The sequence below is a fragment of the Larimichthys crocea genome, chromosome III (genome assembly GCF_000972845.2).
Source record: "Larimichthys crocea isolate SSNF chromosome III, L_crocea_2.0, whole genome shotgun sequence".
In the NCBI taxonomy this organism is placed as follows: Eukaryota; Metazoa; Chordata; class Actinopteri; family Sciaenidae; genus Larimichthys; species Larimichthys crocea.
The window spans coordinates 41,722,260-41,793,091 of NC_040013.1; the positions used below are offsets into that span (position 1 = coordinate 41,722,260).

The window sequence follows — 70,832 nt, forward strand, 5'->3', positions numbered from 1 at the left end:
CCAGTGGCTGGATAATGCAGGACTGACAGACAGCACAGAGGCACTAATCATGGCAGCACAAGAACAGGCCATAAGCACAAGAGCCATAGAGGCCAGGATCTACCAGAGTAGACCAGACCCAAGATGCAGACTGTATAAAGAAGCCCCTGAGACAGTCCAGCACATAGTAGCAGGGTTTAAGATGCTAGCTGGATCAGCGTACATGGAGAGGCACAACCAAGTGGCTGGGATAGTATACAGGAACATCTGCAACCAGTATGGAATAGAAGTACCTAAATCCCGATGGGCCATACCACAGAAGGTGGCTGAGAACAACAGGGCCAAGGTGCTGTGGGACTTTAGCTTCCAGACTGACAAACAGGTCCTGGCTAACCAACCAGACATAGTGGTGGTGGAGAAAGAGCAGAAGAGGGTAGCGGTGATAGATGTGGCGATCCCAGCTGACACCAACATCAGGAAGAAGGAACATGAGAAACTTGAGAAGTATCAAGGGTTGAAAGAGCAGCTAGAATGGATGTGGAAGGTCAAGGGTTGCGTGGTCCCCGTGGTAGTGGGGGCACTTGGGGCAGTGGGTTACTGTGCCAAACTGGGAGAGTGGCTCCAGCAAATCCCAGGAACAACATCTGAAGCCTCAGTCCAGAAGAGTGCAGTCCTAGGAACATCGAAGATACTGCGCAGAACAGACTGAGGTCCTTTGGGATGTGCAGGACTCTGTTAAAAACTTCTAACACTGTGGTGGGATCTGCATTATTCTAAGCAGTTGTCCGTTGGGGAGGGGGAAGCACAGAGAGCGTGATTTCTAACACACCTTGTCTACGAGCTGCTGTGGCAGGTGGATTTCTACAGTGTGTGATCATTAAACTCTTATCTTTATAACAGCCACATTAATTACATAAGATACATTATTACTTTAGCTCTGTGATTCTGTCAGATAAATTATTATCAGCCTGTAATCCAGTAATTTGCTACTGTATTATTCACTTCAGTTGTTGGGTCATGCAGAGATTCTGCAGAAAGAGGCAATGATAAAGAAAAAAAAAAGTCTTTTCACTTTTATAAACTTAATGTTTATTTGTATATACATGAATATATTAATCTATAACCAAGAAAGGAGAGAATGTACAATGCAAAACAAAATCTCTATATACAAATCAATAAATAAACAAAGACATAATCAAGGACAGTTTTGTATACTACATGGGTTTTGTGTTTTTGGGAAAAAAGTAGGAAAAGTAAAACAGAGACTGTAGTTAGAAAAAGTTCTGAAATCTTTTTGTTAAAATGGAAAATGGCACCCGAGCACAGTTCAGGGGAACGAAACGAAAAAAAAAAAAGAAAGAAAAAAAAAATAGACATACACACCACACCAGCTGGTTTCCAGTTTTTAGTTGTTGTTTTTTTTTCTTCTTGTAAACGCAGCCTTTTTGTTCAAACTCGCACAGAATCAGGTCAAATCACAAAAGGTACGTCATTGTCAACACAGGCTACGACGACACACAGACCAGTCCAACATCAACCTCATCAGCACATAAAACGCTCGCCAGGTCAGGAAATTCATTTCAAGTTCCACTCCTGTGCACAATGCAAACACACCTAAAGATGGAGCTGCTGCAGAAACACTGCCATCACTGTGAAAAGCAAGGAACCACTAGAACATACATTGTATTTTTAATTAAAGGCCTGATAATAATGTGAAAGCTTTTGTTCCAACCAAAGTCTAAGTGGAGATGATGGTATGAATGTTACAGTGATTTTTTTTTTTTTTAAGATTTCCGTCTGCAGTAGTAACCACTGAAGCCAGAAAATACTGACAGATGCAATAACACATTGCTGGATTTGTGAATCAACTACGAGATATCAATTCACTATTTTTTCTTCTTTTACAGACATCACGGTGCATTGAAGGCTCTACACTGCATTGCTTTTTGGATTTTCACCCCAGATATGTTGGTTTCCAAGTGGTTTTCATCCCTGAAACTTGGCCAAAAAGAAAGCAAACATATGTTAAATGTTGAGCACCAGTGGGAGTAAATATGTACAGTAATATTCAATCAGCTATTAAGTTCTTACACACCATAAAGTCTTTATGATGAGGTGATGATACTATTGACCACTTGTACTCACTTTATCCACAATGTTTTGGTCCTGAAAGACATTTAATAAACTGAGATTCTTTGTTACCTTCATAATATAAAATAAAAAGTTTGCTGTTATGTTTTTCTAGTGAACAAACCTCAGATTTAGAGTTTGGTTGGAATAAAAACCAGTTCAGTACTGCTGGTTTAGGTGGCAGAAATTTGGATATTTGCCAATTTGAGAGCCGTTAAAGAAGTTGTTCAAACATGTAAATTAGGGTAACTTCATAAAAGTGGGATTTCTACAACAGCTTCATCTGCAGTTCCTGACAAACATCTTTGCTTCTTCAAGTTTCTTGGATGACAGTTTAATTCTCCACAGGGAAACGGGTCCAGACATCGTGGTGTTCTCACCTTTTTTTTTTTTTTTCCAGAAAAATGCAACAACAGTAAACATTACAAACTTGATTTTTTTTTTTTTTTTTTTTTTTTTTTTTTTTTTACTGTCAAAGACAGAGGACTCATCTGTCAAAAGAAACTTTTTTGTTCTCTTTCATTATTTTTGGCACATGTAGGGTCAAGCCTTTTGTCTTCGCTGTTTGCCAACAAGATGAGCAAAGGGCGGATGTTCACTACAACACCATTAAGGGGGTATGAGAGTTCTTTCTTTCTTTTTTTTTTTTTAAGTTCACAGTGCTCGACATGACGCGCCGATCGACAGGCAGGGAGGGCGGAGTGATAGGGTCAAAGGTCACAGTGTTCAACAGCGAAGGATTTCACGCCACAGTGGCACGAACAACATCCACGACAGCTGGACGACGTGCCTCTCGCCTCATCACCGTATTGCTTTCACGGGTCTTTTCATTCTTTCCTTTTTTTCGGGGTGTCATTCATTTGATCGTTGAGAGAACTATGAACCTCATGCAGGTGAAAGTAATAATAAAAAAAAAAAAAGGCAATACATGGTCGCAGTGCAATCTAAGCAAATCTAGTGTTTTATTGTGGTGATATGAACGCAGGAAAAATCCAACCATGATGTTCAGTCAAAGTGTTTTTGGTGAACCACTTTCCCTTGATTAGTAATTTCCTACATTTGGAGAAGGGGTGTGAAAGTTTTGCTGTTGATCAAATTGTTTGTTCCCGTTAACAGAAACTGTCTCATCATAGCTTCCAAGCCTCAGCTTTTGGATTTCTCCACATGTTGGAGCAATCAGCATGGTGTTATAGTGACAGTGATACTTTAAAGAGTTTAAAGTGTGTCTTAGTCTTTCCAAAAACAAAAGTGCAAGAGATGCATTCAACAGTGCTTTGTCTGCTCTAACACAAGCTGCAAGAGTGTTACAGTACTATCAGGCCCACGGAGCACATCATAAACAACTACTCACACTACACTGTGTAGTAATGTCTACAGAGCTAAAAAATGCAAACATACGGTCAAGTATGTAAGCCAAGCAACCAAACCGGGATATGCATTATATTTTTCCTGATCATACAAGGACTAATAACTCGGTAGAGTACAAGAACATTTCTGTTTCTTCAGTATCTCCCCTCAGTCTATATTAAATTGCATATGTGCCTTGTGAGAAGGGAAATCTTGATGGGCAAAGAATAAGCAGCTATGGGCGTGACATCACTTAATATCCACAGGAATAAACAAAATATGGACCCGAAAATGAAAAGTACATCACCAAAAACTGCTTTTTTAAAAACAGTAAAAAGTTGTTTTAGGTTGGATTTTTCCGTTAAAGAAACTGATGGCGGACAGCACAGAGAAGTTCCCTCACGTGAAGTTAAACAGGATTGCTGTCTGTAATCTGGACTCCTACACAGAGCCTCAAAACTATTCCAGACTCCACGTTTTAAGGCCTGATTTAAGCTTTCCTGTATTATGACAATTTTCTCCATCTTTTCCTCACGTCCCAATAAGAGAGCCCAGAGAGGAAAGACTCTGCTGTCGTCACTGGCGTGCAAAAAAAAAAAAACACAGCCAACTTCGCAAGGTAACATCATCAGGTGCACCTGCGACGCACAAGCCTGTCATGGCACATTTGGAAAAATGGATATGAAAGATGATCTGCCATGTTGGAAGAAGCCACAGTTCATCACCTCTTCTTCTGGTATGGGTTAAACCAAAATATCAGGACATTCGTAGTCGATACTTTTATTCTTTCATCCACCTATCGAGCTACTCTACTGCGGTGTGTTGAGACATCAGCAGTGATATTTTGGTACATCTCATCTCAAGCCTTCACTCAAAAGCTGCTAACACTAACATAATATTCAAAAGGTTGTTTCAGGGGTTTCTTCCAAAGAAAAAAAATGCTAGATGAACACTCAATACTGCAAACCTTTTTGCAGTTCTTACAGTTGAATTCTATTAAATATTTTTGATCAAAATCCAATTTCTTTTTTTGTTTTGTTTTTAAGAAAACCATAGAAAGCGGGTTCACCCTGGTGTATGGAAGCTCGTTTAAAACGTCTCACTCAGCAGGTAAGAAGAGATGTTTCTGTCGTCTTTCAACATGGCGGCTGGCGGTCAGGAAGCAGAGAAAGCGCAGCTCGTACGACCTCGTCAGAAGGAAACTTAGCAGCACCATATCAGAGCAGAGAGATGCAAAAAAAAAAGAAGAAAATATGTAAAAAGCAAAATGAAAAAGTGACGATATTGTGACAAGTCTATTAACAAAATTTCATGGTCCGTTTCAAAAGAATATACTGCACAGTTGGTGTTAATCGATATATACACTTTGTTTTTTTCAGCTCCCTTGTTCTTCTCGTTTCTGTCCCAGTCAAGTGCGATCAAAGGACTGCCACATCCTTCACCGGTGTAGTGGTTACAATTCATTAATTCAAAAATAAAAATAAAGAAAATAGTGGCATGTGATTCATGGCTGTGCCCACTGGATTTTGACACCATGTCTTCATTTCAGACTTGACCTTTTTTGTTGTTGTTGTTTTTTTTTTTGTAACATGGCAGCGTTCAGAAGTTAAAAGAGTTCAGGCCCCTTCGCGTCAGCTTCGTTAGTGTTAAAATGAGTCCCAGCATCCGGGGCCTAGAGCGTAATGTTTCAGTGCTGCAGTCCCAGAAACACTGTCGACATCAGGAACCCCTGGGCGAGACGGTAAAGGCGGCGGTACACTCACAACAAAAGTTCCCTGAAAAAATAGAAACACATTCGAACGCCCAGCTGTCACAACACGCATCTGTGTTTACTTGCTGTGGCTTCGTATTGTTCGTTTATGTACACTCCATGCCAGGAGGGGGCATGCATGAAGATGGAAGGGACGAAGGCTGCTGAGGGAGTCTGGGGGGTTTAAAAAAATGTTTTTATCGTAGGTGCAAAAATCCTCTTGTGGACAAGAGGTTTGAGGAAAAAAAATCTTTAAGAGCTGACCGAGTGATGTTTAGATGTAAACACTTGTAAACAAAAACGTTAATGGACCGGGTAATGAAATGGATCTGCTTTTCCACGAGCCGACGCAACCAGTTACGTGAAATTTCAGACCGAGTGGAGGCTGGTAGAAAGTTCGACTGGTTCAGCCTCTGAGCAGCGGCGCACGACAACAACGCCGCTCTTTCTTTTTTTCTTTTAACATCCTCGGAGGGTCCTGATGACACGACAGCTGTAACTAAGTGCTAAGGTGCTCCTCTGCCTTCTGCTAATCCACAGATCAGAAGGTCGCTTGGTCATTTTTCTCATCCCCTCTGGCATCTCAGTCTTTGTCCAAACTAAAACTCAGATACATCAGGTTAGTTTGCCTCCAACAGATTCGAACTGAAATGTTTCGTCTGAGGAGCGGAGACCAGAGAGGGTTAAAGGGGGTGTAGGGGAGGCAGGAAGTGTTGCGTTTTCTCCTCAGAAAATCCCTTTAGCGATTTTCAGTCCCTTCTGTTTCATGCGTGGCAGCGTCGAACTGGCAACATTCTTGGCGCGCACCGGCCGAGCCAGTCCACGCTTCTTGAGCACAAAGTCGTAGTTGGCAGTGGAGTTCATGGCGTAGAAAACATTGGCGTTGTCCGGGATCCGGAGCTCTACAGAACAAGATGAAAGAGAGAGAGGAAACAACAGACAGTCAAAACAAACAGAAACACTGGATATATGTCCAGCATCAGTATGGGAAATATGACAGACCCCACAGTCAAAAGGATTTACTTTGTTTACAGAATTAGATCATAAAAAGATTTCAGCATAATAACTCAAAGATAAATTTTAGAAAAATATTTGGTATCAGTAAAAAAACACAAAAAAAACATTGATGGTCTCTTTTAATTTCATGACAATGAGAAATAGTCAATAAACAAAGATTTTTAGAAAAGTAAGCATATAATTACAGATAACTTTAAACCCCTTTTTACCTTTGTCCTCAGAGATTTTCTGCATCAGCTCGTAATCCTCCGTCTTTTCCCGCTCCAGGTTGTGTTTGATCATGGCCTTCCTGATGACGGCTGGAGTCTTGTCTTGACTCGTCACCTGAATCAAGGGACAGAAATCAAAGTCTTGTATCTTTGTAAGAGTCAAAGCGCCTGTTAACCTACACAAAAAAAAAAAATGCCTCCAGTTTTTCTCAAGTGAGAAAATGTCAAATCAAATGCTTTGACACAAGACAAAAATGTTTCTTTCCTGCTGTTTCACATGATTTTCCAATGCTCTGAATCTTTACTAACACAATATTTTCTAGATGTTATAACTAAAAACACAGAGATTATGATATTTTCTACTTAATGGTTTGAAAGAAAGTTTTTTCTTAAACAAGATTTAGAAAATGTCCTTACCAGGATGCTCTTGTACATGTTGCCGTTCTCCACGTCCAGGCTGACCCTGATGATGCAGCAGTCGTCGACCTGCTGGTTGTACAGCGGCAGCGACAGGGTGGAGTAGTTCGACACTGCCGACACCGAACGTTTGTGTGAACGGGAGGCTGACAGTGGGGTGGAGCAGGAGACGGAGGAGGAGGAGGCGCTGCTGGAGCCCGAGGCTGAACCGGAGCTGGAGCCCGTACCGGACGTGTCCAAAGACGACAGAGACGTACACTCCCAGAACTGAACAGGAGTCAGGAGTGTTTATAGTTACAGTTAAACATCATGTTGGAATACTGACATCTTAAAAAATGTCTGATTAAGTTTTAACGCAAAAATAAAAAAGTCAAACGTGTTACCGTTGACGTTGTATCTGCTGCTGGAGCTTCTCTCCCCAAAGCAGACACGGTAAGTTTCACTGAGGGAGTCGACGTCTAGAGACAGGGAGAGTGAAGGAAACAGATGAACGTGCGCATATAACTGGCTATTAGGAGGTGATGTCAACAATCGTATTTAACCACACAGATTAATTGTGGAATGAAGCCACCAAAAGTCTCAAAGATTGACTCAATAATAGTCCCGTCACATCATCACCAGTACTGAGTCGTTTTTCTGTCCCGTCTTTCTTCCTTACCTTTCTCTCGTGTCCCTCCGGAGAATCGGACAAGAAGCTGGCGTTCACGTCCTCCAGGTCTGAACCACTGGAGCTGACAGAGGTAACGCTGAGGGCGTCGCCGCTGTCCCCCCCGCCACCTTGGTACGGTCTGTAGTGCGAGTGGTCGAAAGACTTGGAATGAGAGCCCGGAGCGCTGCTGCAGCCGGCTTCTGTCAACTGCCGACTGGACACAAAGTAACAACAGAGAACAGTTATGAGACTAAAGAAAAAGATTATTGTTTGACTGAGCGTGATGGCTTTAATGTGAGCTGTAATACATGTAAATACAGCTTATGTATAATATAATGTTTATGCTCATTTTGAATCAACACTGTCACTTACTCGCTCCAGCGTTTCATGATTCCTCCGTTCTTCTTGGCTCGGAGCGTGTTGCTGGCCGACTCTGACAGAGGCTCGATCTCACAGGACAGATTGTAGCTGCACAAACAGAAAGTCAGGACAAATGACAATGTTAATGTTAATCTGAACGTATCTCAATGATACAGCTCTGTTATTTACAGCCATCCAGCCAATTCAGTACCTAGAAATCCTGCAATGCCAGTAAACCAAATACAACCTTGAGCACAGCTTAACACAATTTCAATTCACACAAACTCATGACACAGCTTCCTCTCGAAGGAGACAAACTGAATCTGAATCTGCTTTTAGCTATTGCAGATTGCAAGCCCTTGTTTTCACTGTCAGCCTAGTATGAAGGAGAAACTATGGTGGCCCTCAGCAGAAATGGACTGACTAACCTCTCTGCCTCGCTGAGTTTCTCCACGCCTGCGAACCACTCTCTGAAGTGGCTGTCCTGAGTGAAACTGTAGTTGTTGGAGGCCAACTGAAGAAGTTTGATCTGAGCGATCACCTCAAACTCCTGCAGGTAGAGAGCAGAGCAGGAAATGGTAAGAGGAAAGGATTTTATTGTCAGCTTTTTTCATATACAGTGGTCCCTCGTTTATTGGAGGGGATGCGTTCTAAAAACAACCCGCAATAAACCAAAGTTTTACAATTATTATACATGTTTTAAGGCCGTAAAACCCCTAACCACACACTTTTATACACCTTTTTACACGCATTTTGTACAGTACCCCCTTAAACAGGACGCAGAACACATGTGCGGTTCTCCCTTAGCCAGTTTAGGACGCAGAACACAATGCACGTTCATACTGTACAGTACGCTGTGAAAAAAAAGCAAGCAAAGTTACACTAAAAAAATCTGCGAAACAGCGAGTCCGCAAAAAGTGAACCGCGATATAGCGAGGGACGACTGTATGCCTTTTTTTTAACATCACCCCTGCAGAGATGTTTTTAAGTCTTCTTTTATTATTTTATTATTACTTTATAATGCAATTACAACCAAACAAGAATACTGAATTTACCTTTCGTCTCTTTTCGAAGTTGATCAGACCGCCCTGGAAAAGATTTAAAAAAAAAAAATTATGAAATCTGCCAAGGAAAATAAAAAATAATAATGACAGTAAACCACATATCAAGTGTCTGACCTCCGTGTAATCCTTCATCGCTGTGTCCATCATCACCAGGTCCGTCAGGAAGGTCCCCAGGTAAGGAATCGTCCCCTGCATCACTCCCTGTTCACAGAGGGACCATTAGTGAAGGTAAACATGGAGGTTGGGCGAGAAAACAAGGCACAATAATTCAAGTTAAAATGTTTCTCCTCAGAGCGGACAGACTGCAGTGCCCTCATATGCCGCTAGATGTCGATGTTTGCACAGAATTGATGCTGCTCATTGCTCGGTTATTGAAACCGGTTACTTTGTGGACTCACCAGGTCTCTCTGCTGCTGATGTCTCCTCTGAGCTCGTTTAGGGTTGATTTCTAAAGTGGCGAACTTTGAGGTGCCCTCCTGTGGAATAATAACAAACAGTATGTCCATGTTACACGCACAAAGAAATAAACTGCAAGTTACACACACATTTCACCTGCAGCAGTCACCTAAAACCAACCCAAACATCTGTGTTGCTGCAACACAATTGCATATTTTGTTAGAATGTCCCCATGTCTTAAACCTGTGACAGGTTTCTGCAAGAAAACTCTCCAAGCACAAGCATCAGGGTTATTTTCTCAGACTTCACGACCACAGAATATTTCATACAACTGTCCGAGCAGCGCTGACCATGATGAGTAAACTGATCTTCATGTGTGAAATTAATGGAGTGGACCTTTAATTCTGAAAACATACCAACAGATCCGTAACTTAAATGACAAAACCAACTAAACAGTCTGGTGTTCCTTTTGTTTGTACTGTTTTAACATTAGCAGCCATTTCATGCAGCTGGCCTGGATGTTAGAGCGTTCAGGTTTCTGGGGTTACCAAGAGGGAACCTCCCTTCATGGATGTTTTGTTGAAATACTGCCAAAAGGTTAAAGAGTGAATTCTAACCTACTGAAATATTAGATTAAAGTATAATGTTTGCCTTCCTATAATGGCCCTAAAAAAAATACATGACACCAACATTTACAAAATGTTATATTGCATATTTCATGCCGACTGTTCCTCAAAGCACTTTTCCTGACGTGAGAAATATGAGACAAAGTGGGAGAGAATCCACCTTGTGGTAGTCACAGGGTGAGTCAGAGGCCTTCTGCAACTTTAGCTGAACCAATCAGTGAACGCAGCCTGGCCTGAGCAGATAGAGTGCGAGAGAGACAACGCCTCGAGGTGATCTTCTACACGGGCATCAGATCAGAGCTGTTATCTACACCTGCCAAAGGTTTCCTCCTCCCCTTTGACGTCAGCTGGGATTCCCTCAGAGGAAACCCAGGGTGTGTGCGCTCACTGTTTCATCAGACTGAGAAGATATTGATGTGAATGGGAAGAAATGTTTCCAGTGTTAAAATTTGTGTCTAATTTGCAAACAGCAGTTTATACCTCATTGAGGGTTTTTTTTTTTAAAGGGTAAGCTTACTATTCTATTCTGTATTGTTCTTAATGTCAACAAATCCCATAAAAAGACCCAAAGATGTGTCTATATCTGTATCCAAAACCTGATAGATCTTATTCCTCTGTGTCATAGAGCTCCATTTCTGTTGAAAAACTATTAAAAACACATCAATGAGTCACACTCTTTCACTGGGTGACACGTTCCTTCATGTCACCACAAACACACCCACTGTAAGAAATTGTACTAATTTTGACTCGATCCCTCATGCTACTCGCTAGAGCACCAAAATAGTCCCCGATAACCTGTTTGAACAACTTGTATTCAAACTACAGTAGCCAGCTGTTTGAGGAACTATCTATATCTATATATATATAGTTAACGAAACTACTGTATATATCTGTGACCTGTTTTGTCAGGAACCAGTGGGGGTGGGGTTGAGAGCCACAGACAGGAAGTCAGAAAGAGAGACAGAATAACACATTGTTGGTTTTGATAAGTCACAGCTAAACATCAGTTACTAAGGGTGGGTGATACAGATAAACACTTAGTTATTAGATTAACACTAGTTATTTTCTATAATAGTTTTTATATTTATTGTGATAAACAGTCTGCAGAAACAACAAACGGAGAGTAATGACTACTGTAAATATAATACTTCCTAATATTATTATTATATATTATAGCTTCAATAGGTTGAGGGTTGTAAAATGGAAGTATGATGTTTCCTCTGTGGGCTAAAACACAACATTTTACTATTATATTTGAGGGGGAAACAGCAATGTTTAGTATGCCAAATTAGAAATGAGGAGCTCCTCTTTGCAGTGTATCCATGGATGAACAGACAGTTATCACTGGATTACTTTAATACTGGCAAAAACTTCAAAAACAGGATGATTCTCAGGCAATTTCTGGTTACAAGCGTCAACTTTTATATGATTTCTAAGGAGGCATTTATATGTGTTTTATGTGTACATGTGAAATCATGAAACCCTCAACATGTGAAGTCATACTTAATGTTAGAATGTTAGTGTGTGTTGAGATTTGACCGAGTTTTGACTCGAATAAGAAAATAAACTATGGCAATTATGCATGTGTGTGCCCAAGTCTAGCAATCTAAAAATAGCAATTTCTTATCATTCTGATCTTTTCTGACGTTTCACTGATGACAACGGCAGCATATGGAACATGTAACTTTGCTATCTCATTTCCTGTTGTGGTCACGTTTCCCCGTGCGTCACCTCCTGCTGTCCCTGTACCGAATGTGTCAGCAGGAGCTCCAAAACACTCAGAAGGTGTCAACACCTCTCCGCATTAAACTCTATAAATCAGATAATGATGACAGAAATCTGTCAGATGTACGGAGCCCACCCAGGACATCATGACTAATAATATAGATGCTGTGATCCAAGAACACGGTACAAGGTGATCCGCCCTGCAGGATGTTTCTGTGGATGTTCCTGTGCAGCTGGTATGAGACAGACAGTGAGGAAACCCACAGATGGGAACAGGTCACCAAGCCATACATCCTGGAGGTATCTGCACACCCACCGTGCACATCATAAAACTCACGCAGTTTGACTGTCCGATTGATTTATAGTGTGAAAATGATGACAGATCTAGATCACTGAACTGTAATGCAGAATTTGAGATCAGGAAATGATAGCATTTAGCATTTACAGAGAGATCGTGTGTGCATCTTGTTTGGGTAAAGGCCATTTCTGTGTGTGCTGTGAGTAGCTGTGACCCACCTTCACCAGCAGCTCTCGACTCAGGGAGTAGTTGTTGTCGTCCGAGAAGATCTCAGACAGCTCGCGGAAGGTGCGGAAACTCTCCCTGTGAACACAAGCAGAGTTCACGATATTTAATCTTTGCATATATGCAACATATTACTGTGTATAGAGCACACTGCTGTTAACCCAAAGCTGGAAACTTACCGTGACACTTCCTCCCAGGTCCTCTTTAGGCGGTGGATGGCGTTGCACTGCAGCGCAGAGAGGATGGCTCGCAACGAGGAGAAGTTCTTCAGGATCCGACACTCCTGAACGCAAGAGGAAAACATTCTCCAGTCAGAAAGTGACACAACAAAAACTGTGCTATGACTTCAAATGTTTTAGGCGCCAAAACCCTTTCTGTTTGATAAGCTAACAGCTGTTCAAAGACCTTTCCGATAAACTAAGTAAACCAGGCCGTGGTTGCTCACCCGGGCGACGTCTATCCACCTCTCCAGCAGCCTGGCTCTCTGGTTGGGCTTCAGCGTCGGGTTGCTCAGGCAGGTGGTGATGACACAGTTGGTGACAGAGTTGAACTGGGCCACAGTGGCTCTGATGGTGGGAGCCAGGTGCTCCTTCCCCTTCTTATCCCGCTGAGACCATATCCCCCCTAGACAGTGGTAGGGCACCACCTTTTTAAACAGATCCTGGACAGAAAGACAAACAGAAGAGATGTGAAATATTAATAAACAATATTCTTTTTCAAGCAAATACAATGTATCTGTTTTTTTTTATTGTCTGATGTGTAGACTAAACATCTTTTTTAACATTTAAACACATCACCCTTTTCACTACTTTCTGATTAAAAAAATACGTAACTTAATTGATCCAAAACAATCACTAGTGAACTAAAGCTGATGAGGAAAAGGGAAACATGCTCACCGCGTCCATGAGTGTGAACTGCTCTGCCACCATGATGGGGTCAAACGACAGGAAACTAAAAGCAGGAAGCTCGTCCTCAAAGCCACTCTCTTCCTGCGTAGCAAAAGGGCAGCCGATGTGTTCCCCTGAAGAGATAAAAACATTTTTTTGTTTTTACACACTGCATCAACCTAAATTCAACCTTTACACAGTTCCTGCACTGCACTCATCCTTTCTTTGACTTTCATGTTTGTTTTTTTGTCCTCACATGAATTTTATTCTCATAACTCGTGTATGACCACAGAGACTCGTCCTTATCACTTTCTAAACTGTTCCTTACAACATCTACAACATCTGAACTGACATGGTGTGTACAGCGGCATAAAACGTGTAGTTGGACATTAGGACATTAAAATTCGTCATTAAAATTCTCAACATGAAAAACAAACGCAGTTTCTCTCCACAATTTCTCCACTTCCTACCGGGACCCCCATATTCTGGAGTCCCTGCCCTGTTGTCCCTCTCCTGTCCTGCCTTCATACCATCAGGATCAGGCTCACACTGCTGTCGGCGGTGGAAGTGGGCGAGCAGGTTGCGGGCACGGCGCTCCAAGTCCGAGCCGGGGAAATGGCGATGAAGGTAGGACAGAAGCTGGTGCAGACAGTCGTAGTTCGGAGGGCTCCAGAAGTCCTCAGAGTATTGGTCCAACCACGCGCCCAGGATAGACGAAACAGTGCTGCGACACATGTAAATGTAAAAAAGATGTCATGTTATAATTCGAAAATAAATATTAAATAAATATATAAAATATAGATTTTTACATGTGAATAACAATTTGAATGTAATTTTAGTGTTGTAGTCACTGCTAGGTTAAATATAAATCCAACCCTTCACTATGTCGTGGGGGGCTCAAACAACCTTAGTTGACACTGGGAGAGAAGAACAGTACAGCCTGGACATTTTTTTGCATGTTTTTGTGGCCACCATAGTTTCTCCTCCAAGCTTGGAAGGAGCGGGTGATGCGAGGCGGTTGCAATCAGCTAGTACACTGCTACATGCCATTACATCCTACAGACAGGTCTTTTAAGAGAACAAAAGAGATTTTCTTGAAGCCTGGATAGAAAACTCCTTGTGGTTTCAACAAGCAATGCTAACAATGTTAGAGATCTGTTTTAGTAAAACTGAAGTTACAAAGGGAAAGACAAAGGGATCTTTATTCTTGTGATTAATTATATTTTTATCAGTTCATGAACTGTGTTTTAGCCAACTCTTCTCAGTCTGACAGATGTCTAGCAGAGAAAAACAACCCACTACATCTTCAGACTTTTCAAGCCAGGGATGAGTGGGACGAGTGTGACGAGGCCCGGTGCTGTGAATGTACTCAGTGATTAATGTTGGCAGTTCCACACTGAAGGTCGCAAGAAGACTCACTTTCTCAGCTCTGTGCAGTCGTCCTGGGAGACTCTGTGTGCTGTGGCTGCAGGGACATTTTGGAGCTTGGCATACCTAAAAAAAACAAAAAAACAAGTTCAGTCTTGTTCAACCAAGCTAATGAAAAAACAACAACATTTAAATTCTGATAAGAAGAAGAAATTAAAAAAATTATTATCAGTCATACACTGAACTGGAAATGAGGACATCCTGCTTTCATTTATCTTGTAAGAAAAGGCGTTACGTTCTAAAAACGTTAGATAGCTCATTAAGCCAACTCTAACCATTTATTAGCCAACTATACTTTAAGAAATGTCAAATTTGTGAATTATAACTGAAATCAGGAGCTAAAAACAGAGTTTGTTTTTTAAAAAATGGACATGAAACCAGTTTATGTGCAGTATAGAATACAATAAAAAAAAGACATCATTTACACTGAAAAGTATACTTCATGTTCAAAAATCATTATGATGTCTTTGCCAGACAGCTTTAAATTGTGACTGTATTTGTAGAAATGAGTGTGAGGGAGTGTGAATAGTAAATTACTGGTGACTCAACCATCAACAACCAATCAGGCGTTTCTGTAAATGTAATTTACAGTTCCGCCGTCCAAGAATAAATTGAAAGCCATTTGTGTTCCCTCTTTCTGTTATTTATTTACAGAAACAGGAATTCACGTTCAAAGAGACACTGCTACATACTTATTTGAGGTATATATATGATAGATGCTGATCAGAAGAAGTGTTCACCATGCTGAAGGGGTAAAATTAGAGAAAAGTATGAAAAACAAACAAAGATTTTTAATTATCTTGATGTACCTGTGGAGCAGGAGATCCAGCACCTGCTTGGTGGTTGCGAACGAGCGGTAGGTGCAGAGGAAGATGGTGACGTAGGTGGAGTCTTTACCTCTGAAGGCCGACACCATGTACTCCACCAGCCTCTCCAACGTGCCCGCCTTGATGGTCCGCACCTTGCAGGTTTCGTAGAGGCTCAGGGCCGAGTCCGTCTCCACGCCCAGCCATCGCTGACCCTTACTGGCCGACTGGTGAAGCTGCACCTTCCTTAGCGTGATGGTGAAGATGGCGTCCTCCTCGGCCTCCTCGCCGATCTCCTGCGTCGAGCTCTGCAAGACAGAAAGGACAAAAAAATAAATAAATGAGACATTAAACTCTAAATAACAACCTTGATCATTGGCTTGTCTTTGACACCTATAGTGCTACGCCCTTCAGTTTTGTGCTGGAGTTTTTACACGTTAGAACAAGCTCTTCAGATATCTGCTTTGAGCAGATTAGAGGGAGTTGAAGGCAGGGAAAAGGTGGCACTGTTATCATGTGGAACGTCGAGTTAAAAATGTCTGCCATCTCATTTGGGGATGAAACCCTTTAATTAAGACCATCTGTGTGACCCGGCTCTCTTCTTTTTAGGCCTGTCTCTCCGTGAGTCATACTTTGTGAATCATGTGCGTGGCCATGCACAAACAAACAATAGCTTGTTACTAAACAGAGCTTACTGGATAAACCGGCACTACAATACAAGCTGCAGCGCGTATATAGCGAACAGGGAATTAACACACGCCGCTTGTTGCGTGAATGAGAGCTCTGTAGGCTGTTGCATGTCACCATCCCGGCATTTGTGTTGTTGTTGTTGTCGTCTTCTGTCCTGAACATGAAAAAACAAAAATGCAACAAACCACAAAAGAGCACAGTGATGTTGACAGAGATAGTCTCGAGCATCGTCACAGCGATTAACAACTGTCATGCATGTCATATCAGCACCGCTGAACGTTGGCCAACATGAATGCATCAACGGATTACAAAACTAAAACTAAAGCCAATTGCTAAAGCAAAATAAGGAACTTCTGGCAGCTTAAGAATAAAACCACTTTGATGAGTCCATTGATTGATTAGTTATTGACTGATTTCCAGTGTCAGGATGTGCTGCGTTTCTCTGTTTTATAGCATCGCAAACTGAATATATTTGGATTTTGACCTGCTGTTTGGAGAGATGCTATGTAGGACGCTGAGAAACTGAGATCTGTCTGACATTTTCTATTAAACAATTCATCAAAAGTAGATTTTCAACCAACAACTACAGCTAAGCACTAAGGCTTCTTTATGGATATTAATAGTCTGTAAGGACTGGGCAAGAACCCATTTAGACCTGAAGTGATTAGTCATTAAGTGATTAGCCCATCACCAGTAATTATTTTGATTGATCATTTTTCAAGCAAAAATATTAAACACAATTCTGGCTTCTCAGTTGCGATGATTTGCGTCTTTTCTTCATCTTTAGATGTTAACCCGGACTGTGATGGACATATTTCACTAACTAGAGCTCAAGTTCACATTGTTTCTAAATTCCTCATCATTACTGACGGACGTTCAGAAGAATGGTGGTATTATAAAAATATGATCATCATGTGGAAGTTCATAAAAAAAACACATATATGTGCTAAAACTGGAGGGTCGCTTATTTGCTTTTTTTCCCTCCTGGATCTGTCGACCATATCCAATGAGCTTCTTCCGTGAAAAGAATGAAATCGGAGCACGATCCATTTGCTGAAGAAGCTCATGGCATATGGCCAAAAGCTCGTCAGTGCACCTTGAGTTCAAAACATTTTACCACAGATATCATGCTATTGTTTTACTAAGCTCTGTGTGTTTCAAACCATTTAAATGGGTCATTACGTGACGCGTGCTGATATCACATATACAGTATTGCTGCAAGATGTGACGCACAACAGAATAAAGTAAATATATTGTACAAAATCTGTTAAGATATTAAAGCAAAATATACTTTAGCTTCAATAGAAACTACTTGTATCTAATGTGATACAGAACAGCTTCTTAACTATATGTGTATACCTTTTTGATTTTATGATATGCAGCCTAATAGTTAAGAATTCAGTCTACGTGTAGTCATTCAAAGAATGACAATAACTTTATGCAAACATTTCACACAACTTCCAATCAACAGTCTGTATCAGTCTCGAAAAATAAACCTTGACATCTTGAGCGCTGAGCCTGTTGAACACACCAAAGCATAAATAGCAGAGCTGCAGCGCCGTGAATCATTAGAGCTGAGGCCTCGGTGGAGGAATGGCATGTAATCCGGCATGCCACAGTCATCCGTCACAGCCCCTTGTAGTGCATCCTGGGAGCATTAGTCATCAGAGTCCATTTTCAATGCTCAGTGTGACTCTCTGCTTGACTGCATGCTTTTTGGTCAGGATGTATTCGGTTACATCTTAGTCAACGCCAAGACTCTTTGTTGTGTCTTTGTTACCACGGAGACTAGCTCAAATGAGTATGGCTGTGAATTTGGAAAATCAGTGTAACGGGTTGATACAGTGTTTTCATGCACTACTGTTTTTTTATTTCAGTGTCATGTTTGAGACACAATAAAGTTCTAGATGTGATTTGTCTATAGAGGACTGAGATGAAGAATGTCACAAAGTGTATGATCTAAAAGGGAAAATACAAACTAATCAGAGCAAGTAACAAAAAAATTTAAAAAATTCACTGCAAGCATGTCTGAATAAGGTCAACTTTTGTCCACATACCACTCTTTGTTTCCCAATCGGTTTGACTAACTTGCCTGACAGGGTGGTCTCTGATGTCAAAGTGGTGTGGTGTCAAAGAACAATTTAAAAAATCTTATGGAGTTTAGAGAATTACATTTCTCCCCAAAAAAATTTTCTGGAGAACAATATGAATTTCAGTTGAAAGGTCTGCACTGAGGTCACGTAAACAATTAACTACCAGCAAATGAATTGATAATGAAAACACTTGTTAGTTGTTAGATATGTTAGATATGTAAAAAGATTAGGGAGGAAAAAAACAGATTTGGTCTGAACTGGGCTTTAGATCACCATCTCATCAACGTACAAGAAGAACCTGAAAACACAAAAAGGGATAACAATGGCTGATGCTGTTCCACATGCTTCAAAAGCAACAATGTGTGTTGTGAAACACAAGAAGACAGACTGGATTCTAGTAAAATAAAGCCATAGAAACCGGCTCACAGGGATATCAAACCTCTGTCCACTACACAAGACCCTGGTGACATCCATAATTTTAAACAAAAACTAAAAAAGCAAACTCTTCTGACAATGAAGACTCAAGTTCACAGAGAACCTGAACTTCAGTAACCCCCGGCAGAGATCCTTACACAGTGTTACAGAGGGTGTGTGTGACAGATAAATAGTAGGGAGGGGGGGGGGGGACAAACCCCTGGACTGTTGTAAATCCTGTACGGTATAAAGGCTGAGGCACAGCTGCGGCGGAGAGCCTTGACAGCAGGAGAGGTGCTTATCAGCCAAACCACAGAGGCCGCGCTGCTATCACTTCAAGCTCCGAAAAATGCAGCGCTCAAGGGCAGCGCCTCGCTCCATCCACCGAGTCAATTCCCACCATAAAGATCCTATTCATCCATGTTCCAGCGAGGACGGGCGTTGCTAAGATAACCAAACTCTGCCTACTACTTCAACAAAACACTGAACGATCAATACTTTAAATAGAAGGGTTCCGTGTCACTTCAAAAAGGGCTTACTTAAACAGAAAGAATGGTACTACGTTCAGCTGAAGCTTTCGAAATGCTAAAATTAACATGCAACCATATGTTAACCATCAGGAGAAAGTCAGGAAGCAGGTGAGACAGGAATCTTACACTTCAGATGATGAGGTTCATCTCAGATTTGAAGAACGCAATTTACACTTGAAGCTGCTGACGAGGGACTCTTCAATCACACAGTCTTCTCACAAGTTTTTTTCTGGACAACCCCTTGATTTGCATTACATGTCTGAAGTGACTAAGATGAAACCTCTCTGGGCACTTTTATCACTTAGGTGCTAAAAACCGAAAAAGATCTTTGCAATTAAATCAGGGTCGTTGTTTTTCCAGCAGACAGCCGAACAAGCCACATCTTCTTGAACTAGATCCCAGTGCAGCTGCAAAGTCAATAAGAAGAAAAGGTGGGATTGAGAGGTAATCCCCTCTGAAATGTGGGCACCAAGCTGTCTTCCTGTTTTTTTTTTTAAGGTTTGTGTCTCACATTCTTTCAGCCTGACTAGGTGCTTAGTCAACCAGATCGGCACCATCCTGGTTACAAACAGACTGGAAGTGGCTACTGAAGAAAGGAAGTAAACAACAAAAAGGGTATTTTGGCAAAACAGGCTAATTGCTTTCATTCTCAGCATTAAGAGAATCCTCAAGATTCACTTCTGCTGGAAACTCATGATCTCTGTCAACTATGAGAAACTCAGAACTTCAAGGATTTGTCTTCGATAAAGAATGGTTGATTTGTGCCTCACAACTTACTTACTTGGACGTCTAGAACTTTCAGTGTAGACCTACCGATGTGTTGCATAGGCTGATTTACAAAGCGGATGTTTGTCTTTATGCCGTAAAATCACAAATGTTGCAGCACAGAACACTGTGTGACTAAGAACACTGCATTATGAACACACGACACCGAAAACTTTTAGAACAAAAGGCGCTGATGACTTTTATTTATAGAACCATTTAATTAAACAAACAGATTTTTTTATTTACTGGCTGCTCTCCAACGGAGATTGGTTTATATCTAGTCACTACATGTTCCTGCGTAGAACAACAGTGAAAGTGGGTCATAAAGTATTCACAGTACAAATAAGAATGTTTGTTTAATCCAGGTGCGTGGTGGTTCTCGTCTCAGGACATAAAAATTACTGACAACTAAGTAATTAACTACCGAAAAGTGCAGCGTTTGTCTGAACATCTAGGATACAGTTAACATGCGGCCAGCACGGACCATCTGGTACGCCAAGCAGCTTAAAAGAAATGTCAAGAAGTATTTGCTAGCACAAATCAACAGTCACACTCGCACCTGAACACACAGCAGTATCTGCTAAATGTCAGAAATACAATTACACCACCTGAATACTAGATTAAACAATTATATTTAAAGTAAGGCTTAAACTTTCATTTAACTCTGATATTAATATTCTGTTCAGTGTTTCTTGGCTTCTTGTGCGAGTTTGAAAAATCAGAAGATGGGAAAACTCCAGCAGGGTCCACAGAAATGTCTGGCATCCAGAGTCAGCCTCCTCCACACTCGCTCCAACACTTATCAGATCTACGTTCACCTACACCATCCTGACCATGAATGACCATGAATGTACATGTGGGCTGGAGGAATGTGAGGCGAATAAAAGTGTCAGCAAAGAGTGATGAGGCAGAGAAAAGGAAATCGGTCTCCAGAAAGAGGAAAAGGGAAAATCAAGTCACATGAGCATTAGTGGGGAATGATCTGCCCTACTGTTGGATGAATGGATTTAGTGTTTTTGTTCCAATCTTTCATTCACAGTCAGAGTTAAATATCGACCATCTAACATGATGGTGTTAGATATATGGTGTTTTGCCTTTGGCCTACACATCAGCCTACATAGTGCATATGCTTCTGTCACTGTTGTGTAACTATAACTGAATTTGTCACAAAGCCTCTTCGAGATAAAGACGATGAATAAAATCTTTCCTCAGACAGACAGGGGCACATTAAGGTTCCACTTCATACAGCGCTGATACTGAAAACATGCCACAGTATCCAGCTTGAGAAACAGCAGCTCGCTGCAGCGTTTCCTGGATCTGTTCTGTGGTTTCAGGGATTTAGTTTACTACATGCAAGTACATGTACCTGTCATTTAAGACTAACAAAACAATTAAACTTTAATGGACACTGGGAACAATCTGGGGTTGAGTGTCTTGCCCTAAGGCACTTGTAATCAGGGGATGTTGGCGATTGAACCGCCAACCCTGTGATTAGTGGACGACTCACGACCTTGTTTACAATGTACAGTTTGCTATAATTTCACCGTTCGCCTTTGTTTTGTCTTTCATATAAAATTGGGTTTTAGGCCCTGTTAGATCTATTATAACATTCAACTTGTCACCAGTTCATGTCGGATATGAACTTGATAAATAAATAAAAAGTCAGCAGTAATGGCTAAACCTCCCAAAGACCCAAGTTGTAATAAGCAAGAATGATTCTTTATGGAAATGAAATGTTACTTAAGGGAATCACATACAGATGTTACACCTCAAAAACCTTCAGCCTTACCCTCAGTTTTAATAACAGGCTCAAATGTTGGCTGACCTGCTCGTAAATTAAAAAACACAAAATCTAAAATTGTTTATTTTGCATAACAAACCTCCCATCTTGATATCTGATGGTGTACAGTCTGTATATGCACAGCTACCTGGCACAGGAACAGATTAAAACAAACACACAGGGACAACAGTAAAAACTCACTGAGTGTGTTCGGAGGCATCTGCCAAATTATAAACACTCATCAACAGAGAACACACCTGCCTCAATATGAGCCTTAGAAAGCCCCTCAGAGCCGAGCTCTAAATGTAGATCAGGGAAACTCCCGGTGGAAAGAGAAAACCTGGCCCCAAAATAGTCAGCACCTAAACAAAGCTAACAATAGCGTGCGTCCATTACAACCCCATAGCACAAACCAGTGACTTCCCCTCGCTAACAATGACTGCTGAAAGCCAATGAGATCATTTTGATGTGAGGCAAGAGTCAAATGTGGAGAAAGGGTGTTCAGAAACGTTCAGAAAACTCTTGGTGGTCTAAATATTGAACTTATTCAATAAACACAAAATACAGCTGAACATGAATGTCTTGTACCAAATTTCATTGCAATCCATCCAATAATTGTTAAGATCAATCCAGATGAAAGATGAAAAGCCATGCCAATATTATCAATTAACCAATGATCAACTAACCAGCTCATACGTGATAGAAATATGTGATAGTAATCCCAGATCTTATCTCCAAACTACATTTTGTCAGAAAAGGTAAACCTGATGGGAAAATCTATAGCTGCCTGCTCATACTGTGGTTCAGCACTGCGAGACATTGGCAAGCCCTCGGATCGCATCTTTGAACAGTTCACACATAGAAACAAGTAGTTTCTTTCCTGCATCTGGGCTAATCTAAAAAGTTCTGGATACATGTTCTTTCAAAGTGTCTATTTTTGTCTTTGTTTGTTTCTCTTCCAGACAATTGATATGAGCAAGAACAATTTTTTCTGTCAAATTAAGTTGACAGATCAGCTGGGCCAAGGAACAACTGATTAGATTTTGGAGAAGGCTTCAGTTTACGTCAGATGATCATTTCTACTTAGCTGTAAGTTCAGATATACTAAATCTTTGGGCCTTGTGTACATCGTCAATAAATTAATGTAAATTAAAAGTGACAGGAATGACTGAGGTTTGTTTTTTCGTCTCGCCAACACAGTTTGTTATGTTTCCTCTCTTTGTGTCACTTTCTATCACTGTCACACACACAAAAACTAAATCTACATGTTGATTTAACCCACGGCAAAGTGCACTCCTGTCCGCCTAAAACTGGCTGACAGAGCTGTTGTGACAGATATCAGTAATAAATGCCAGCAGCTAAACTGGCTTTGTCAGTCAATCATCAACATGCATGTACATTAGTTAGTGAATTTCATTAGGAGAATAAACCTCTTATCTTTCCACGGAGTCTGGTGTCTGATGGCGTATAGTTTTTCTTGAAATTACAGAAATTTGTTTGTTTAATATTCTGTAAATCAAATACTTGTAGGTTTTTTTTGTCAGTCTGCCAGACAAAGTACAACATTGACAAAACAAGATAAACTCAAGGTCAATTCTGACCATATCTGTGCAGATGTTCAGAGTCGTGGAAAGTCAGTGTTTACATTTCTATGGTGCAAACTCTGGACTGTTTAATACGGTTGAAAGCTCCAAACAAACAGTTGTACCAAGAGACGGTGTAGTAAAGCTCCCCATGGATGGTACAGGGACCAGATAATTCTGCTGAATCAAATTAAATCCCTCCAGAACCTTCTCTCCTGCACTGTCCGACTCCATAAAGAAAAATTCTCATGAGTCTTGTTTTTAACAAATTATAAAAAGGCAATCACAGGCTCCCTGCAAAAAAATAGTTCTTAACTGTTACTCCCACTTCTTGTTTTTCCTATAGTTTCATTATATGAATTACAAAAGCTGTCACATTAACAAAAAGAAAAGAAAGTTTCAAATTAACCCAAAAATCAATCAAGTCTCTCCATACCAGGTTTGGTACGATCATACCAGTACTGAGACCAAAACCAAAAACTGACCTCACAAGTATCTGGCAACCAACATGTGGAAGACGCCGCACCGAAGTCTAATATTGTTTGAAAAGAAACAGGTACAGCACATACTGTAACGCTCCCTATCTTTGGTTTCTGTAAAAGATACAGCAAGATCCCCCTAACCCTAACCCCCTCTTAATGCTAAGCTATGCTAATCCCCTCTTGGCTCCAGCTCCATTCTTAACGCACAGATAAGATAAGACAGATATCAATCTTCTCATCGAATTGAAATATGTTGAAATATTCCTTTAATAAAGATTTATCGACCCTGACGGATTCAGATTAGAGGATCAATCAAGCTGTAGATCTCTGAATATGATTTCATCTCATATTTCAACTCAGTCCAGATGGGGGGAAAAAAGCCAAGTCCTGCAGCTTGTTGTTGTTCAGGCTAATTAGAAACCCTCAGATTTCTGTCACATGGAAGTGGGAAAAAAGCTCTCAGTTCAGGGACTTTGATTAGAAGCTTCTCTATAAATATTCTTCAGTTAATATGTTTTTCAAAGTTTACTTATGTAAGACTAGTCCAGGTAATTAAGACTACAGCAGACAGACAGCGAGTGGAGAATCAGACGATTTAAGTATTTTTCCAGGCGTCGGGCCTTTCACATTCCAGCCGCTGTCTGTTTCTGTCGTTCTGTCTGCCGTTGAGATCCAGCACTCTGCTGTTCAACTTTCTTCAAAATGAACCGTGAAAACAAAAGCTCCTCTGTACCGACTCGGACGGTCCGGCTCCTGTTTCTCACTGCGACGCTCGGCCAAACTTCCGCTGGCGCTTCAATCAGTGTTAATATCTTAAATGAGTGCACACCTATCAGTGACATCTCCTTCTCCGTGTGTGTCTCAGATCTGATGTTTTTATAATCAGTGTTTACAGCAGAAGGCTCGCTGAAATGGGTCACATGGATAAAAATACCTGGACCTAACATGACAATGAGGAAACTCTAAACCAGTATTGTGTACTGTCCTGATTTTCTAATGTGATATTCTAATATTCTGTCTTTGATTGCCTGTGAGATTATTTCTTCCATGTGTTAACTAGAATTGTACTGCGTTATTTTATCATTCATCTGGGACTGCTTGTAAGCTTGGCTGAGTCACTGGTAGAAGTGAGGACAATCAGGCCGTGATAGAAAGTAAGGAAGCTGTTTTTAGATCACTTACAGTTGTTCTCTGTCTCTTATTTCACTCTCAGTTCATAACTGCACTGAGTATTGATCACCTACTAAAACAGAGCTGAAGACTTTCAAATGGAGTCAGATAAAAGCCGCCGTTAAGCGTGAAGGTGAATGGAGCCACAGAGACAATAGCAGCTCTGTTGTTCAGTCCTGAACTGATCTGAACTGTTCTGGGAGTCCAGGAGCTGCAGGCCTCGTTCTCAGATGTCCTCTGTTACCAATACAAACTGATTACTAACTGACTGGACCGACAGTTTGGGTGACTTGCTATTTAAGGCCTCTTGAGACGGACTCAATGAGCAGCAGTCTATTCTTTGTTTAGCAGTGTTTTATGTTGGTTTGGCCTTTAATCCTGCTGGTTTGAGACTGGACTACAGCGCTTGGAAAGAACTCCACTCTTAATTATTGCTATTTTCAGCGTGAATGCACTGTTGTATGCACTTCTTTTTTTTTTTTTTAATCCATGTCAGTGGGGTTTATTTGGCTCCAATGAAAATACGATTACAGTGACACTACATGGTTACATAAATTCACAAAACATGTTACAAACCTTACACCCTGTTCACCCTTCTCCATCATAGCAAACTACAAACAAAATGTATTTGTTATTTGATCAGACTGCAGATTTGAATCACATCTTTTACAGAGGAAATGTGGCCACTCGCTAAGTAGAGTACAGCTGTGATGTCTTCATCTGGGAAATCAAAATCTATTTATTTAGGCAAAGTTCTTGCACAGCTGGTCGTGTTTAGTCAATCTTCAACATTTGGCATTTTTGTACTAGATGAAGCGATTAGTCAATTAATTGATTAGCTGATAGATTGCTAACTCTTTTGATAATTGATTATTGTTCCAAGCAAAAATGCAAAGTATTTTCAGAATAATGAATAAACAAATAATCAGTGTATTAATCATTGATAAAGTAGTTAGTCGGTTACTTAGTTATATCCCTAATCGATAGCCAAACCCAGGTTTGGAGCAATGGTGCCAAGTTTGGTCTGGTCATAACTTATTAAATAAAATAAATATATAAATCAATCAACGACCGGCAAACCATTCACAGAAACTTCAGATTATATGTAACCAGGCTTGAAGCCACCCATTACTTGTTTATCTGCTGAAGTTATGTTACAGCAGCATGTAAAACTGATTCTGTTCAGACCATTTATTATGTAAAATAACAAAAGAAAACAAGTATGAGAGACAAATGAGCATTAACTGGGGCAACACGGCATCATTTTTCTAACACAGCAGTAACTTGATCTGTTAGCAAACTACCCCACAGCTATAGCACATAATATGTAAAGAACTCTACTCAGATGCTGGTTATATGGAGCCAGAGGGGTTCATGTAGAAATGACTGAACCCACCCACTCTCTCTGCCACATCAGCCCCAGTGACCCCTCATACTGTAACAGAACCACAACGTTGAATAACGTTCCCTCAGCCTCTGAACTGAGGGGAAGAAAGCCGGCGATTGTGAAGGAAACCCCTTGGCCTCTGCAGGAGGGGGATTAAGTATTAGGTAATTGTGTTAGAGGAGATTAGATTAGAGACACGAAGCAGAGCAGGTTAGCTGGAGACGAGAGACCAGGGCTACCTCTCTGAGCTTGGGATATTCAAAGGGAGACATAGAGTTCTTAATAACAAGCCTGTGGTATGAGTCCAGGTCTGATTGACGACGAACAGCCGGAGAATAAAAAAAATTAAAAAATGTGGATAGATAGCAGAGACTACATCGTCCCCATGTGGTATCAGTTATCATGTCGTCCTTATCCAATCCCAGTCCTTATGTAAGACCGATAAATATGATTACTCATCCTCCTTATGTGATCCAATATACAGGAGCACAGGGCTGGAGAACGTTCCACTTAATCCACGAAAACCATATCTTTGCATAATGGGTTGAAGAGGGATGTTTTGCAGTGGGAAATAGAGAAGCGGGGTTATGGACATGAGCTGAATTCGATGAGGAGGATAAAGTAGAGAGCCCCCCAAAAAAATACACTGCCAGGGAAGTATTAGGGTCATATTTTTAGCCCTGCTTGTGGCGTGGCTCTGAGGATGGTAATGTTGGTGGGTCGGTCCACCACTTTGATCCTTTGATTAAACTATTTGATGGATAGTCATGAAACACAGTCTTCCTCAGGGGACAAATCCTGATTAATTTAGTGATCCTCTGACTTTCCCTTTAGCTCCACCATTAGGGTCAAATTTATGCTTTCATGTGAAATATCTTGATAAATGCTGAATAGACTGTCATGGCATTTCCCCCGCAGGATGTCTCCCTGTAATCCTGATATTTCAATTGTGAATCTAGCATCATCCGCAGGTCATTATCTTTCCATTGCTTTGGTTTCTGGACAAATACTTCCAAATCTAACATCAATACAGACGGGTTAGTATGCTGGTCCTAGCATTTAACATGTTTCAAGCACAATTACCAAATATTTCCGTGTCCCAGCGTCTCTTATTGAGAATTCCTACAGTTTTATAATCACTGTAAATTAAATCTGTTAAGGTTTCGGACTGTTGGTCAGACAAAAGAAGCAACGTCACCTGAGGCATTAGGTTTCTCTTTCTTTTTTTTTCTTACTTTCTGACATTTGTATGAACCAAATAAATAGAGAGAGTTTAATCCACAAAATTATGAACAGATTACTTGATAATGAAAACAATCCTGAATTGCAGCCCTAGTACTGAGCCCAAAACACCATGACATGGCATGGCTGTAGACTGTTCATCTCTCATTATTACTGCAGTTAAAAATAGTTTTCTGTCATTGATGCTGTGAATTTACATATTTATGATGGATTCTCCCCACTACACACACACACACACACACACAATAATGCAATATTATGTACATACGTACTCAGCTTCTCGACCTGCTCACACGACTGTGGAACATAGCAGGAAATAACAATTTGTGATATGAGTAACATATCACCCGCTCTCAATATCAGAATTATTAGTATTTTATTATGTTTTGTTAGGCCTTGACTCAGTGACACCTACACTGGAGGGTTTCAGTCGGCGTCTTTTCAGTATTGAACTGAATATGTGTGCATGCATAGGGAGGAGTGAAACCGGTGAAAAAAAGCAAGTCATCCTCTCTTGTGCCAACGTCTAAGGACCGTCATAACAGTCACAATAATTCTGTCAGTAATTTTTAGTATTAATTTGTCTGTTCTATTACTGTCCATTAAAGCACCTCATACAGAGTCTGATCCCATCATTTCTACCAACTCAGCATTTGACATTTATAAGCTGTTTAAATAGCATCTACATCATTACAATAAGGATTAAAAATATAAGATTATTACATGCCTTCAGGTGAGATTACATTATATATAAGACAATCATCATCTTGGACATATTAACTAATTTTATGTATATTTTGGATATGTACAGATGTTCTTAAGTTGTTAAACGATGTAAAAAACGGTTTATTTTGAAGGTTAAAGGTGGAGTTAACAGAGATCCAAAGACAAATCAACAGTGAGATCTCTCTCTCTCTCTGGGTATTTTTAGTTTTTATACTCCTAAAAAATGTTATATATAGATGTTAACTGGCCTTAAATTAATTGATTTTTATTTAATAATTGTCTCATTAATTAAGGTTCAAACCAGGATCCCCACCCTGGTCCTTCAAACCCAGTCTGGATCTGCCTGAACGTCCTCGTGATCACAACACAACAAATTGACTCATCTAACGGACCTCAGTCGTCTCTCGTCCCCGACTGCCCTTCACCCTCCTTCAGCCCCGTATCCTGCCACTTTCCTGCCCTTCACCCTCCTTCAGCCCCGTATCCTGCCACTTTCCCCGTCCTCCTCCTCCTCCTCACCTCCAGCAGCGGCAGGTCCGGGTCCAGGTGTGTAAAGCTGTGCAGGACCACCGGGCTGGGGTCTTCGACCACCTCCAGCCTCACCCCGTCCCAAATGTTCCGCACCCTCCACGACGAGTCAAACATCTCGAGCAGCTGTCCCGGCTTGACGCTGTGCGCCTCGGTTTGCATCCCCGAGAAATAGACCATGGATGCCCGCGGAGCCGAGTGTTCAGTCACAGCAGCGGTAGCGACATTGTCACGGACTTTTCCTGGTGTTTTCTAAAGCGAGGCGTCAATCCTGCTGTCTGTGGTCCAGCGTCAGTGGCGGATCATCGCTGCTGTCCGTAGCGCTTAGGAGAAGCATGACTCAGACGGGGGCTTTCTAAACCCCGCCCCCACGGCTGTGTTGCATTCAGTGCCGTCGGAAATATCATAAACCGAGGATGTAACGGGGGATTACCATTTTAAAAACACTTTCTATATTCACTCTGAGAAAACAAGCTATTCCCTGTTACTTAATATTATTTCACGCTACTGCTATAACATGAATATAAATAAAATAACTGTACGATAAATAACAAAGCGAACCTACTGAGTGCAATGTTGTATTTGTACCTTTATTCTTACTGATGTTTGCTGACATGCCAATTTCCCTGGAGAGCAATTAAGTCTTAATTGATCTTAATTAAGCTCATTATCGAAATAACAATAACATCGTTAATGTATTTTGTTATGGACTGAAATAACTTAAGTTCTTTCGATTTATTTGAACTTTTGTATTATTATTGTTTCTGCCATGTACGCCAGCATAAAAGTAAATGCACATCATATGACATTTACTGGAGTCCACCAGCAAAACAAATATTTTTGTCCCAAAGCCCCTTCTTTGACTATTCTGTGTGCTACATTACTATTTACAACACGCATACTAAAAAGTACAACTCTACGCGGTGTCCCTGAAGGTAGCGCTAAACTCCCCCACTCTTATGTCATGCCTATGGGAAATGATGGCAGCGTGTTGTTTCTGCTTTCACTATGGCAGCAGGCTGGTATGGGAAAAGAAAACACACTGATGTACAGTTCATTGTCTCTGCTGTCTGATGAAAACACACATTTACACTCCGAAGACTACACAGAGAGAAGCAGCTCAGTGCATTTACTCAAGCACGACTCGATACACTTTCCAGGAAACTGTATCTTTATTGAATTTATGATCAAATATAAAGCTACTCCACATTATGTAAAGCAGACTGACTAGATATAATTTTAAAATGGTATGTTAAATGCATTTAGCAAATAATAAGATTAAATAAGAGATATGAAATATAATTGATTAGTCGGTTGATGTTTTAAATACATAATTCATCTCACTCTCTAATGAGAGAGTATTTTGACATCATGGAAATATAACTAAAAAAGTAACTAAAAAGTAAAGCATCTGAGTAGACCCTTAAATAATGTTACAACGAGTTTTAATATTTAATGAATCGACCATTTATTTTACCTAAGAACCAATTTATCATTTGATCTATAAAATGTGAAAAAATGCCTGTCACAAGTGTCCACAGCCCACCGTGATGGCTTCAGATGTCTTTGTTTTGATCGGCTCACAGTCTAATAATCAAATATTAATTTAAATGAACAAAGCAAAGCAGCAAAGCCTTGTGTTTGAAAAGTTGGAATGAGTTAAATAAAATACAACAAACCACCTTAACACAAAGATCTCCACTAAAAGAAATGATTTTAATTACCAGAAAACTCAGACACACACCACGTCCTGTTTTTCACTGCAGTAAGCTGAATTATCACTGAAATACAAGCCTGTGTATTTTTGATGGATTGTACTGTCCTGTGTTGCATGAGCCTCCTCGCAGTGGGAGCCTCTGTCGATTTGACATCTAACACTGCCTCCTACTGGCCGATGTCATGAATAAATGTCTTACGCCACACTAAGACATCTGTCATCTTAATAAGATGTTTGCCAAGCCTTTGAAATAATTACAAACCATGATTAATTTAGCCTGTTTAAAATGAGAGGCAGATATATCAACAAAACACTGCCGGCCTTTACTTTACATTTAATTAATGCTGATCTTTGATTAATGTCTATCTGTTTCCAAAATGTTTCCGGAAGAGAAGGAAACATAATCCACGCTGGCTTTTTCACACCGACAACCGGAACAACAGGTGTGAAAGTGATCGAGCCAATATAACGAAAACATCTGCTGCACCAGCTGAAGCTCAACGCAACCCAAAACATGTTTGACCTCTTTGGCCCTTTCTCATCACCGGGCTTCATAATCAACCGCTGCGCTTCATAACTCACTAAATCTGCAGCTGCTTCTCACGGACAGTGTGCATGTGTGTGTGTTACACGATTTTAATGTCAGATCATTTTTAAATGTCCATCTTTCATCATGCAAGAAGACAATTGGACAAAAAGTTATAGGCCAATTAAATTTACAGCATATTTCGACTGTGTGGAAAGATAAAATGTGGAAAAATGTGCAATAGAAGTCTGATGTTTGTAATAACCCATGAAAAGTAAATGTGTGTTCATGACTTATTGTCCAAATCAAGGGCCTTTTTTTTCCTGACTTAAGTATTATTCTTTCTAGCAAGGCTGCAAAATCAGAGCCAAAATATTAACTTTTTTATTTTACATTCAAAGGATAAGGATTGTATTATGCTAGACTTTTCTTATTGTCTACAATCGCTATGAAAAGACAAAAAAAAAAAAAAAAGTGTGTTAAACCATCTCTAAATCTGTCTGACTTCCTGTGGCTCTCAGCACCAAGCCCATTACTGAAGACACAAACGTTGTTGGTGTCCTAATGAGCACAATGTGGCATTTCTACTTTAACATGCAGCCAACTTGTAAACATCAACACTTAGAGTCCAACTGCAATCTGATTTACTGCAGTGCACCTCACACCCCGAGGAGAAAGGACAACCTGGAGCTGAAGACAGATTTCAGAGAGAGATTTCCTGTCACGTCTCCAAGGAAAAGGTCGCTGTCCTCCAGAAATACAACCTCATGAGACGCGACTCTTTTAAATACACGGAGCAGTATGCCGCGTGAGAGGAAAAGACGAGTTGTTTTAAACAGCCGAGGGTGAAAGTTGTAATCTAAATGCTGCTTCAGAAGATTTTTCAAGCAAATAAGGAGAAAATGAAACACTGAGTACTGACTTTTGCATTTTGAGTGCTTAAACATCAAAATATACAAACGGGGCAGAACATATTCGCCATTAGCAGAAACATCAGCGCTGGTATCCGTCTTCCAGAGAAACCCGTTTGGGCTGAATCCCAGAAATCTCTTAAGAGCTCGAAGGGACGGCCAACTTTTAGTCTGCTGTGATTTAACAAAAGCTCTGCTTCCATCATCCATGGAAATCAATACCAGAGGATGTTGTTGTGCTGCTGCCGTGGCTCTGGCTGATGTTCCGACATGTTTTACTGTTCCCTGAGGAGAGTGACGCTAACCTCTCTCTCTCTCTCTCTCTCTGTCTCTCTCTCTCTCTCACATATATATATATAAAACCCACAAGCTTTTACTCCGATGCGTACGCAAATAGATACCAAGCAGCATAATTAAAGACGTCGACCACACCCAGCAAGGCTTTGACAAATGCACATGAGGAGGCCAGGTTTAAACAATTTCAATCAATCAGCAGTCAGCAATCACGCCGTGGTTACGGTTCAAATCAGAGCAGTGACATCAGGAAGATATTTTAGTCTAGATGACGGCAAACTATGCAGAAACTCCTGTCAGAGTGCCGTTCAGCAAGGCACTTCACCCCCAGTGGAGGCTCACTGGGCAGCGCTGGAGGTCTGTGGTTGCACTGGGCTACTGCCAGGCGCACAATGTTCCCCAGTGCTTCACAAACAATAAAGCTGTAACAAATAAAAGCCAACGAGAGTGCCAGACATGGATAGAGTACAGAGTTACATAAGAGGAAAAACACAGGCTGATAAAATGATAAATAAAGTGATTATAAATCATAGATGCATGTACAAAAGAATGCTTGTGAAGATCCTTTCGAAGAAGTCACGGGATAACTATAAAAATATAACTAGAAATAACTATGCAGGGTTTTTTCTCCTCATAAAACAAAAATATGTTTTTCTGGGATGTATTTGAGCTATCATTTTCCTTTGCAACTAGAGCACAGAGAACCAAAAAACAACTCTACAGCTTTTCTAAACCCTTTAGCCTCTTTTAGCTCCTTGTTTTTGTTTGTATGGGATATTTGTATTTTTATATTGATATTTATATACTTTTAACCTTTATTTTAATAGTGACAGCTGATGAGTGATGGGAAAGTAGGGAGAGAGGTGGCATAACATGCAACAAAGATTCATGAACATTTCATGAATCCTCAAGATGAATTCAGTCATTTTCTAAACCCAAACATGTCGTCAATTATTCAGTCCATTTTTCTATATTTCCCAGAAATCATACATTTGCCTTTAACTGGGAACTAGATTCCCTCCTATCTGATGGTCTCTGATTGGACAGCAGTTCACAGAGTTCTCACAGATCATTTAGACCTGTAAAAAAAATGTTATATTAGTTTTAGAATCTGTTGGCCAGAGCCAGCATGACGTGGGCAGAGAAACGTTTGGCCTGCCGCTCTTCCCGTTGTCTCAGTTTGACAGCTCTTAACAAGGACAGACAGTTGAGGTCAAGCCCCTGTGCTGTTTCGTGTCAAAGACAGAACGCTGTAATGGCGCTTAATGGAGTCAGATTATAGTCAGGGAAGCATCTATTGTGTCCTTCCACTGCAGACACGACGCATTGTGATGCAGGAGTCTTTTCACTGAAGAGTGTCCCTGCTTTTACCAGCATTTTGTGATGTTTTTGTGATGCCCAGGCTGAAATTCTTGATCTAATATCAGAGCTGTGAGCAACCTTGTGATCTGTTCCAGCATATTAGGATGTTAGTTAATGAAGAAATCCACCAGACTCGACCACACACCACATTAAATACAGCTTCTTTATCCCAGTTATTACAAAATTCACAGTTTCTTCCAGCCATTAAAAGTTAAGTTATTGAGTCATGGCAAATGGGTGCCTCAATTTTTAGCACCACTGCACAGCTGACGTATAATATTGTCTGATTAATCCAAATGACTTTCACACATTGAAGCAGCTGTTATATAGATTTTAAACTCCAGAAAAGAGAGCCTGAGGACTAGTTATTGGCAGATAACCTGACTTTAAGTATCCAGTCAGTCAGACTACACAGACCTGACAAATAATAAAACCTGCAGGGCATGTGAGGTCTGCTGCTCACTGTCCCTGAGATTTAACCACATCAAAAGATCATTTTCTTATACATACATAAAATCAGATTCTTTTTTTCTCTTTAAGATTTTTGCATCTTTGTATTTGTTTTGATAGGGACAGTAAAGATACAGACAGGAAATGAGGGGGGAGAAGCATATAAGACGCACCAAAGGTCTCTAACTAAAATCAGACTGGGAACATCGCATTACATGATATGCATCTTAACCGCTAGGCCTCCAGGACACCCCATACATATCACATTATGTACACAGAACCGGATAGCACTAATTCTGAAAGTAAAAACGCCGATAATTTGAACGAGAAAAGAGACGGCCTATCTGCTTCAAATTTAAAGGCTAACTAGATCTCTATCAACCGTAATCATATCTGCCTGATCGTCTGATCAACCAGTCAAATGAAAAGTACCTAGACTGGTCAGTGATTTATACTAATGTCAAATTAACCTTTAGAACTACAAATTCATCAGCAGATAAATGGTATCATGGTTTACCAATCAATACAACAAACTGTGACTGTGGCCGGAATCAGCAGGATGACCTTTAGGTTTACACAAAATGTTCTGACTAAAAAAAAAATCGCAAGTACAATCCTTATCAGTGTGACCTTAGAGACACTAAACCACAAGTCTCTTAACATTCTAAATAAAATAAATCCAACCTGTCTCCCTGATCTCCTGACCGTCCGGTAATAATCCTCGCAGACACCTGTCCTGACCAGCAGTCCACAGGTCCACGGGCTCCAGCACAACATTACGTCTTCGCACAGAACCAGTCAAGAAGCCTCAGGATCTAAGCGTTCCTGGAGCAAAATCCCACCGGCAAGCCTCCAGAGCACCCACTCCCCTCATCACAGATTGGCCGACCCCCCGTCGACGCTCTCCTCATACATATTTACTTTACCAGCTGTGTCAACAAACTGAGAGGAACAACACTAGAAAAAAATTAACTTTTGCTGGGAAAAAGGAAAATGTGTTTCCAGAAACTCAGCAGGTCAATCCATGTCTGTGAAAGGTGAAGTGAGACCTCTCAGTAACGGTGCCAAATCTTCACAAGAACAAGAATGCCGCAGCACTGTGGTGCTCAGATGCTTTATGACCACCAAACAGAAAATGAAAGCTAAAAACGAGGCAGTGAAACTCCTCTGAAGGAGTAACTGAAGGAGGGAATAACCTAAAACTACAGACCAAAGGCTCAGAGATGTAATCAGCCTGTCAGCTCAGTGTACCTGCTCTACAGCTTTGTCAAATAAGAAAGAGAGCAAGTCGGTAGAATGACACTGATGTGTGAGATTTGCAATGAATCATTCACATTCTGCATCAAATAAAGTAAAGTCTGTTATTTGTCAGGACTAGATACAGCAACACTGATAGAAGAAATCAATCTGAAAACAACTGCTTTAATCTTAATCTAAGGTTTTATTTGGATCTCCATTAACTGGACACAAACGTGGTCGTTAGTCTTCCAGGGGTTCACACAATAAAAACAACTATTTCAAATCACACAGTATCAATAAGACAAGAAACTGCTATATAAATATAAAGCCAAATATAAATAATTGAAATGACTCTACACATGAAATAATAAGTAATAATAAAAACAGTCACCAACACCTATAAATAAATGGAAGAATTTGAATTGAAGCAGCAATAACAAAATAATACTACATGAGATTAATAAATCTATTTTGGATCTGTCTGATGTTTGACCAACAGTAACTGAATATCTTCAGTAAACTTTGTGTACCCGTCAGATATGAAAAAGAAAACAAGAAAAACAACTTGATTATCAACATTTGTCTGATTGATTGACTAATTGTCTGAGCGTCATCTATCTGTGTCTGCACAGCTACGTTGAACCTCTGACTTCTTTTTGAGTGAGAACAAGCTATCATCACAGATCAGACTTTCATGTATCCGAGGAGAGATTTTATTTTTCCTTTTACGGACAGACAGACGCCGTGTTGCCCTGTTGCCCTGTTGCTCTGGGAAATAAACCCCATGAGACAGTTTCCCAGTAACAAAACAGAGACAAGAAGAAGCTTCCCATTCACACACAGTAAAGCAGCTCTGAGCTAAGCTGTCTCAGCCGACAGCCTCTGGATTTATTCAGTGCCATTACTTTAGCAAGCAGAGATCCATTCAGGTGCTCCTCCAAGGTCCTGGCATTTAAAAACACTTTTTCATGCCAACGGGGAGATCACTGGGAGAGCAGCTCTGCTCTGAGGCAACCTGACAACCGTCGCCCAGGATGAGAAACAAACCAGCCTCTCTCTCTGAGGACTGGTTCTGTCAAAAGAATAAAATAAAATTACTGACTGATCCACTGTATTGTTTAGCTGTCTAACCAACTTTTATGTTTTCATTTCATGCAATTAAATTTGAATGTTGCTGTTTGATGTTGTTGTCCGTTCTCTCTTTTTCTGTGTCTTTGAAGTGAGATATTTCTGTCGGCATCAGGGCCCGCACAAATTAATGGCTGCATCTCTGCTTGCAGTCATTCCCACTGCCGCCTCAATTATCTTCCACAATTTTAACGACCACATATGCAAAGTTTCTCCAACAAACAAAACTGTCCTCCAAACTGCATGGAGAGCAGCAGTGGAAGAAATATTCAAATCCTTTTCGAGTTTGAGTCCTGCATTCAAAAACATGAAGTACAGAACACAATACACACACAGTACACATTGTGGGGTTGTGTGATGATTAAATGAAGAAAAAAAAAAGCTCTAATTTGCAATAATTTGGACTCAGCAGTGCCCAGGTGGTGAACTAGCTCCTCTCCAGCTACCAGTCCACCCCCCATACTTTTGGTCCATGTTGGACTTGAGCCGGGCCACTCTCGGGTTCCCAAGCCAGTTCCCTACAGACTGAGCTACTGTCGTCCCCCCCCCTTTTTTTTTTTTTTTTAATAGAGAAATATTAGACAGGAAAACATTAAGACAGGAAGAAACAGTGGAGCTAAATGTCAAGGACCTTTTTTTGCTCTTCTACACGTCTGCCTGTTGCTTGCATCTTCCCTCCCGCCTGCCAGTCCAGTAGTTGTCCCCAGTGTGTTCCCACATTTCTACCTCCACATCCACCTGCCCACTTGTTCCCAATTCCCTCATCAGTATCGCTGTACACGTACCTGCCCTTAAGCTATTGTTCCCTGCAGAACTATCTACTGTGCTATCCAAGCCATAGCTTCCAGCCTTCCGCCTCGTTATCCTACCCACCATGTTTTTTTTTACCCTCGTCTGCTCTTTTTTTCAGACTTTAGCCTGCCTGCTTTTGCCCCTTTGGACTTGGTTGCCTGTTGCGGGTACCTGCAGGGGCTTTAGGGACCAAGTGGGAGCTAAGAATGAGTGACTAACAGTACACGAACTGCCTAAGGAAGACAATCTGCATACTGACGGATTAAAAACAATAAGAAGCCTGAACACTGGCCAAGAGTGTGATTGGGCAACAAATGAGAAATTAAAATATGACTGCTTCTTTTAGTCAGATTTAATTGTTGATTACATTCTGCAACACAATACCCCACTTGTGATGCTCATTGTTATTTGTTGCCTGGTGTCTCCGATGAACTACTTGAACACAGAATCAACACTCAATGAGCGTTCACAGCGAACATTATCAACAAGTCTGCAGGCGTCGCTTCATTTCCTTTAGAGCCGACCGACGGTTTGACAGCTCGATCACTTGGCAGCTGAGAACAGTTGGCTGCTGTTAAACTTTTTTACCATCAATGGTTGTCCACAAGATTTCTGCACCTTCTTGTTTTTTGACCTGTGTCAAAAAACAACTGTTCTGCCTGGAGAGACTCTTGATGACAGCCATGATGGCTTCTAACTTAAAGATAAATGTATTATTTGATAATATTAATAAACTAAATCAAATCTATGCCACATTATGAAGGGAAATAGCAAAACAGAACAAACAATAATACCAACTAACCTAATCTTACACTGCCATAACAAAAACACTCATTATTATATAAATGAAAATCATGACTAATCATTTTAATATAAATACTAGTGATAAGATTATAACATTTTATTTTAAAAAGCATGAAAAGAGAGGCACTAAATACTTCTAGGAATATCACATGAAGGCACTGGAAGGCACATCTATTACACCTTTAATCAATCCTAATGTTACATGGACACTCGGTCTCCAAGAAATTATGTTCATAGACTACTCATTTGTTTTCCAAATCTTACATCTGGCCGCTTGAGGATGGCTACAGAAGTGAGTCAGTCTCCATAAGTGGCTTCCTTCAGCCCAGCCCACTCTCTTTGCCCAACAGCCAGAGCCATCACACTGTAAGATCCAAACCAGGTTTTTTAAAACGGGTGGATGGAAACACACTTCACAGCAGCTTCACCTGACAGTTAACCTGAGCAGAAGTCTAATCAGTACCCGTGTGTGTGTATGCACTGTCTTTAACATGCGATTTCACATATTGTGACATGTATTAAAAAGTACTCTAGTCATTTAGTACTGAGGCCAAAGAACATGCAGATGTTAAAGGAATATTAAAAATCAAAGCACCAGGTCAATGATACTACATTTCCCATCATGCACAAGTGGGATCTTTTCATTACACCCTCTCTCCCTGACTAACACACATCCCCAGTTGGTAACAAAGGATGTCTGTTATAAATTTGCAGTCTCCATGCCAGAGCTGAGATAACCCTGATGACTTCACTATGATTTCATCAGCTGTTATTTTCCAACTTGTTAACGCTCCTCCACAGCCACAGAGCACTTTATACAAGTGTTTTCACAGTTTCCTTTTAATATAAACAGCTCTTAATGACTGTATGCCGAGACCCAATCATGATACATGAACAGACTGACAGCGGGGAGAAAGAGAGGGTGACTTCAGCCGACCTCAGAGAAGAACTCAGGCCACGTGAAACACAATCAGGTGTTGCAGCCGTGAGACACCGAGTGTGTTTGAGAACAGCAGAGCATCAAATCGAGTTAAATTTTATTGTCAGAGCACTTTTTATATAACAATATAAGCTCAGCTTTTATTGTTATAAGCTGAGCTCAGTGAAGTCTAACTCTGATGTTGGGTGATAAGTTCTGGCTCAGTGCTCCAGTTCATCCCAAAGGTGTTGGATGGGGTTGAGGTCAGAGGTCAGGTTCTTCCACACCAAAACCAGTTCCTTTATGAATCGTGCACGGGGACATGTCAAGTCAACACAAACTACTGACACAAAGCAGGATGAACCCTCAGGATCTAAAATATCATCAGATCAGAGTCCTCCAAAACATGAAAAACAGCTCCATTCCTTACAAGTACAGTTTGTACACTCGGGTGTCCATATACTTTTGAAAAGATAGTAGTGTCAACATAGATTCTTGAGGGGAATGATCCATCTTCTGCATTTATATACTGACATATAGATCAAAAGTGACATCATATATGTATAAAATAAGAGGGTACAGTCTAAAACACAGACTTCTATATCAATCTATAAACCATTATCATTTAAATGGGTGATAAAAGGGAAATTGCTCGGTGGGGATACGAGAACGGAAGATGTAATGATCCAAAGGTTTCAAAAAATATTAACAATTAGAACAGTTTCAAACAAAGCACTGAAAAAAAATTGCGTATCAGTCAGAGATAAAGAGCCTACAACCCTGCTGCTTTAATATCAGGCTTCTGATATATCCGGTACAAAGGAAATGTTGATCAGCAGCAAGATTTATTAACAAGCTGACACGGAAACACATTCATTAGACGCCGTGGGATTACTATAGACACGACCAAACATGTCGAAATATCTCATCTGCAGGGAGACGGTCGCCTGGGTGTGCAGGGTTTGGTGGCAGTTGCAACACACACACACACACACACACACACACACACACACACACACAAACTACACAAACTACACAAACTTGGCAGATACCAAAAGAAAGACGATCCTGTAAAACAACATTTCACTGTCATGAGGTGACACATTATGAAATCTGATAGGCAAGAAGTAAATCCAAGCAAATTCAATGACCTGAAGGCAAAATGAGTCGGGGACGAGATGAGAAGTCACCGGATGAACAGCAGAGGAGAAAAAAATAAAGTTTGCCTCTGAAACTACTAGTGGGTCATGTGATGTGACCTTTGTTTATGAGTCCTAACTGTTACAGTGAAAGTACTTCTCTCCTCGAGACCAGAGCAGGAAACAAATGTACAAAGATAAAGCCGTGATCAAGTTTACACTATAAACCACACAAATAATAAACAACGCATATATAACCGGCTCACACACAAACATTACGGTATTCATTTACATTTGTCCAAGTGCACAAATAAACACACAGGCCCGCACGGACACGCTGACATGTACACACAAACACACACGTGCTGCACATGAAGAGCTTCAAACTGTGAAACACACAAGCAAACAACTGGGCACACAAACACACACACACACACACACACACACACACTTAGGGGTCTTCTTGGAATATCTGGATATTATTCCGCTGTCTACTTTCATTATATACCGTAATAGTTTGTGTCATGTCTGCTAAAGATTCATTGAAATATACATGTGATGCCATCCACACATAATAAATACTTAAATATACTCTGCAGCATACAGTATGAGTGCAGAGAAACACACACAACCACAGAACACAGACATAAATGGGCATATACCCACACTTGGCACACACACTTGAAAATACAATTTAATACATGCACACATGCATACATACATATATATATATGAATGCACTCACACAAACACACATGCATGAATATGTACACACACACACACACACACACATGCACACACACCGTGTGATGTGGCGCTGGAGCTCACCAGATCGTCCAGTATGGTGACGGGGAAATCAAACATGCACATCTTAACGGGCTGAGCGAGGGCTCTGTGCAGGTTGAACAGGGACTTGGTTTCCATGCTCCACACTGAACGCAGCGCTGCTGCTGCTGCTGCTGCCTCCGCTGTACCGCTTGCAAATCAAGCATACACGCCGCAAAAAAAAAATAAAAATAAAGAAATAAAATAAAACAAGAAAAAAAAATAATAAAATCGAGAAGGAACTCCCAAAGCTGGCTGCTCGCTCGCTCTGCCTCTCGCCAAAGACTGCGAGGAATCCGTCTTAGAGAAAAAAGAGGAACCCCTCCACCTCCTCCTCCTCCTCCTCTCCTTCCCAGCCACCAGCACTCCCCTCGTTTCCCTCCCTCTTCCTCTTCTCGTCTTTCTTCCCCTCGTTCTTATCCTCCTCCTCCCCTGTCCCTTCCTTTCCTCACCAGGGAACGTCTTAGCAGCTGCACTCTTGTCTTTCCGTCTTCTGGAGGTATTGCCCAACAGCTCCAGCTGTTATGCCACGACCGCAGTGTGTTTGCTTTCTCTCTCTTCTCTCTAACGTTCAGACTCAAGTGCTCAGACTTATACGCATCTGCCAGATCAAAAAAAAAAAAAAAAAAAAAGAGAGAAAAAACCTTTTGCCAAATGAAATTCAGCAGGTACACAGAAGGTTTCTGAGTTGCCGTCTGACTCTCTTTCTCTTCTGCTTCATTATGCTGCAGCGATTTAATCAACAGAGAAGGGCCGGCTCTGTTTTGCTCCTGTAGTGCCAGACTGTCTGTGTGAGCCCATTAAAGATGAAGCAGGGTGACTGCTTCTGAGGCTGATGTATGATTCAGCCTCCCCGCTCATTAATGTTGCTGGTAAGATGCGAAAGCAGACGTTCTGGCTGATTTCCAGCCCTCATCTGAAAATTGTTTTCTTTTTATGAATATCTGCAGGGACAGTGAAAGTGACCGGTAAAGCTGCCAGGATGCTGACGCAATGCCTTTCGATTAAGTGTTATTAAATCTTTGATGGTGTTGAGAAAGTCCTGTCACAGATTCAAACAGTGTCCACAGTTCTGTGCCATCTTTTAAGTTTTTACTTCATCTCCTCCCAGAGATTTATGACATTCAAATTTTGCCTTTCGTCAGGTGGCACTCAGATGGTATTTTGCCTGTTTGCTGTCCATGCTTGCTTAATCTTGAGTCACATACTATTTTTTAAATGTGAACACAGCCTCTTTAAAAACATACCCCGTGGCGCTATGGAGCAATGTTTGGTTTGTTTCTCATGCTCTACTAGTCTCATATGAGGACGCACATGGACGCACACGAGCGCACACTTGATGCAATATTTATTGCTGCCAATGCTTTCACACTATTCCACCGATTGTGGGTGATAATGCACCAAAGAAACAAAGAAACAGGACGACGTGCCAGTGTGAGGCAGGAAAGAAGAAAAGTGGTAGCTTGCAAACAGTGGCTGTAGGTTTTAAAACACTCAAAATGTTGCTTTGGAAGTTTTGCAAGATAACAGAATTATAGTTATGTCCGCACTAACTACTAACTACTAACTACTCGAGCTTCCTGAAAGAACACGAGCCACGTCCTCTGCTAATTTTGTAAACAGGTTTAACACACTAAAACACACTGGGGCAACATATCACCAACACAACACTGGGTGAACTTTACCCAGTACCAGTACCTCAGACAAGGGGTTGTTTTGTCCCAGTGTTATTTTGAGTTACGGTTTGGTTATCCTAAACTAATATGGTACAGCGGCTGTTCGAACCTACTCTAGCATGTCACTACTGATGGTAAATGATATGTCATGTGCACACTGTACAGCTAACTAATATATTTGTGTCTATTTTAAGGTAAATCCAGAGGTTGTTGTGTCCAACAGTGGGTGAAAACAACTCACAGTGGAGATTTTTTATCCCATTGAGGAACTATAGAGCCATCTAGCATTTAGCAGTAAATGTTAAAGCTTTTAAGATGAGTCACTAAACACAGCCGATGAATATGAAAATGTCACAGATGACCATATTACACATGCAGAAGTCACACTTACACTGTGAGTGACGCTCATATGAATCTGTCCGCAGCTCAGTGACCTTCAGTCAGCTGTCCTACCTTTGACAGTCTAATCTGACAACAGGTAACGCATTCCTAAAGTCTAATTACCAGGTAATTTATCAATTGTCTAGTAAATTACTTTTTGTTTTTTATTTCATTTTTAAGTCCTCTAGGTACGAGTGTGTGATGATGCTCGTTTTGCAGCCTCTAAAAAGCAAGTATATCATGCCTCGTGCTTCACTCACGTCAAGTTTGATTCAAGTTTCAGATTTAGGTGACACAATACTGATTCAATTTCCAAAATATGAGTTTTCTTTGCACCTTGGCAAACACGCTGCAACACCTCGATCAAACTCCTGCTCTGTGGAAACTACCGCGCTACCACAGCTGCATTTAAAGAGAAACTAAACCTTTAAAGAGCGTTCATCTTCACATTTAACTGACTGTTCTCGGTCTGCATTGGAGGTTTTTTTTTTCTGCTGTATGTAGGTGAGGGTTTCCCCGCAGCAGCAGGACTGCATCAGAAACATCCATCCCCTTCAAATGGACTGCACATTTTCTTTATCATCTCCGCAGCCTGAACCTGAAGGCTCAAACAACCTCCTGCGAACTCTCAAAACAACAAAAAAAAAAGAGATTTCTAGCCAACATTGTCGTATGTAGGTCACACAGCTTTTACCCCAAATGGCTGGAACGGCGAGAGAAAGGAAGTAAGTTTGCTATGACCTGAAAAAAAAAAAAAAGACGACTGCCTCAGAGCTGTGAAACGTGTCTTTACTTTGTTTTTGAAAGCCTGAGGGTTCTTTATCTCACCTATCGCACGACTCATGCGGTCGGTTTTCACTTCAGCGCTGCTTCGGCTACTTTGCTTTTGTGTTTCATCATCGTGCAAATGTACAAAACTAAACTGAATGTCAACAACCACGCAGTGTAAATATTAACCATGTCTTTGGGGATTGCAAAATGAAACCCGATGATCCTTCAAAATGAGCAAAACAGCATCGTTGCTCACTCACTCTGCCTTTCTTTCTCCCATGTGGAGAATATTTACAAGACAGACGGTCTAAATATTTTAAGTATGTGCTGGTCACAAGACATGTAGTCTTTGGGAATTTCAACAAGGCACAAAGGCAGACTTCGGCCCTGATTCAAATGCAAATGGTGTTCGACGTCAAGATTTGAAAAGTACAACAGCGATTCAAGGATGAAGTGCTGCTTGCTCTTAAAAACACAGAGACAGTAGAGGAAGAAGGAGAAGAGAGGCGCAGTTGAAAGAAAAAAAAAAGAGCGAGAGGGCCTGAGACGCCACTGGGAACTGCTTTCAAATGCAGAGGCCGTCCCACGGCTGAATACTGTAGGAGAGCCGTTGTCATGGAAACAGGGAGGCAAAGCCGGCTCTTCATAGGGCTCTACAAGACCAACCCCCTCCCCCCTCCACTCCTCCCTTCCTCCTCTACAGATACCAAGCCAGGACAGGAAGCCAGACTGTAACCTGCGGGTCCGCTTCCTGTGGCGTGGGACAAAGACAGGACGGGTGGTACAGGTACGCAACACGTCCCTTTTTTTGTTCTGCAGCACGTGACCGTCAACTGTCATTACTGCTCTCGGTGTGCGGTGTGATCTTGTCTGGTGGCACGCTGCTTCGAAATGAGGATGAGGCGGTGTTACAGTTCAGGTGTCCACGGCAGCTTTCAGGGCAACGTGCAACAGGAAGATAAGACCGTCAACATCACAGGTGACTGGAAGGAGAAGTGAAACTTCTAACTTGATCACTTTCAAACTGAAAATTATTAATATTATAGTTATTTGTAGCCACCAAGTACCATCTATTGATTGTTTAGGTTACGGTATATAAAATGTCAGACTAGTAAGAAATGTCAGTTTCTGAAGTCAAAGTTCGAGTCTCGAGTTTTGAACAACAGAGAGTCAGAAAAATGGTTAGTTATATAAACTATGTAATAATGTTGACATCAGCCCCAATACTGATAGGATGGCTGAGATATTGTGCACCCTAAAATCAGAATATGATCCACAGGCAGGTGGCTTTAATCTATTTTGTTGCACAAAGTGTAACAGAAGATGTTTTATTCAAGTCTATTAAGGAAAAATACCATAGCATCTATTTTTTTTTTGCCTTTATTCAACAGACAGCTTAAGAGAGGGAAATGCTTGCAGCAGACTACTGTGGGACTAAACCTGTGCAACTATGGCAAGAACTCAGCCTTAGTACAGGAGCCCAAGGATCCAGTGCAAATTTGAACCTGATCTTGAAATGAATCATCATCGCGTGTCAGAGCAGAGATGATGGACAGAGGTTTTAATCCCTGTTCTCTAGTTGTACACTGGAAAAGAAAAACACCTCACTGAAAAGAAAAAGAAGAAAAAGAAGAAGAAAAAAAAAAATCAATAAAAATTTCCAAATGAGCGTGAGCCAGACTTCATGTTTCTGGCCTGCAAAGACTCTGGATGGAAAACTTGCCTTCAGTCAGCATGAACACGCCTGCAAATGATTACAGTGTCTACACACACACGCACACACACAAATCTGATCCGGTCACTCGGAAATTACAAACGTGGACAGTCAGCTTTAAAAAAACCCAAAAACGTATTAGAGTTGTTTGCTGACTGAACAAGCAGCTGACGAGAAAAGTCTGCAACAAGTTGAAATGTTGCACCGCTCGTGCATTTTGCAACACTGTTCATACTCCAAGCAACACTGTTTGTTCTCCAGAATATAAAAATGCTCCTGACGAGAGACTTCAAGGACAGGCCCTTCATCCACACACACACACACACACACACACACACACATAATATGCTTCGGAAAAAAAAGAAAAACCCTCGGGACTAAAAAGTGGAGGAAAATAAATATCTGATTCTTGTCACATTCCATCAGACAAAGAAGTCAGATATGCTTGGAGTGAAGTCAAGCTTCAAGAACAGTGTGGTTTCTGAAGCACCGTGCAGAAAATGGAGCGCTGTGGCTGCAACAGACAAGCCTACAGTAGTGTGTGTGTGTGTGTGTGTGTGTGTGTGTGTGGGGGGGGGGGGGGATACATTTAAAAATTTACGTGGTGGGGAGAAAAGAAGAATATGAAATAGTTGTTTACAGTGAAATCCAGGCGATGTGTTTGAGGGCTGGTTTGTCTTTGAGTGTGTGTGTGTGTGTGTGTGTGTGTGTGTGTGCGCTGAGGGTTAAATAGACCCTTTAAACAGAGGCAGCTGGAAGCCTCACATCCTGAAGCAGCCCGCTCTCATCCTGTTCGCTTTCCAGAGAAAGCTCAGCGGTGACCTTTGACACGATTCTTCATGTTTACTTGTTGCCATAAACCTCGCAGCGCTGATAAGTGTTGGCTTACAAGACAAATATTAAAGTTTTGTATTGGAACTGCACTGTGAAACTCAGGCTTGTTTGAACGTTTGCTTTTAGTATTTGATATTTCCACCTGGCAGATCTGTCACGTTTTACACCAAACAGACGGGAGAGGACAATAAATATTAACCTTGAGTGTAACTTTCTCGGGATGGAGCACACATCGGACTGATTTGTTATTTCCTGTTGACGCGAAGTGACCGTGCCACCGCTAGTGTTTCCTTTCAGTAACAGGGCGAACCCTCAGAGTCTGAGTTACATCATCAAGTGTTTGGGATTTTAGCTCATAATGTGATATATTTTGACAAAAACATGTCGCTTAGAGCTCTAAAAGGTCCTGTGTGTGTGTAGGATTTAGTGCCATCTCGCATTGAGGAAACTGAATACCCTTCGCCTCATCCTCTTCTTTCTCCTTTCAAGAGTGGAGGAGAAAGTATGACCATGACACTCGCAAAAAAAAATGTAAAAGGCCCTCTCTAGAGCCAGCGTTTGATTTATGTGTGTTCTCTACTGTAGAAACAAGGCAGTCCGTGTAAAAGGAGCTGCTTATTTTCAGCTGATTATACAAAAACGAATCAAAACATTTCTGCCAATAGATCCGCTTAAATGTTACACGCTGGAGCTTTAAAAACTAAGTTAGCAATATACTATTGTACATCCCATGGAAATTGACGGTCATCACACCATTGAGACGGTTGACACAGTTATCTCATACCGCTGCAACCCTATTAAAACATACTCTTTTCCCTACAGGCCATAAATCGTCTATATAATATGTAACAGTGTTTTTCAACTTGTGTGTAAAAAATCCATTGAAAGGGTCACAAGATAAATCTTGTGTTTACTGGGTGAGTAATAGGATCTAATGCACAACGTTCTGTTGTTTTTTCAGACTTTTCTCAATTTTTTTACTTTTTTCTGAACTTGCCAGATTGTAACTCAAATCTCAGCAAAGAATAGGGGCGGTCGGTAGCGTAGTGGGTTAAGCGGCCGCCCCGTGTGTGGAGGCTATAGTCTTTGCTGCAGATGTCCCCGGTTCAAATCCCGCATCGGACGGCTAATTTACTGCGTGTCACTCCCCCTCTTTCTGCCCCCTGCTTCCTGTCTGTCTATCTTCAGCTGTACTATCAATAAAGGCATAAAAGGCCAAAAATCTCAGCAAAAAATATAAAGTCCTGGAATTCTTAACGTAACATGCAAGTCATTGCTATGAAGTGACGTTTTATGTTCATATTTTTTCATCATGTGATGCATACAGTACTGGAAAACAGCCACATGATAATGATTCTTACTGTAACGCCTGCCTCAAAGACACACCTTAAGGGAAAACTCCACAAAAACAAACGCTGAAGAGGAGCAACAGAGTGAGAGTGACAGACATGCTACAGATGTTGTACAGTACATAACAATATTATAGGTAAATATATCGGTCTATAAAAATAAATGACAATTCAACCATCTCCACCAAGCGGCAACCTATGTGGCAAAAAACTGCAGTTCCTCAAACGTCCATTTGAAACTGGCTACGGAACAAGTCGATCTCCATGAGTGCCCACGTTTAAATGTCCAACTTTACAGCAGAAATAAACATGTTTACAGCCTGGTACAAAAAACTGTTTTGGTCTCTATAGCTAATTTCCTGATTTATGAAAACTGTACTGAGGCTGAATTTCTATTTAACTCACCCATTCAAATTATATTAAGGCTTAAAGTTATGCAGAATTAACAGCATGTGATTGACAGGTGGCTTGTTTGAGCACCCAGGGGTGATTCGGCCCGCCTCAGGTATGCTAATGGTCCACCTGTTTTTTAGACAGAGACAGGCCAACATAGCTTCAAAACAGCTCTTCAGAAACTTGCAGGCGATGTCACGCGTACTGCTGTCCATTCTTTATTCTGTCAGTGATCTACACCCACTTATTATGTTCAGGGTCACACACGGTGCTGGAGCATATCCCAGCATTCACTGAGCTGAAGTACATACTGACACACAAACACACCTTCAGATTTTCCACTTCACTCGACTCTTTGAACAATCAATCAATATTTAACAATTAATAGAAATTGATCAGCTGCTGAGAGTTTCCTGTCGACTGACTAATGGATTAATTGACTAGGCATCATCAACAAGAATGAATTTCTTATATCTCCACCAGTAACACACACACACACACACACACACACACACACACACACACAGGTTATGAGCTCCACTGACTAAAGGATATTTCCTTGAAGGTATCCGGTCCGCTGCTGAGAATAATACTGAGGCTAAAGTCTGAGCACAAGAGGACACGACAAACACCAGGAGGTTTGTTTTTAGAAAGCGACAACATTGGCTATTTTTTCCAATCAATCCATTAATTGTTTAGGACAAATGCAATCTGCAAGTTCCCAGAGGCCCATGTGTCAACTCTTAATTGCTTATTTTGTCTGAACAAGTGTAAAAAAATCCAAAGGGAGTTTGTTCATAACGATATGAGATGGAGCAAATCAGTCTCATGGTGTATAAACTTGATTTGAAGGCCAAATTCTCTGATTTCAGCTCCTGAAATTTTCTTTTGTCCTCTATGACAGTAAACTGAATATCTTAGTGTAGTGGACATTTATGACAAGACATTTATGGATGTTACTCTGTATTTGGCAAACAGTGATCGCTGTTTTCTGACATTTAATACACCAAACAACTAATTGATTAATCAATCAAAAATGATCCACGTAATAATCACTAGCGAGTTGCAGCATGCGTCTTTACATAACTGTGTACTGTACATTACTTACACTGCTTTTTCCAATATGCTATGGTGCTTTTTATACTTATTTTAGGCTGTAAGTATTTGCAGTAAGTCATATTACAAACATCATTACGAGATCCTAAAGTGACGATTATCAAATGTTTGATTTGTGCCCGCCACAACTGAACTTACAAATGCTAGAAAAACTCAGAAAGGCAGCAGATCTTTACATTGGAGAACCCCGAATCAGTTGAATTGGTTGAATCGTTGCTGAATCAGCTGACAGAGAAATAACCACAACCCAGGGCCTCAGGTGTGAGGATTTTTATCTTTTCTCTGTTATATATTATTTTTGGATAGTTGGTAGAAGGAAACAAGAAATATGAGGACATTACCTTTAAGAATGAGCGCATTTTCTACTCATTTCTAACATATTGTTTAGATATTATTTTTTAATTAACTGTTCAAACAGCTCTACAGATTTAAAAAATGATAATGGTCAAAGAAATTGCTGGTTGCAGCCCTGAAAAACTTTTAATTTACTGATGTTCTGATCAATCAATCGACATCATTTCAACACTATTTTCTTAGAAAGTAAAGTACACCTCTTTTTTTCTATCTGAACTCACCTCTGTCAACAAGTGAAACATCACAGTACTAAGAATCAAGACTAACGCTGAAACACACACACAGAAATAGAAATCAAAAATCGGTGACATAACTTAAGACAATAAGCTAAATATTCTCTGTTTATGTGACTGCATATTGAATATCTTTAAAAAAAAACACTGAAGATGTTATCTTGGACTATGACAATTGTGATGGGTGGTATTTTCTGACTTTTTAATAGGCTAAAAATAAGAAAAATACTTAAGAGATGAATCAATTAATAAAATTACCAGCAGTTGCAACATTGCAATAAAAATACTATTCCCAATTTGACTCCTCTGAGTGGCACAAAAAAAAATAAATCACTACAATGGCAAACTCCACAGTTCAAATAGCTTTTTTCTAAAAACAAATAGCAGCTGGAGAGACAGAGGGATAGAGAGAGAGAGAGATGGGAGGAAGGTTATAATGATGGAGGGAATATAAATGCAGCAGGGTCAACATTAGCGAAGCTACTGATCACCTGAACAATCAGATCCACCTTGCAGCACGCCGGGTTCATCAGACACGAGCTCTGCCGGGGGTCTTTATGAACCGATGCCGGTATGCAAATGAGCTCAGGTGTGCATTTAAATACGAAACCCGCTGACTTGACTCGTTTCTTACCTGTTTTTCCAGCATGATCATTCTCTCAGTATCATGACCTTCATGGAGTGTGTGTCCATGCGAGTTCAGGTTCACCGTTAGACACACTCCTCCTCTGCCAGCATCTTGTTCTTCACGGATGGAAAAAAAATAAATAAATAACAAGCTGGGGAGGCTAGAAGACAGCTACTGGTGTCTTTATCCTTCAGAGAAATGTCCTCGCTGACTCCAGCATGTCTCAATAGAAAATGAAGCAGTGTTTTTATTCACGGTCAGTTAACGGAGGAGGAGGAGGAGGAGAGAGAGAGAGGAGAAGAAAAAACAACCAGCTGCGAGAGCTGAGCGCTAGCTGTCGTTAGCGTGCTAGCGTTAGCCAGCTAAACCCAGCGATTATCAAAATTTTTATTTGTCTCGTGCCTTTCATCCATCGCCGCCTCGCGCCCCTTCCAGTCACGCTCGAGAAAACACAACGCGGAGGTGTCCTCGAGCATCGGCTCGCGAATCCCCGCCGCTGTTCGACGACGACATCCCAGTGAGGAGTGGTCAAGTCCGGGGAAAGATGTGGTGATTTGACCACTGTAACACTGATGCTTAAATGGATGCTGCTGCTGCTGCTGCTCGCTGGCTGAGGGGGAATCTCCGCGTTCACTGAGACAAGACGCTGCTGCTGCTGCGGGCGGAGAAACAGGAGCGTCTCAGAACAACGACGCTCCTGAACGCACCACACGTAGAAACGACGCAAAGGCGAAAACAGGCGCTCTCCTGAACAGACTCCAGAGCATTTTTTATTCGTATTAAACATTAAAATGAAAACACGTGTTCACATATGGGGTGCCGTTTGTAAAGCGTCTCGCTCTGAAAATAACAGCAACATTTTGTCACATTTAGCTAAAAAAAAAATGTTTAAAAAACTGGTTTGAATTTTTGAGAGTCACTTTTTTGCACATTTAGAACAATATTTGTGAACTTAGAGATATTTTAAATATTTAAATACAAATGTTAAATGTAAAATCTAAATGCTAAATCTAAATGTTAAATATATATATTATATATATACGGCTGAAACAGAGTCATAGTTATCCCTCAAAAGAACAGCGATAATAAGACTGCAGTAGTGATTCTTGACACTGGAAAATGTAGTTTTAGATGACCTTACTAGCTTTTTGTCACTGCTGAGCCATCTACATAACAACAGAGATAACCTCATAGTGATAAAGCCATAAAAATATTCTTAAAAAACAAAATATGTTTAACATTTCATACATTATATCAGTTATGATATAATAAAATAGTGGGAGACAGTTGTGGTTTGCACATTAAGTCCTGGATGATTTCCTCTGAAGGTTTTCCGGACAGGTGTCAGGATGAGATCCCAGATCTCCAGAACCAGGGTAAATTGGAGGGATTGTACACCCTACCTCGCCTGTTTTATAAATATAAAAAGTATTGAAAGATGCCTAACTAATATGAGTATTATATATAAAAAATAAAACCCACTTCTGGCCATGTTATCCCTACATGTGGTGGAAAAAGCGAAGTGCTTGCAATCAATAACATTCCTGTAATAGATCTCAAATAAAATAAAATAAAACAATTGTATTTTTTTTAAAGACGTTTTAAACTCAACTCTGTGTTGTTATTGTAAGGCATAGACTTATCTAATATTTTGGTGTTAGGTGGCGGGACCAGAGTTGCTAAAATGATTAGTCAAAATTGATGAACAACAACAATTTTGATTGTTGGTGAAAAGTTTTCATAATTCATCAACCAAAGAGTTAAAGCATTATCTGGCTCCAGCTTCTCAGACGTGAGGATTTGTGGCTTTTCTCTGTTGTCTATGGTTATAAATGGGATATGTCTGTTTTCTGCGTTTTTGACTGTTGGTTGGGTAAAACACGACATTTGAACACATGGGCCCTTTTTTACTATTTTCCAACATTTTATAGACTAAACTACTCAATGATAAAATAATTGCTAGTTGCGGTTCCAAGCAGAAAAATGGGTCTATACATCTCATGCAATACAAAACTACAGCCCTGCTGATCCAGTTCTAGACTGGATTGCATTAAATTGTAGGCTTGACATAGGCTCATGTGTCATTTCAAATTGGATTGATATACTCAGCGCCAGTTCTGGCTACATCTGCGCCCTGGGCGAACAACCCCCCTCCCCTATTTTAACCTGTTTTATAATGTTGTATTCTTGTAATTTGATATACTTTTATGGTTCTTTTTGTTTGTTTCAGTTATTTGCTGTCTACTCTCATTTATTGCACGGTGTCCTTGGGTGACAGAAAGGCACCTATGAAATAAAATGTATTGTTATTATTATTATTATAATAATCATAGTCAAAAATAATCATCAATGGAAAAGTCTTAAATGTTAGATGAATGTTTCATAAATATTTGCTTACTGGTTCTCATCATGCCCCCGGAGCCTACAGAGGTTCCTTTTTGCTCTGGTCTCATATGTTGTGTTTGCGCGGCCCTGGACCAGCAGCAGCAGCAGCCGCGCGCAGCCTGACAGGCGCACAGCCTGACAGACTCAGCTGAGGGCAACAACTCTACTTGACTCTACCTTCTCCTTCGCGGTGCATTTCGGGACTTTACGTAAAACCGACATGGCGGCCGCCTGCGCGAGAACGCTGTGTAAGGTCGGCTGGACTCTGCTGGACTCTCCGGCCGGTCTCAGACCCGGTACCGTGTACAGGCTGGTGGGGAATGTGAGCGCACAGGGGTCTAGGAGGGCGTACGGTACCGGCGGGACCGGGGTCCGCTCCAAACTCCTCTCCGGTCTACGTGGGGGTGGAGGCAGGGTGGTGGGCTGCGCCTTCCTGCTGGGTGGAGGTCTGGGTTTGTATCACACCGTGAAGCTCCAGGTCCAGCAGCACCTGGCCGAGGAGGACACCAAGGTGAGTCCGTGCACAGGCGCCTTTAAAGCGGTCACACTGTCAGCACGGTGTGCGGTGTTACCAGCAGCTACCTGACTGACAGGGTCACTCTGATGTAACCGAGTACATTTACTCAACTACTGCACACAGCGTGAAGTACTGGACTGTTTCCATTTAATGGTACTCTATATTTATATATTATACATTTCAGAGGGGATAAATACTCAACTCTGAACTCTTTAGTTACTAGTTACTTTACAGATTCATACAAAATATAATGAGCAAATACATTCTGGTTTATTATTATTCTTATTGTATATACATATATGTACATATATATATGTACACACACACACACACACAACACATATATATTAATATAGAGATATATATATTAGATATATATTATATTATAGATAGATATATATCAGTAGTATATAAAGTAATTAAAATCAGCTCCATCTTCATCTTCATTGGCTGTGTTTGTGTGTGCACATACAAGGAAGCTTGTGTACATACACAGATGCAGGCGCTTGAAACTACTATGTAGAGATAGAAATATACATAAATGTGTATGTAGACAACAGTAACATTTGTAGACAGAATAAGGCAGTAGTGCAATGATGCTGAAATAAATCTGGTTTGGTTTATGTACATGAGGTAGGTGACAGTATGAACAGTATGTGTATGTGATTATATTTACATGTTTACAGAGAAAGGCTGAATTTAAACAGCGAGAATAAATAATTGACAGTTTAGGGAGTGTCTGAGACACAGGTTATTGCACAGGGAGTGCACCTGACACTGTGGAGCTGTGTTAATCAGAGTGATGGCCTGTGGCATCAGGCTGTCTGTTTGTTTTGGAGTACAGTGTTCTGTAGCGCCTCCCAGAGGGGAGAGGTTGCAGTGATGTTTGCTGCCAGTTTCCTGACTTTAGACATACAGAAGTCCTGAATATTATATGATTATTGTGCAATGGGACATTCTGCTACTTCTGCTTTTGGTACTCGGAAGTACATTTTTCTGTAAACGCCGTCGAACTTGTACTCAAGAAGTCTGAGCGCATGACTTTTCCTGTTTGTTCTGAAGCTGAGCTGCTGCTGTGATCTACAGTACAGATACAGCTGTTCGCTCCATCAGCGTTGCAACAGGCCGTATTAAATCAACTGTCCATTACAAACTTGTACTGTAACTCCATTTTAGATCACAAAACTTTCAAAGATACTCAGGTTAAATAGCAGTGCATGATAAAGACAATGGCACATTTTATATAAACTGAGTAATACATGGTAATCTGATTAATTGCAAGTTTATTTGGGCACAATATCAACTGAAATTATGACGGTCCTAAGGGTGAGGTTTGCAGTATTCCCTAACTAATATATCAGTCTTGGGGAGAGGCCCTGTGTCACAATTTACATGGTGTTATTTCCAAACTAAATTTGTGTTCAATCTAATTACAGCAACTGAGGTCAGTGGAGGTCCACAGCTAATTTTGGTGGTCCCTTTTTTTCTCTGCTGGCTCGTTCCAGGTTTCAGGAGGAGGTCTGAAGTTAACTCTGTACCAGTACAAGACCTGCCCCTTCTGCAGCAAGGTGCGGGCATTTCTGGACTACCACAGGCTACCGTATGAGATCGTAGAGGTGAACCCTGTGATGAGGAAGGAGATCAAGTGGTCAACCTACAGAAAGGTTCCCATCCTGATGGTGGATAGCGAAGTGGTAAGATGGTCCAATTTCAGAACACTTGATCTGAATGTTATTTAAATTTTCCCAGGGTCTCTCCACATATATAATAGTAAGCGATTTTGCCTATTGCGTATATTTTTCTCTTTTGATGCGCATCTGCAGCAACTGAATGACTCGTCTGTCATCATCAGCGCCCTCAAGACATATTTAATCAACAAGTAAGTTGTAGCTTCCCTCATGTGATAAATGAAAATATGTTTTATATGGATGTTTATTATTATTAAGCAGCCTTGGCAATACACACCCAAGAGCCGCTGCTGTAATCCTTTATGTTAAAAATTAAAGATAGTGAACTTGAACTTAGCTCGGGACTGTTGGATGGACAAAACAAGACATTTGGAGAAGTCACCTTGGGTTGTGGGAAATTCTACTATCTTTCACGTTTATCTGACATTTTACAGTCAGTTAGGAAAACAATCAGCAGATTAATTCGTAATGAAAATAATGTCAGTAAACCTTTGTCGTCCAGGGAGAAAGGTATGTCTGAAATCCTTCGCTGCTACCCGGAGTTGAAGTCGGTGAATGAACGCGGGAAGGAGGTGACAGAATATAGCAACAAGTATTGGCTGATGCTGAGCGAGGACGAGACTTTGGCAACTTACCCAGAAAAGGATTTGCAGAAGTAAGTCCAGACCTGCTGTGCTCACGCACAAACCAGTATAGGTAGGAATTAAAGCCTGCCTACCGTGAGCATTCTCTTATTTTGAAAATTTCAGAGAGGAGATGAAGTGGCGTAAGTGGGCTGATGACTGGCTGGTGCATCTTATATCTCCCAACGTATACCGAACAACTGGTGAGGCCCTGGCCTCCTTCGACTACATCGTACGTGAGGGCAAGTTTGGTGCTTTCGAAGGTTTCTTTGCCAAATATGTCGGTGCGGCCGCCATGTTTCTCATCTCGAAAAGGCTAAAAAGTCGGTGAGTCACACATGAAAAAATGTCTTGCAGTGATCCTCTGTGTGGTTCTTCTTTATTTTCCAGGATGTACTGCATCTGTGTGTTTTGGAAATACTTCTAGTAATTGATTGTAGTGTAGTTTTTGGTTTTTAAGTCAGACTCTTTTTCGACAGACACAACCTGCAGGACGATGTCAGGCAGGATCTATATGAAGCAGTCAACGACTGGGTGGCAGCCATTGGCAAGAAGAGGAAGTTCATGGGTGGAGATCAACCTAACCTTGCAGACCTGGTGAGGGAATATGCCTGCCTCTCTCAGGGGGTTTTATGTCCACTGTACCTGCACATGCACTTTGGTCCATAGTGAAATATCTTGACACCTATTGGATAAATTCCCACAAAATGTGGCCATGGAAAAATTCTTCAATCATTCTTCAGTCAACTTTTCCTCCTTTTTACTCTGCAGGCTGTGTTTGGCGTCCTCAGAGTGATGGAAGGCCTGCAGGCGTTTGACGACATGATGGAGAACACCAAGGTCAAAAACTGGTACAGACGTGTGGAGAGAGCGTCGCTCAACTACGAGGGCCCCAACTGAAGCCGAAGTGAGTCGAACAGATCAAGAACACCGCAGAACACCAAGAGCAGCTTCGAGCCATCAGAAAGACTGGGTGGTAAACCGTGGGAAAGACGGAAAGACAGTGACCAGCATCAGGAAGCAAGAAGTCCTGCTTTGATTGTGGAAACTTTGTTTGATTTCCTGCTAGACGCATATGAGGTTAAACCTATTGATTTGTATGAAAGACTTAACTGCAGTCGTTTATGTATATAAAAAGATCACACACATGAAAATCTAAAAAAACATAAAGTCTGCTGTTCAGTTAGGGGTACTTTACTAACCTCTACTGGTTAACTGTGACACTTGCAACAATGTCAATCAAACATACTGTTTTATCAATAAATAATCAATATTGTCATCACCAAAAATATTGAAACATACTTGACCAACACAGTAAAGTCTCATTGTGAAAATATAAATTCTTGCCCCTTTAATAGTTAAAGAGTCTACATTGTTTCCATGCAGATCTGTAAAACATTTCCAGACTTAAAGCCTTAATTTCACAAAAGGACAGAAAATGCTTAACAGAGGTGTTTGTCAGTCCTAATCATAACCCGAAACATTGTTAAATATAAAAATCTAGAATAACAAGGCCTACTTTAGTGGTTTTCAACCAAAGATTGTGGACTCCCAAGCGTATTGTATGAAAAACAAATGTACAAATCTGTTCTCATTTCTTCACATTTTGCTGCAATTATGACTGACTTTCCATCATAAATATAGTTTTAGCTCTCTACAGCTTCTGACTGAAAAAGAGAAATAATTGGAGGCCTGGTACGCATCACTTAGTTTTAAGTGATGAAAAATGTTGAAATTATGGTCTTTGGTAACGCACAGTGCTCAGCTAAATTATCATTTAATTAAAGTGGATTTTTTTTAAGGCAGATGTTGCCCTAAAAAATTTTTATTTTGATTTCTTCTCTGTTCAGTAGTTTCTGTGTAAACATGCTATAAATACAACATCAGGTTATCTCTGGAGTATCTTTAATTTTCTGTGTAACTGATGCAGGATCAGTCTGGCAGCAAAGAATCAAACTTATGCGCTGGTGTTGTCTTTGGGATAGAATGAAATAAAATGTTAAGTTTGAATGTACTTAATATGCAAACTGAAGATTAATTTCTGTATTAATTGTAATAAAACCAATTCAATGTGCATAGTTGTAAAAAGTTAAAATAAATATGGACATGAAGTTGTGTGCATTATTTGAGCACTGGATAACATTTAAGCTGTAGAGTGACTTTTATAACACACACACTTTTATATACATACGTATATTTGGTTATAGCCTAACGCATAATTGATATGGAGTGTCAAAGTAAAAATGTTAAAAAATCTAATTGCACCTGCAGGATTACAAAAATACATATAAAAATAATATAAATAAAACAAGCTTGATCTTTACCAGCTGCGACATTAAAGTGAAGAACACATGATTAATAATTATAATCCAGATAGATATAGATAGAAATGGACTAACCCTTTCGAAAAATTGTTTGACCATTGACTTCCACTCTACAAAATATCTTAAGTATGTGAGGGGACAGGAAAGGACTCAACAAGCTCTGTCCTGGACTCCCCCGTAGACTTCATAGAGGAAGTGGGGGAGAGGAGGGTGTTATCAAAGCTGACATCCATCATGAACAACTCCTCTTACTTAAACAGCTCCTTCAGCAACAGACTGCTGCTCCCACCCACCATGTAAGAAGAAACACTACCACAGGTCCTTTCAACAGCAGCCAGGCCAGCATTTCTTATTTATGAGTCATTTCTTATTGTTACACCTTGTGTATACAAGCTGCTGTGACAAGTAAATTTCCTGATGTGGGATCATTAAAATCTATATTATCTTCTTTTGAAAATTAATTAATTCATTCATTCATTAATTCATTAATTCATTCATTTCATGGAGACCAAAAAAACAAATGCAAGGATGATAAACACTTCCAATAAACTGCTGATGAGGTTTTATTTCAGACATTTGGTTTATAGATACAGATGAAGAGTACAATATGATCTACATTATATTCAGAACACATCTCTGCTCCTTCAAAATGACAGCTGGAACAAAAAGCGCACAGAGTTTCACTCTAAAGCACAGCAGAGTCAGACGTCTTGTCTCGACATGGAGATCAAGTCGTTTGTGTTTTGGAAATACTGACTAATACACTTCTGCAGTTAAACCCCTTCTTATTTCTAATCTTAGGATGATTTCATTCACAACTATTAAACAACAGAGCTTTGATCCACATGGTGGATTCATAAAAAGATAAATCGTCGAAGTTCAAACAACTCCAAACTGTCTATACAATTTGGATTTGAACAGCGACTATCAAAACACGAACAGCAGTTATCCTATGGTGAACAAATAAAATAAAGAGCTTTCTCTCCCACAGGGATTACAATAAAATAACAGTAAAACAGCTCCACATTATGATCTTTGAACTCTGGAGAAAGATTTTAGTCTGAGGCACGCAAGGAGACATTTACACAATCCATAATCATTGCATGTCCTCGTTCAACAATTTGGCTCTTTTTGTTGGATTTAATTTGTTGTGCACATAAATGTAAACATCTTCTAAAGCCGCAAGTAGCAGAAAACTATGAGAACCAATGCTGAGAGGACGGCTGCGTTGGCAAGACAATGCTTTGAGGAAGTGCCAGAGATGAATAACTTGCTGTCAGCCCGTTCAAACTGTTCCTGATATGTTCGTCGAGACGTTCAGCAAATGAACCTGACACAAAGTTCATGAGCCACGGGAGCTGCATTACTTCTCGGTTCAACATTCATCTTCTTTCCGATCACATTACACTGCCTCCCTCCCTCTCTGATTTATCCAGTTCTAAACAGAGTCATGAAGCAATATATAACCCGGCTCGTCCTCTATCACAACCTCCAGAAGTTGGAGCTCAGTTGACCTTTGGGCGGACTGATCTGCCGGCTCTGCAGTGACGTCTACAGGTGGGAAACAGAATTACATTTATTTATTTTTAAACAAGAAGTAAACCAAAACTTGTAATTATTAGATATCAGTGTTTATTTCATTTCAAAAACATCGGTACACTTGTGTCTCAAGTGTGTTGTACCTGCCAAGAATTAGCAGCTAGGTAAGACAGACTAAGAAATTCTCCCGGTGTGTTGGGCCGCCAGTTAAAATAACCATTTGCAAACTGAAATGGATTTGGCTGATCAAACAATGTAGCTTGAGTTAAAGTGACGTACAAGGTTCATAAAATGTGTCTGCTCAATTTTGCTCATCATACCTCTAGAAACTGCTTAAGTCTGATGACTGAGCCCATCTGCCCGGTGCTGGTCACAGCTTCAATTCTGAAGAGACACGAGAAGTTAAACTTGTGCTGCTGCTAAAAATATCGGACCTGCTGCAAATCTAAAGTGAGTGCATGTACCTCTGGAAGTATTCGTCTTTAAGGAGCAGGATGAGTTTCCAGAACTGACCCTGATACTGCTTCATCAACGCGTTACCACAAACCTGAAGGAGACACACAAAACAAAAAAAGGGAAAGGTTAACACACAAACAGTGTTACAACGATAAGTGCTCTTCCTTATAGGATACTGACTCGTCTGTAAACACTGTGCTTGCATAGCTTGAAGCCTGGTGAGATGGATAATCGAGTGATTTCGTGATCTCGCTAGTCCAACAGCTGCGTTTACAACATGACCACACGTTCCCCTTATCTGCATATTCAAATGATTATGTGGCTGTATTTTAACTGACTCTTCTATGCTCTTTTGGGTTCTGTGTGTTTAGAAGGTGTTATACTCTAGTTTTTTAAAAAACTATTTAAAAGAAAAAGGTTCAGGACTCACCTCAAGAAAGTCAAACAGCAGAGTAGCCGTGATGTCTGCCAGAGGCTCCATGTTCAGCATCTGAGCCAACCAACGCCAGCCGTGGTTCAGACCGTGAGGAGCAGCCTTTAACACAGGGAGTAAAACACGTTATGATTTAACACATGGTGCTAGGAACAGATAAAATGAACAAACAAACTAGAACTTTGCAGGAAGTGAGACGGTTTTTACCCCCTGCTTGGAGCCGTAGGGCCACCGCAGCTGGATGACGGCAGCGTAGAAACGGATCATCCCCGACATCCTCTTCAGGAAACTGTCCTGACCTTCAACCCCAGAGTCATCCACACGGTAACCAAGAATCCTGATGAAGTGAAGACACAGAAAAAACCCTGATGCAAATCTGTCTCTTTATTTTTAGGATTACTGAGTGGGTAGTAGGGTGTAGCAACACATTTCAGTCTTCCTGACCTCTGATAGTCCTCCACAGGTGTGCCTTCCTTCATCGGAGGGTAATGTGGGACTGCGTATGGACATTTCTTGTGCAGGTGGGCGAGGATGAACTCTCCCACTCTGGGGTGCAGCTCCCAGATGCCAGAGGCCACCACGGCGATGGGGAAAGCAGCTTCGTGGTGAGACGCCACCTCCTCCTCTCCTTGTTTCTGAAAAAAAAATTAGAAGAAGATTGTGGGTTTTAACTTTTTATGGACTAAACACTGGAAATATGCATTGACGGGGTGATGCGTCGTACATCTTCTCTCAGTCTTTACATGTCAACAGCACCAGATGGACTCACCACAAACTTCTCAGCCAGTTTGTAGCTCACAAAGTCCAGGCCCTGTGGATGCTGTGAGGTGGAGACAGACTTTCCCCCGGACACCACCGCTCGTCCCGACAGCAGCTTGTCGATCTTGTCGAAGATTTCTCGGAGCTGCGATCCACAGTTGCTGGAGATTTGGCTGACGGGGATTGTGGCTGCTTTCTGGAGCTCCAGCTTCAGCTTCTTTGTCTGAGTCCAGAGAAGAAATATGAAATCGTCCGTACAAGATTTCTGCTCACGGGTGAATATTTAGATTATAAATATTCCAGAAGAGAAGCACAAGCTCACCTGGGCATCTTTTGGGGAGTTCAGTTGTTCGAATGACTGAGAGCACCGAGCAGCCGTCTCCTGCAGCTCCTTGTACCACTTCAGCATGCTGTCTTCGGCGCTGTTCTGCAGCCCTGTTGGAAGGCAATAATTGCCAATTTGTTTTGAAGCACTCATGGGGCTCTGTACTACGAAATTGTGACAAATAAACTGAAAATGCACTGTGTTCCTGTTACCATGCAAGTCTCATTCTTAATGTTTACATTCAGTTCCTTTTGCCATGTGAGGGTTTAAAAGGCTATAGCAGCTACAATCTATTATAGTAATATATAAACATAGATATATCAACAATAGGTCAGATGGCTAAATGTAACGTGATCAAGGTCACTACTAGTGCAGTAATGAACTCACAGCTCTACTTATTATCTTTTAAAGTAACTGTTTTAGTTTAACAGACAATAACTCGACTGTTTGGATTCACTCTTACTGTCATCAGTGTCATTTTCAGCAGCTGTTTTCAGCTCTGATAAACTCCCTGTACGCCACCTGCCCCGCACCAAACAGCAGATAGATTAAGCCGATTAAGAAAGTGGAACATCTGGCAGATAGAGATATTTTTCAAAAAGAAGTTCTTTTTTTTTGTGCTGCCTCCAAGCTGCCAAACTTTGGTGTTCACACTCCCGATGATGGAAGGACGCAGCGCAACCACATCATCTGATTGGCCACTGCAACGTGATTTCTCTGCGTTTTCAGCTTACGGCCTGTCTAACTGTACTGTGACAAAATAATCTCAACTCTGAGACCAACTGACAGACCTGACCTAATTAAGGCTTAGATGCCATGAAAGACTTATATCATATCAAAACCCTACAGAAACATTAGAGTCAGTGGTAAATTAGGTGTTTGCCACAATGAATGACAACAGACATCGACCAGCCAGTCATCTCTGGAGCCAGGCTACAAGATTCTAAGTTGGTGTAAAATTTGAAGTATCCTCGATAAAATGAGGGGAGCAATAACACTTCCAGCGTTTGGACTGAACTTGGAACTGTAAATGATGTTCCTGTGAAACGTCACCAGTAAATTCGAGGTGACATCCAGTCATTGATACATAACATATGGTCCTGGATCAGAACAAGAACTCACCTTTTTTCTGTGCCTTCTCTTTGGCCGTCTGCGCCGCCTTCTTCTGCGCCTCCTGCTGTGCCTGCAGCTCCACCTGCTTCCTGTGTTCCTCTTGCTGCTCCTGCTCCTTCTTCTTCTTCTTCTCTTGAGCCTTGGCGACCTCCTCCTGCATCAGCCTAATCAGTGCCCTCATCTCGTGGAGGGCTCGCTCGGCCGCGGTCATGTCGTCCACGGTGGGAAACTCTCCCTAGAAAAGACACAGCCGAAAAGGTTAGATGAAGCCTGCGAGGTGGGGTGATCCACATCAGAGATTCCAGTCTGATTCATCCTGAAATGGAAAACCTGGGAGCAGCTAGAAAGAAAAAGAAATATAGAAAATATACACACAGATTCTAAAAAGATATATGGCACTAAGGCAAACTGACCTCTGCTGTCTTTCGCACCACCTCTGACACCTGGGAGCACAGCTGGTTCCCACGGGTGCTAAGGGAGTTGAGGCTGGCCAGCGGGAGATCACTTTTGGTCTGGGTGGACGGGTCCAGCAGCTGGTTGAGCTGCAGAATCTCCTCTTGGATGGTGTTAAGGTTACGTAATCTTTCCCTGCCCTCTGCCTGCCGCTGCCGCTCGAGCTCCGCCTCCCGCAGGCGCTGCTGTTCCGCCTCTCTCAGCCGCAGGTTGAGGATCTGATGCAGATGGGACAGTGACGAAAATATTCAACAAAACATGCAAGGCTGCCAACAGAAGTTTTTCTAAACTTGTGAAGAGTAAGGGCCCATAAACATCAAGCATTTCAGATAATTCTGCCAGAAGTGAACCTAGAACTATAAACAAACGTAAAATAGTATTTATGAAGCTTCCTATACAGACGTCTCTTCTATAAATGTAAGAAAACACTCAGAAAACCATCAAATTTGACCGGCATATTTCAAAACAATATAATTTATTAAGCTCATTGTCATCAGTTAATATCTCCTTTCACTAAATTTCTCTGTCGGACTTCCATCTCCTGACAGCTTTGACAGGTTAAGACATCTGGTCTGTGCAAAGTTAATTAAGTTGCTGAAATGCTTTGACACCATAATGTTTCCAGACCTTTAAAACAACCATTTGTCCCTTACACCAGCGTCCTTTCTACATGTGGTCTGATGATCATACCTTCATTCTGTGTCGCTGCTCTTCCTTCAGCTTCTCTTGACGCCCAATGCTCTCTTTAGTTCTGGAAAGATTAAAAACCAGACCAGTTTTGATCCCGCGCAACATTTCACAGATGTTAAACATCATATGACGTAGCATCGTTGCTGGTGGCTCTTACTCTCTGTCCATCATGTCCCTCATGGTCTGGTACTCCTGCCTCTGTTTCAGCTCCATGAACTCCTCGAAGCGTTTCAGCTGCTCCGACTCAGAGCTCGCCACCGCCGCCACCAGCTTCTCCTGCATCTCCTGCCGCAGTTTGAGCGCCAACTGAGGGGAAAGATTTAAGGTGTCAATGAGGTGGGACTGCAGAGCTTCCTGTCTGCATGGCAGCTCACTGATCACATATGCAGTAAACAGGTTAATATCCATATACCAGGACCAGTATTGTAGAAAATAAATTAGAAATACATACAGAAAAAAACCTGAATAAAAGGAGGCTTGTATAAAGAAGCTTTAAATAACTTTGAGTCAAGTGTCCAACATTATACTGTTCATGCTTCTATATAGTGAAACATGAAAGTTTATATAAAAAATATTTCATCTATTTAACTTAAAACATTTTAAAGCAACATTTTCTTTCTTCTTTGTGTCTGACCTTGGCCTTTTCTCGTTGTTCCTCCTCAAATTTGATAATGCGGCCCGCCGTCTCCATGGCTTTGGGCGACAACAGCGAAATCGCGGGGAGTGATGCACTGGAAATTTCACTGACATCTGCCTCTGGATCGTCATCTTTTGCCTCCTCACTAAAAGCCTAAAGAACAAAAAACACAACAGTCAGAAACTGAAACTGAGCCACAGAAGGTAATGTGGAGCTGGTCTCCGTTTCCTTTTATAGAGAAGAGCGCACAACATCTGGTTTCACAGAAAACAACTAAGAAAATCACACAAAAGTTCTTATGTGAAGCTTAAACATGTCAGAAGATTTTTTTCCTCAAATACTGGAGGTGACACTTGCCTGCTCACTCACTGTCCTTAAAGGTAGGGCAGCAGAAAGCGTGCTGTGCTTGCCATTGATGTCAGGGACGGATCCTGTGGAGGAAATGGAGCCCAAGATCTCCTCAGAGAGACCGGGGCTGCAGTCTCCAGAGCCGGAGGCCAGAAAGCAGGACTTCTGCAGGGGCGACGAACTGAGCCGCTCTAATATGACTCCGGAGTGCGAGGACAAGCTGAGGGCCTCTTTACAACCTGCCAAAATATCCTGAAAGTACACAGACACATTAAAGCTCAAGTGTACTACATTCATTTACATGGAGCCTGCTTCAGCGTGGAAATGATTTTATTTGACCACAGACTGAATTATTAAGAAAAAACAATTGACAATGTTAGTCAATATTCTAACACCGAAGACCAAATGAACTAACAACTGTAGCTGTGATATAAGTGTAGTGGAGCAAAAAGTACAATGTGGCCCTTCAGAGTATAAAGTAGCATTAAATGGAAGAAGAATATCTGACCAAATATACTTAATTACCAGTGGTGACGACGTACTCAGATCATTGACTCAAGTAAAAATACAAATACAATGATAACAACAAATACATATGTTGCATTCAAAATCCTACTGAAGCAAAACTACAGACTGTATGGCTGATAATAACTAATGCATTAATATGCAAGTAGTGTTTTACTGGTGTAGCCACTCGTCTGAACCACTTTATATACAGTTAGGTAGTTTTGTCCAGTGGTTTCCAACCTAAGGCTCGGGCCCTAAAAAAGGGTCACAGCTGATATCTTAAAGCTTGTGAAATGATAAATAGGAGAGGCGAGAAAAAAAGCAGCATCAGTGTCAATACGTTTACCATCCTAGAAACGAAAGCTTCTTCTTCTTCTTACCGATTTTTATGAGGCAGTAATGGTTTGATAACCACTGGTTTAACACCGTGTTATCATTTCTTTTATATGTTACGAAGTCAAACCGGAGTGAAAGTAATAGATGTAGTAGTAGATACATGTAGTGGAGTAGAAGTATAAAGTTACATCAACTGGAAATACTCCAGAGAAGTAGAAGCATCTCGAAACTCTTCTTTCACAGCACTTATAGTAAATATATAATTATTTTCCACCACTGAGCCTGTTTAAGACGATATTTTGTTTTAAACTCGGTTTAGAAAAAGACCAAATGTCTGCTTAGATAAAAGTTACGTCACTTTATTAATTAAGATTATGCAGCTGGGCCTGGCTAACAGTAACTAGCCGTCAGCTAATGTGTGAGTTAGCCGGCTCGGTTAACTCACCTCTCCCCTTTCAGACCAGTACGGGTCGTACGTGATGTTTGCCTTCGGTGAATTCTTTAAGGCCTGCAAAGTTTCCCATCGTAGACTTTCAGAGGGCATCGCGACAGACTCGTAAACAAACTAAAAACTAAAAAACTACAGATGTTAGCGTTAGGCTAACTTTTGAACCGCCGGATGAGGTTACATAAATTACAATCCGATGGGAAACATCCCGCCTCTTGCGGAACAGATCTTTATTTCCGGCTGGATCGTACTCGTTTCTATATCTATGGTCATACCTCTATTATATTTTATTATTGGTTTATTTATCTCATATTAATATAATTATTCACGATCAAATGTACACGTTTGTTATAACAAGATTATTGCAATATTTACCACCCGGTTGCTGAACGAGGAACACCACATTATTATTCAGTCAGTTATTTGTTTGCCATAATTATTCAAATTCTCACCTCCCTCACTCAAAAGATAATATCATTATTATTATTAATACTACATGTTGCATATATATTGCACAGAATCCACCAGTGTGCATTTCATGTCTCTACCTGGTGTGTTACCGCACACTTTCCCTGAAAGCCCAGTTACTTTAAAGGTTGACGTTTTAATTAACAATAATAGTCACAATTTTGCTCAGACATATGCCGAGTTACAGGAGAACCCAAGTCATGTATACAAGTTCATAATTTATGCCTCATATGTTTTTTTATGTCTGCGAATGAGGAAAGAATATCTCGAATTACCAAAGCTTTAGACAGGGTTTGGCATAAGTAAGAAAGTGAACATATTATATTTAGGTAATCTCTTTATAGGAGCTGACTTATATATTTCTAACTTATGCAGAAATAGAATATGGGACTTTAGTTTGAATGTAAGGAAGCCAGGTGTTGAAAAATATATTTATATGTTACATGTTCTGTCAGAACAAAGTGTATATCTGATTAAAGTTGAAAGAGTTTTCAGATTCACATACAAATCAAGAATTGTGCAGGAAGTAATTTATTCAAAAGACTATAAGTACATTACATAAGATTTAAGCATTTTATTAAGAAATGTTTTATACATTTTATTGATAGTATATAAAACTCTTCAGTTAAAAGTATTAGTCAATAGAAAGTCATTCTGATCTACTACAATGCTTTAGGAATGGATGAATGCTGGTCAGGTTGGAGAATTTTGCAGACAGCTCGCAAGCAAAGAGTCACCGAACACATTTCCATATGAGGTTTTGAGAAAGTGAACATAGTTCTGCAGACTGCGGTTTGTAGAGTCTGACTGTTCCAGTCTGTCCTTCAAGTTCTGCAGCTGACTCTTGAAACGACGCTCCATCTGAAGGACAACGGACACACACAGAAACAACAAACAAACTGATTTCCACATTTTGCTGCAGTCCTGGCAAGAGAACCTTCCACTGACATCTTTATTATGCACTCATGCATTTCTTTAATCACTTCATCATGCTCAGGGTTTGAATCTAACAGACTACTCATGACAGTACTGAATGAGTGGAAATGTTTCGAGGAAGCACAGAGTGACATACCTCCTCCTTGCTTCGCTGTAGCTGACTCTGCTCTGTTTTGGCTCTGCTCAGCTGGCTCTGCAAGTCCAAGGCTTTAGACTGAGATACTCTCTCTTTGGCCAAAACCCTGTGCATGCTGCTGTCCACCTGCAGGCCAGAAAAGAAAAAAACAACAACTTTAGTTATAAGTCTAGTGTGTAGGATTTAGTTCAGATTACAACCAATTGACAGCATTTTCTTAAGCGTTCAGGGGAATCTACAGTAGCTGCAACAACTCGCCAAAAAATGCGTGCCTTATCTAGAGCCAATGTGTGTCCTTTAAAGGACACCGTAGAAACATGGCAGTGCAGTATGATGAAAAGCTTTGTTCCAAACAATCACATTTGATTCTAGATCAAATGAATTTACAGCCTTCTTGTTTTTGCAGTATTCTGGTTATTGCATCAGAGAGCAACACATTTGTAATATCCAATCTGAAGCCTAACTTCAGGCTTTAACTGCAAGCAGCACAGAAATACAGAATAAGGCTGGGCAAATCAGTGTCTGTGTACACCGATGGACGGCTAGAAGAAATGACCATGTCGTTTCACACCTGTCTCTGTGCGTCGTCTAGAGTTTGTTGTAGCTGTCTGGAGAGGACGCTGCACTCGCGGTTCTTCTCCTCCAGCTGCTGTTGAATATACTGGATACTAGATTCCTTGGAGGAAAGAGCCTGAGACATCTCTTTGTTTTCTCCCTTCGTGTCCTCCAGCCTCCTACAACAAGCGACACAGTAGTCAGCAGCTGCAGTTTGAATCATGCGTACATTCATTTCTCAACAAGATGGTTCTGGAAATGTCCGTGCCTCTCTAAGCTGTGGATTTTCTCTTTGAGAACGTTGTTCTCCTCCTGCAGCAGCAGGTTCCTCTGCTGAAACGTCTCCAGTTGAGTGCCTTGCTGCTCCACCTACAGGGGAACACAGTGTAGGGGTCTAAATCATCATCTTTATTGCAGCATGAATTTTAAAACTGTAGGTTAAGTTCGGCACCTTGTGTCTGACTTCAGAGAGGGAAGAGTTGTGCTCCACGTTCCTCCTCTCGTAGACGTCGGCCTCCTGTTGTACCTCCCTGAGCTGCTGCTCGGTCCTCCTCAGTCTGTCGGGCAATGTCTCGAGCTCTCTGACCCTGCTGAGCAGCTCCCTCCTCACCTGCTCCTTCTCCCTCTCCAGGCTCACCTGCACCTCCCGCGCCTCCTTCTGTGTCATCTCAAGCTTCAGGCAGTACTCCTCCGATTCCAGACGAGCCTGCTGGACCTTTACAGAGAAGAATTGTTGTCATCAATCTCTACAGTACACTTTCCAGTTTTAGGTTACGTGTAAACTGTGTGTGACTGTACCTTCTTCTTGTATTTCTCCATCAGGTTTTCGTGCTTTTTGATTGACAATTTAAGCTGACGGGCTTCAGACTGCAAACCTCTGAGTTTCTCCTCAGACGACGTCAAATGACCCTTAATATGACACATGTTTATGATAAATGTCATTGACATACATTTTCTTTAGTCCACAGAAATGATGATAGAAGCAGCCGCTGTTAAAACACTCAGCTATCATAACATTTGTCTTCCATAAACACCCACATAAAAGGTTCAGGTTTTTTTGAAGTGGGTTTGTATGAGGTACTTATCCATCCAGTCAATGACACATACAGTAAACAGCAGTCAGCGCACTCCCAGTAGAGCAAATCACTGATGTAGACATCATGCAGAATGACTAATACCACCCCACTTCAACAAAGCCTGACTGGCCCTTTAAAATACAATAAAGTGTTTTGTTATTGAAAGCAGAATGTAACGTATACTGTGTTTTTGATTGAATAAATGGTTTATGAAGCTGAAATACAGATGTATGACACTGACTTGGAGGTTGTGGGAGATCTCAAATCTGCTGTCACTTTTTCATGAAGGTACCTTGAGTCTTTGGTTGTCGAGTGCGGCGGAGGTGTTTTCAGCGCTGAGATGATGAAGCTGATCCCTGAGCTCCTCCCTCTCCGCCCGACTCCTCTCTTCCGTCGAATGAAGCCGAGAGTTCAGCTCGGTCACTTGACTGTGATGGAAGCAAAGATTGTCTTATGTGTTTGTAGTAACGCCGCAGCTGAAGCTCACAATGACAAATATCACAGCATGTCAACTGGCAACTGCTGCCGCTTTCCCTCTGTAATGTATCGAGTGAAATGTGTGTCTCGCATGCACTCACAACTTGAGAGCAGAAATCTCCTCTTCCAGCTGTCCTTTAGCAGCTGCCTCTTTGGAGTGGCGGAGACACCAGTCACTGGATGTGGACAGAGCTTGAGTCAACTGGGATTCCTTAAACAAAGCACACATGTTGTCTCATCACTAGAGTTCATGCTTTAGCCTTTCAGGTTATTTCACACCTGTTTATATTTTAGGACATTTTGCTGAGACTCCGGACAAAAAAAAAAGGAAGAAGCTGAAAAAACAGGATTGACAGTAAACTCAAACAAACAGGAAACTGTCCATTCCTGCGATTCGTCCGTGCTGTACTGAACTTGTTTAAAGTGAAAAAGACTCCAGAAACCTGTCCGTGCTTCAGAATCTGGTGTTTCACCGGAATATTGCTGCTGATGCAAGAGACGGACTGAACTTCCTTTGAACCTGATTTGCATAAAACCGTGCAATCAGACAAGACACTGCCACCAGTGAGAAAACTCATTTGCATGCAGGATAGGCCACAGAGAGGTCTGTGGATCATCCTGAGCAACCGGGACTCTGTTTGTAGAAAGACATGTTGTTTCATGCTTCGAAACACAGTGCATGAATCAGTCATTGTGCTTGTGGACCTGTGGTACCTCTGATTACTGACCTTCTCTTGAAGTTTTACTGCAAACTGTCTGGCAGATTCTTCAGCCCGCTCAGCCTGCTGGGTCAGTAGGGCGAGCTCCTCTTGACGTCCCTGCTCCTCTTTCTCCTCCTCTCTCCGCTGATTCAGACTCTGGAGCTCCTCCTGCAGAGCCCGAAGCTCCCCTTGCTGCTGCTCATGGCTCTGCTGCATCCTCTGCTCCACACACAGAGAAGGAACGAGATATTCACACATCACAAGTCGTATTTTCACAAAGAACATCACCATTTGCTTAATATGCTACTTCCAGCTGAGCTACAAAGAAGTGAGCAAAGTGTTCACAGACCTGAATTTGAGCGGTCAGCTGGGCCTTTTCAGCTTCTGTTCTGCTCAGCTCAGATTCCAGATGATCACGGGTTGACTGCAGGATCCTTGAAAGTTCTTCCGTCGTCTTTGTGTTGTTCTGCCATGACGGAGAGAAGCAGAGGGTGAGGGGGAGTAAATATGGCTGTGTGAGAGATACCCTACCTCTACCAAGCAATGACAGAATAAAAGTTGTGTAAACGTTTTACTTTGAATAAACAAGTGCAGCAGTTTAAACCTTTTCAAAGTCCAAATGCTCCGCAAGCTTAGAAGCTTCT

At 41.1% G+C, this 70,832-nt stretch overlaps 4 protein-coding genes across 12 annotated transcripts in view; 1 reads left to right on the forward strand and 3 right to left on the reverse strand.

Annotated features, from left to right (window-relative positions):
- Positions 1-1,710: 1,710 nt before the first annotated feature.
- On the reverse strand, positions 1,711-51,037 carry LOC104934922 (ral guanine nucleotide dissociation stimulator). 7 transcript variants are annotated; one of them, XM_027277531.1, is made up of 18 exons: positions 50,265-51,037; positions 15,317-15,621; positions 14,499-14,573; positions 13,550-13,812; positions 13,089-13,213; positions 12,638-12,853; positions 12,372-12,475; positions 12,186-12,270; positions 9,321-9,398; positions 9,037-9,123; positions 8,914-8,946; positions 8,287-8,408; positions 7,871-7,966; positions 7,508-7,712; positions 7,233-7,307; positions 6,850-7,116; positions 6,433-6,547; positions 1,711-6,108 (listed from the first exon to the last, which is right to left on the reverse strand). In XM_027277531.1, exons 1-18 carry the CDS (start codon positions 50,283-50,285, stop codon positions 5,933-5,935), a joined length of 2,448 nt encoding a protein of 815 aa, XP_027133332.1. In that variant the 5' UTR covers positions 50,286-51,037; the 3' UTR covers positions 1,711-5,932. The 7 variants fall into 7 exon arrangements, with proteins under 7 accessions (XP_027133332.1, XP_027133330.1, XP_027133331.1 ...); XM_027277529.1 differs by lacking the exon at positions 50,265-51,037 and adding an exon at positions 40,813-41,154; XM_027277530.1 differs by lacking the exon at positions 50,265-51,037 and adding an exon at positions 34,648-34,970.
- A 1,717-nt stretch (positions 51,038-52,754) lies between these two features.
- Positions 52,755-57,582, forward strand: ptgesl (prostaglandin E synthase 2-like). 3 transcript variants are annotated; one of them, XM_019272321.2, is made up of 7 exons: positions 52,755-53,154; positions 54,666-54,854; positions 54,984-55,039; positions 55,333-55,503; positions 55,598-55,798; positions 55,951-56,068; positions 56,243-57,582. In XM_019272321.2, the coding sequence occupies exons 1-7, from the start codon at positions 52,864-52,866 to the stop codon at positions 56,369-56,371; spliced, it is 1,155 nt and encodes a 384-aa protein (XP_019127866.2). In that variant the 5' UTR covers positions 52,755-52,863; the 3' UTR covers positions 56,372-57,582. The 3 variants fall into 3 exon arrangements, with proteins under 3 accessions (XP_019127866.2, XP_027133333.1, XP_027133334.1); XM_027277532.1 differs by having other exon boundaries at positions 52,760-53,154; positions 55,351-55,503; XM_027277533.1 differs by lacking the exons at positions 52,755-53,154; positions 54,984-55,039 and having other exon boundaries at positions 54,731-54,854; positions 55,351-55,503.
- Positions 57,583-58,340: 758 nt separating this feature from the next.
- gle1 (GLE1 RNA export mediator) lies at positions 58,341-66,063 on the reverse strand. The gene is made up of 15 exons (XM_010750738.3): positions 65,837-66,063; positions 64,558-64,800; positions 64,198-64,353; positions 63,721-63,869; positions 63,564-63,624; positions 62,834-63,091; positions 62,430-62,655; positions 61,305-61,417; positions 60,993-61,205; positions 60,668-60,858; positions 60,431-60,560; positions 60,221-60,325; positions 59,799-59,881; positions 59,655-59,718; positions 58,341-59,346 (listed from the first exon to the last, which is right to left on the reverse strand). Exons 1-15 carry the CDS (start codon positions 65,933-65,935, stop codon positions 59,278-59,280), a joined length of 2,160 nt encoding a protein of 719 aa, XP_010749040.1. The 5' UTR covers positions 65,936-66,063; the 3' UTR covers positions 58,341-59,277.
- A 759-nt stretch (positions 66,064-66,822) lies between these two features.
- Positions 66,823-70,832, reverse strand: part of LOC104934966 (outer dense fiber protein 2) — a 6,434-nt gene continuing 2,424 nt past the window's right edge. The window contains exons 7-17 of the mRNA XM_010750748.3: positions 70,793-70,832; positions 70,538-70,654; positions 70,216-70,407; positions 69,589-69,698; positions 69,303-69,438; positions 68,733-68,843; positions 68,386-68,649; positions 68,203-68,303; positions 67,951-68,113; positions 67,380-67,505; positions 66,823-67,168 (exon numbers count right to left, since the gene is read on the reverse strand). The exon at positions 70,793-70,832 is cut by the window's right edge and continues 32 nt beyond it. Coding sequence (XP_010749050.3) covers positions 67,001-67,168; positions 67,380-67,505; positions 67,951-68,113; positions 68,203-68,303; positions 68,386-68,649; positions 68,733-68,843; positions 69,303-69,438; positions 69,589-69,698; positions 70,216-70,407; positions 70,538-70,654; positions 70,793-70,832 — 1,528 coding nt within the window. The 3' untranslated portion in view covers positions 66,823-67,000. The remainder of the gene's footprint in view (positions 67,169-67,379; positions 67,506-67,950; positions 68,114-68,202; positions 68,304-68,385; positions 68,650-68,732; positions 68,844-69,302; positions 69,439-69,588; positions 69,699-70,215; positions 70,408-70,537; positions 70,655-70,792) is intronic.

Excerpts from the sequence above, each read along its gene's own strand:
- LOC104934922 (XM_027277527.1), bottom strand. The coding sequence starts at position 28,883 with ATGGTCTATTTCTCGGGGATGCAAACCGAGGCGCACAGCGTCAAGCCG. Across the intron at positions 13,214-13,549 it reads TCCAGAATATGGGGGTCCCG|GGGAACACATCGGCTGCCCT; the intron begins GTAGGAAGTGGA and ends TTATCTCTTCAG. Across the intron at positions 12,854-13,088 it reads AGTTCACACTCATGGACGCG|GATCTGTTTAAAAAGGTGGT; the intron begins GTGAGCATGTTT and ends CTTTCTGTCCAG.
- ptgesl (XM_019272321.2), top strand. The coding sequence starts at position 52,864 with ATGGCGGCCGCCTGCGCGAGAACGCTGTGTAAGGTCGGCTGGACTCTG. Across the intron at positions 54,855-54,983 it reads TGATGGTGGATAGCGAAGTG|CAACTGAATGACTCGTCTGT; the intron begins GTAAGATGGTCC and ends GCGCATCTGCAG. Across the intron at positions 55,504-55,597 it reads CCAGAAAAGGATTTGCAGAA|AGAGGAGATGAAGTGGCGTA; the intron begins GTAAGTCCAGAC and ends TGAAAATTTCAG.
- gle1 (XM_010750738.3), bottom strand. The coding sequence starts at position 65,935 with ATGCCCTCTGAAAGTCTACGATGGGAAACTTTGCAGGCCTTAAAGAAT. Across the intron at positions 60,859-60,992 it reads AACTGGCTGAGAAGTTTGTG|AAACAAGGAGAGGAGGAGGT; the intron begins GTGAGTCCATCT and ends TTTTTTTTTCAG. Across the intron at positions 60,561-60,667 it reads CCTGTGGAGGACTATCAGAG|GATTCTTGGTTACCGTGTGG; the intron begins GTCAGGAAGACT and ends TCACTTCATCAG.